The 72,089-nt window shown below is 37.8% G+C and overlaps 2 protein-coding genes across 3 annotated transcripts in view; one reads left to right on the top strand and one right to left on the bottom strand.

Moving 5' to 3' along the window:
- LOC143730715 (Golgi-associated PDZ and coiled-coil motif-containing protein-like) overlaps positions 1 to 2,990 on the top strand; it is a 17,373-nt gene extending 14,383 nt beyond the window's left edge. For both annotated transcript variants that reach the window (XM_077221251.1, XM_077221250.1), the window contains 2 exons: positions 772 to 946; positions 2,030 to 2,990. In XM_077221251.1, coding sequence (XP_077077366.1) covers positions 772 to 946; positions 2,030 to 2,160 — 306 coding nt within the window. In that variant the 3' untranslated portion in view covers positions 2,161 to 2,990. The remainder of the gene's footprint in view (positions 1 to 771; positions 947 to 2,029) is intronic.
- Positions 2,991 to 12,661: 9,671 nt separating this feature from the next.
- On the bottom strand, positions 12,662 to 52,558 carry LOC143730741 (discoidin, CUB and LCCL domain-containing protein 1-like). The gene is made up of 15 exons (XM_077221311.1): positions 52,278 to 52,558; positions 45,095 to 45,313; positions 42,306 to 42,449; positions 40,087 to 40,138; positions 38,892 to 38,964; positions 30,357 to 30,490; positions 27,601 to 27,641; positions 24,169 to 24,360; positions 21,677 to 21,798; positions 20,542 to 20,698; positions 20,368 to 20,460; positions 19,735 to 19,819; positions 18,771 to 18,820; positions 17,059 to 17,178; positions 12,662 to 14,826 (listed from the first exon to the last, which is right to left on the bottom strand). The coding sequence occupies exons 1-15, from the start codon at positions 52,351 to 52,353 to the stop codon at positions 14,279 to 14,281; spliced, it is 2,106 nt and encodes a 701-aa protein (XP_077077426.1). The 5' UTR covers positions 52,354 to 52,558; the 3' UTR covers positions 12,662 to 14,278.
- Positions 52,559 to 72,089: the final 19,531 nt, after the last annotated feature.

Raw genomic sequence — 72,089 nt, forward strand, 5'->3', positions numbered from 1 at the left:
AGATGATACGATCGAATCTTGCGTCCCGACGCCCGTTGTCATTTACGAATCCCCACGAGACCCTACGTCAAACGGATCATGCCAAAATCGGGCTAAAATCGTGTAATCTGAACCAGGCATTAAAGGAATGGTTCACCCCAAAAATTTAAATTCTCTCATCATTTACTCATGTTGTTCCAAACACATTTGACTTTTTTTTTCTGTTGAACACAAAAGGTGGCCACTGTTTTCAGTTCAATGAAAGGGAATGTGGACTCGGTCTGTCAAGCTCTAAAATGAGCACAAAATCCACCGTTTATATGACTCGGGTCTTATATGAAGTCATATGATAGTTTTGTGTGAGCAACCAATGGTTATATTTACTCACTTAAAGGGATAGTTCACCCAAAAATGTAAGTTCTGTCATCATTTATTCACCCTCAAGTTGTTCCAAATGTTCAGAATTTCTTTCTTCTGCTTAACACAAAAGAAGATGTTTTGAAGAATGTTGGTAACCCAACAGTTGATGGACCCCATTGACTGCTATAGCATATTTGTTCTCCATGGAATTCAATGGGGTCCATCAACTGTTGGGTTACCAACATTCTTCAAAATATCTTCTTTTGTGTGCAACAGAAGAAAGAATCTCATACAGGTTTGGAACAACTTGAGGTTGAGTAAATGATGACAACATTCTCATTTTTGGGTGAACTATCCCTTTAAGAAACATGCATACACACACACACACACACACACTTCCAGACACTAACACGTGTGGCGGTTTCTCCGCAGAGGGGGGAGATCGAGTTTGAAGTGGTTTACGTGGCTCCAGAAGTGGACTCTGATGACGAGAACGTGGAGTATGAAGATGACAGCGGACACCGATACCGACTGTACCTGGACGAGCTGGAAGAGGGATCAGGAGCCAATCACAACAACGGCACTGCTGACCCCGCCTCTCTACAAGGCAAGTCCACTGATGAAGGAATTTTCTCCCTGGCAAACGGCCCAAAACTGAACAACAATTTGTTTTACAGCATTCATTAATACATGTAAATGTATAAATATACTATTATTCATTGTTAGTTCATGTTTGTTTATAATAAATTCATATTTTAATGTCAATTTATAAATATAATATTGTCCTATCTCAACTTATACTATTGTTTATTGTCAGTTCATGTTTATTCATAAGATATTTTGTATTATTATTTTCTATTTTCAATAATTATATTTTTTTTATCTTTGATGCTCATAAGGCAATAACATTAATTATTATATAAATAAATTATACTATATCAATAAAGTTAATTTAAAATAAATCTCGAAAGATTAAAATGTATAGTTAATGTTAATATTAACATAGATTAATACATACTGTAAAATTATTATTGTAAAGGGGAAAAATGATATCAAATTATTATATAAAAATATACACTACTGTTCAAAAGTTTGAGGTTGGTAAGATTTAATAGTGTTTTTGAAAGAAGTCTTCTGCCCATCAAGGCTGTTTATTTAATCAAAATACAGTAAAATCAGTCATTAGTAAAATCAAATAATTTCATTACTCTTATGATATATATATATATATATATATATATATATGTGTGTGTGTATAAAATATATATGTGAAAAATTTTATATAATAAATATTTTTTTTTATTTTGTAATATATTTTAAAATGTTGCCGTTTATTCCTGTGATCAAAGCTGAATTTTCAGCATCATTACTCCAGTCTTCAGTGTCACATGATCCTTCAGAAATCACTATAATATGATGATTTTCTCTTATGAAATGAAAGTTTAAAAGAACAGCATTTATTTGAATTGTGAACATTATAAATGTCTTTACTGTCACTTTTGATCAATTTAAAGCATCCTTGCTGAATAAAAGTATGAATTTGTTTAAATAAATCAAATAAACTTTGAACAGTAGTCTATGCAATCATATTGTTCCAGTCTATGAAGCAGTTAATCATTAAAACCAGAGGTTCAAGTTACGGTTTCAAGTAAATCGTGCAGTTTATCTAAACTTCTCTTTCTCCGTCCAGCTGTAGGGAAGCACTTAGTGAACAACAGAACAGAGAATGGAGAGACCGGCTTGTCCAGTGAAAGCCCTTCAGACGACAAGATCTCGAAGACAGCCGAGTGTGCAGAGAGTTCCTCTCAGAGTTCCTCTTAGACCTCCAGAAACACCCTGAGATGACGGAGAGCAGAAACAGATTAACACTGCACATGTATAATATGTAACATACGAGATTCTTCTTGTTTTACGCCGTATGGAGAACAGACTGGTTCAGATGGAGGAACCACTGAGAGAAGAGGACATTATATTTCTCAGTGGCCACAGAGGATTGCTTGCAAATGTACGTCACCATCTTGGTTTATAGTTGTAAAGAAACGCTTGCCCGGACAAAATGGCGATCTACGTAGATGACTAAAGTGATTGGATGGAATTATACGGTGTAAGAGTTTCGATTCTTGACTTCCTGTTTTGTGCGACCTCTCCGTGCATTTAATGACGTCCATATATGTGATCTGAATCTGAGCTCAGATGTAGAGCTTCTACTTTCATGATTCACGTTTCCTCTCTCGTAGTGGATATAGCAATGAGTTACTGTTTGCTCAAAGTGTTTGTTCATGTAAAACATCATTGTTTTAACCTTTGTGTTTTAACCCAGTCCTGCTCTGAATCTAACAGGATGATGTAACTTCCTGTTTTGCGCACAGGGTGGACAGGAGGTGATGGCCGAGAACGAACACTGTGTCGTAATAACAGTACACATCCGCGTGCGGTTACAATGTGCCATTTAATTGATCTATAATGAGTTTCGTAGAAGTGATATCCTGGTCATATTTTCATATTTTACCACCCCCATATATAACCCCCACCCCCCTAATTCTCATCACTGTAACATGATACATTTTAATTCAGGAAAACTTTACCCTCAAAGTTTAGGATCAGAAGTTCAGTTAAAAAATTAACAATTAAAAATCAAATTATTTGTTTATATATTTGGTGCTGTCAAATCGATTAATCATGATTAATCACATCTAACATAAAAGTATGTGTTTATATAAAATATTATATATATATATATATATATATATATATATATATAGAGAGAGAGAGAGAGAGAGAGAGAGAGAGAGAGAGAGAGAGAGAGAGAGAGAGAGAGAGAGAGAGAGAGAGAGAGAGAGAGAGAGAGAGAGAGAGAGAGAGAGAGAGAGAGAGAGAGAGAGAGAGAGAGAGAGAGAGAGAGAGAGAGAGAGAGAGAGAGAGAGAGAGAGAGAGAGAGAGAGAGAGAGAGAGAGAGAGAGAGAGAGAGAGAGAGAGAGAGAGAGAGAGAGAGAGAGTGTGAGAGGGAGAGTGAGAGAGAGTGTGAGAGAGAGTGTGAGAGAGAGTGTGAGAGAGAGTGTGAGAGAGAGAGGGAGAGTGAGAGAGGGAGAGTGAGAGAGGGAGAGTGAGAGAGGGAGAGTGAGAGAGGGAGAGTGAGAGAGGGAGAGTGAGAGAGAGTGTGAGAGAGAGTGTGAGAGAGAGTGTGAGAGAGAGTGTGAGAGAGAGTGTGAGAGAGAGTGTGAGAGAGAGTGTGAGAGAGAGTGTGAGAGAGAGTGTGAGAGAGAGTGTGAGAGAGAGTGTGAGAGAGAGAGGGAGAGTGAGAGAGGGAGAGTGAGAGAGGGAGAGTGAGAGAGGGAGAGTGAGAGAGGGAGAGTGAGAGAGGGAGAGTGAGAGAGGGAGAGTGAGAGAGAGAGTGTGAGAGAGAGTGTGAGAGAGAGTGTGAGAGAGAGTGTGAGAGAGAGTGTGAGAGAGAGTGTGAGAGAGAGTGTGAGAGAGAGAGGGAGAGTGAGAGAGGGAGAGTGAGAGAGGGAGAGTGAGAGAGGGAGAGTGAGAGAGGGAGAGTGAGAGAGGGAGAGTGAGAGAGGGAGAGTGAGAGAGGGAGAGTGAGAGAGGGAGAGTGAGAGAGGGAGAGTGAGAGAGGGAGAGTGAGAGAGGGAGAGTGAGAGGGAGAGTGAGAGAGGGAGAGTGAGAGAGGGAGAGAGAGGGAGAGAGAGTGTGAGAGGGAGAGAGGGAGAGAGAGAGAGAGAGATTGATTGATTGATTGATTGATTTAATATGCTAAAAAATAATGTCAACGCAAAATTAACAATAATAATTAATTAATTATTAATTAATGGTCCTAAATTTTATATATATACACACACACAGTATAAATGCACATGAATATTTACAGACTTTTGTTCACAATTAATCGGTTTCACAGCACTAATATATACATACCTGAGTATTTTTTTATATATATTTTAAAATATTTGCATACGAGTAACTTTTGTAATGTGAAAAGATTTGTGAACTACTGACAATTGGGGGAAAAGGGTGAATGTGCTTCTCATAATAACAATGTTAATGAATTGCCCTAAAATCAAACCTCTTTTCCTTTATTTAAAATAATGACCTATATTTTAATTTTTTATTTAAGAGTGAAATTTGACTTTGACCTTTCTTGATTGTTTTTTTAAATGAGATATGCCCTTCTGCAGAAGTATTTTTTAGTGTATTTGCTGAACAATGTCCTGATAGTGCCATTGGAATATACTGTATTAACGGTGTCTTTAGAGAAGATACTGATATTATCTGGTTAGGGAAGTGGACTTGCATTTTTTACACAGCAATGTAGCATAGCGTTATTTAATCCAAGCCAATCTTTATATCCTGTCAAAAACATAAAAGGGAACAGAAATCAAGAACAACTATTCAGTCTCAGAATGCCTCAAATCATTACTGTATAGATGACTAGAAGAGGTTCCTATAATCATCAGTGTTGTTTACTATCATTGAGTTATTTAACATATCACTTTCTTCTCTCACGCTGCTCAATAGCATCTTCAGCTTCAGCCATCTAATGCTCTACTCTTAATGTCTGTACACTGATTAGTATATATTTAAATGAAACATGGGCTACATAGCAATAAAACAATTCACGCATGCTTTACTCTGCTGTGAGATAGTCTAGGCTGGTTTTCAGCAAGGAACTGAGTGTTAGAGAAAGTGAAGCAGCTTGAGTGTTAAATATTAAATCCTCATAAGGTATTTGCTTATATCACACATTTAATCTGATATTAATCAGCCCACAGGTGTGTACATGTGTTCTGCAGATGAGGGCAGCCAGGACGATCTTATCGGTGTGTGTGCTGGGTTAGTGGACTCATGTTACCTTCATTTTCTTGTTACTGATTAGTTCATCTGGGAGATGAAGCTTTCCACACTGCCAGTGCAAATGCAACTTTGACCTGAAGAAACATTTCCCTCTTTTTAGCCCTTCTGGTTTGTGATTTATTTTTCTGTTAACTGTTTTTCAAATGTCATAGGAAATGTGCTTCGGAAACACAGGACAGGAGATTGGGAATAAATATTTCACATGTAGTAAATATATGACGTGAAATGTTTCAATAAACTTAAATTTATTTGCCCAGAGCATTGTGTTTTGATTACAGGACGTTATTATTTCAGTTGAGTTGCAGTACCTCGTTTAAACATGAGGGGGCAGTACGGCTTGACGACAAATTCACAGCATAAAGTCTACTTTAAACTTGATTATTCATAATATTTTAGAAAATGGCCTATATGTTTAGCCCCCCCGCAATAAAAACTACATAACTTTCATAAAACTAAGCATTTAATTAATTTTATACCATATTATCGGAAAACTGAATGACAACTGATATTTATGTATGTAAGTTAGGCCTATGCAGTTTCCTCAATGAGCTGAGCTCCATATTCTCCTACATCATAGGCTAGCCTACTATATGAGCCATAAAAGTCTGATGTATCAAATATGATTCATGAATTGAAACAGATTAAACCACGAGATCAAATGTTGTCGCAACTCTCTCTTTCAACGCAATGGCTCGTGTTTTTAACAAAGGCTCGGCTCATTAATATTAACAAATGACTGGGCGCTTCGGCAAGGTAATGAAAGTAACGTGATATCGACCTTATTCATATTCATAACCTAGCAGGATTCGTTATTTGCGCGCAGGTGTTAACGGATCTAAAGTACGGCTTCACACAAAGACCTCACACACATAAAGCTGGTTTAGTGTATGGCTCTAATATTTGGTAGGCCTAAGAAGTAAACATGCAGATGAATAGCATTTTATAGGCTAATAATGCAACAATTAAAATTATGGAGAGTGCTGCTCTTTCTACCTGTTTGCTTGCGTGCATCTGGAGGAAGGAGGCGTGGCTTAGCAGTTTGTCTCTGTCTCCTCCCACTTGCTGTTTTCTATGGAAGCTTGTTTCCGCCACTAAATAAATAAATAATAATAATAATTGCGACTTTTTATCTCACAATTCTGACTTTTTTTCTCACAATTGCGAGTTTACATCTCGCAATTCTCACTTTATTTCTCAGAATTGCGACTATTATTCTAGACTAATTCTAGACTTTAGACTAATTCTGACTTTATATCACGCAATTGCGACTTTATATCTCGCAATTCTGACTTTATAACACGCAATTGCGACTTTATATCTCACAATTCTGACTTTATAACACGCAATTGCGACTTTATATCTCACAATTCTGACTTTATAACACGCAATTGCGACTTTATATCTCACAATTCTGACTTTATAACACGCAATTGCGACTTTATATCTCACAATTCTGACTTTATATCACGCAATTGCGACTTTATTTCTCGCAATTCTGACTTTATAACACGCAATTGCGACTTTATATCTCGCAATTCTGACTTTATATCACGCAATTGCGACTTTATATCTCGCAATTCTGACTTTATATCTCTCAATTCTGACTTTATATCACGCAATTGCGACTTTATTTCTCGCAATTCTGACTTTATAACACGCAATTGCGACTTTATATCTCGCAATTCTGACTTTATATCACGCAATTGCGACTTTATATCTCGCAATTCTGACTTTATATCTCGCAATTCTGACTTTATATCACGCAATTGCAACTTTATATATCGCAATTCTGACTTTATAACACGCAATTGCGACTTTATATCTCACAATTCTGACTTTATAACACGCAATTGCGACTTTATATCTCACAATTCTGACTTTATAAGACGCAATTCTGACTTTATAACACGCAATTGCGACTTTATGTCTCACAATTCTGACTTTATATCACGCAATTGCGACTTTATATCTCGCAATTCTGACTTTAAAACACGCAATTGCGACTTTATATCTCACAATTCTGACTTTATATCACGCAATTCTGACTTTATAACACGCAATTGCGACTTTATATCTCGCAATTCTGACTTTATATCTCGCAATTCTGACTTTATAACACTCAATTGCGACTTTATATCTCACAATTCTGACTTTATATCACGCAATTGCGACTTTATATCTCGCAATTCTGACTTTATATCACGCAATACTGACTTTATATCTCATAATTCTGACTTTATATCACGCAATTCTGACTTTATATCTCATAATTCTGACTTTATATCACGCAATTCTGACTTTATATCTCATAATTCTGACTTTATATCACGCAATTCTGACTTTATATCACGCAATTCTGACTTTATATCTCATAATTCTGACTTTATATCTCGCTATCCTGAGAATTAAAGTGAGAATTGCGAGATGTAAACTTGCAATTGTGAGAAAAAAAGTCAGAATTGTGAGATAAAAAGTCGCAATTATTATTATTATTTATTTATTTAGTGGCGGAAACAAGCTTCCATAGATTGGTGAGCACTCTAAAGCTTTCAGGTAAAAATAAAAATGTCCGGTGAACTGTTGACCACCATGAGTGCTTTAAAAAACTATGCTTAGAAGCTGGTTTGGGGAAAGAGAGGATCTTGGAAGATTCATGCTCTTAAACTGGTGGAGTTGTACGTTCATCCGCTCATTTATGCGGTAGGGCTGCTTGAAAAGGATGTGATGTTTAGTTTCAATATCTTGATGATTTAAAGAAATAAATAAGACTCTTAGTTTCCTTGTTTTTTTTGTTTTTGTTTGGAGAATGGGTGAGTGACAAGATGTGGTCACTTTTCTTTCAAGAGTTTCTCTTAACAAAGGACCTTTTTCACAGTCTGTTTGTATGTTGTACATTAAAATGATGTAATTTGCTTGAATTATTACAATAAATAATAATAATAATAAATAATATTACAGCGATTCACTAATGTTACACACTAGATTTAAACCTTCAGCTGCTGCCTATAACTAAATGCAGGAACACACCAAGTCGGGCAGTTTTTGTGCGTCGGCCGACTCATGCTGCGTCCCAATTCGCATACTATCCGTCCTAAATAGTATTCGAAATTAGAATTAGTACGTCCCAAATCGTAGTATGTTGAAATGAGTGTTCCAAAGATACCCGGATGGTCTACTTTTTCCGATCAGAATCCGAAGTGCAGATCGATGCGCACTCTAACGGCTGATATTGCCCACAACCTATCGCGCGTTGGACGAGGATTCGATTAGAACTACAAACACGAGTGAAAGGTGTTAAACTACAGACATGGAAGACGCGCGAGTCCGGTGGTTGTGTAGAAAGGTTTAGATAAAGGGGTTTGAGTGGGTAATTATCAGTATCTAACATGACGAAAAATTATTTCTTCAATGTTGTCTACATTATATTGCATCTGCAGCAGCATTGTGAACTTTTGTAAAGATACGTTTAGCCATTAACTTTTAAATGCATCATTACATTCAAATTGCAAATACACGAGGAGAGTCACTGCATTAATGACCCACGGCTGCACACCAAGGTGCCACAACATTTCTCTCCGAAACGGTAACGTAGGAAATTAAATTAGATTGAATGGAGGATTTTAACTGTGACAAGATGATTGACAGGACAGTTTACGGTGGCTGGATGCACGCGACAGAGCTGTCCGTAGTATGTATGTTCATATGCATACGCATAGATATCATATAGAGACTAGATGCCCTATTGGCCGCTGTGGCGCAAGAAATGCGGCCGCCATCTTAAACCGGTCATACTCCTATTTGCGTTGCATAGTAGATGCCAGAGCACTGTGCAGCATATTCCTGCTCAAATCGGCGGACCATCACTCGGGGATTACTTTCCACAAGTAAGATTTAACATTTAACATTACCGTACTATTGATTGTATTTTGTGAACAAAATATTCAATGTGTCCTGTATCGTAGCTACGTGTATGACCTTTACATCAAAAAAACAAAACAAAAAAACGCGTGAAAATCAGTTCGGTATTCAGTGAGATATGATTAATTGAATGCGCTGACAGCTCATTGCACCTGCCAAACAGATTACACTGAGCGGAGCGGGTGACCGGTTTAAGATGGCGGCCCCACGACTCGTCCGCGCCAATAGGCAGTAGCGGTCGATAGGGCGTCTATCTATATGATGTCTATGTGCATGCATACGTATGTCCAAAAGCTTGCCTACTCTTTTGCTACATACTCAAAAGTATGTACTTTTTCTTCACAAAAAGAGTACATACTTTTAGGTCGTAATATAAGTAGGCGAATTGGGACGCAGCCTATGTTTCCTCAGTGTGTTCGCGCCGTCGGCTGAAATTGGACCTCGTCGGCTTTGTTTCGGCCGATTCGACATGTTGAATCGGCGTCGGGCCCAGGGGCGGAGCCAGACGATGTAAACATTCGGGGCTTAGCCCAAAACTAGGGGGGTCCAGGGGGATACTCCCCCGGGGAGATTTTTTTCCCATTTACGTCAGCTAAATGCACTATTTTTCGGGCTGTTTGAGATAATAGAATGCCTAAAATACAACCCCGACAGGCTGATTATGTGTCCGACGCGAAGCAGCCTGAAGGGTTTATATTTGCTATAACAACCGCCTCACTATACATTATCCCGCTTATTACATGCCTCCCTACCAAATAAATCAATAATTTGACACAAAATATTGATTTAAAAAGGAGTTTATTGATTTAAAAAACGGTTGTATTGCTTCCGCTAAAGAAAATAGTCCGTTCCGTCTCTGAACGCGTTCCTGAACGCTCGGAGACGGAACGGACTATTTTCTACACCATAACAATTCCATTAATTATAGAAATACTAATACGTTTATTACATTGTTACAGGCGCATCTCAAAAATGTATTATAAATAGTGTGCTGCACCACCAGAACAAGACTGACAGATTAAATTCTCAGGAAACCTTTGCAGGCGTTTTGAGTTGATTAGCTGATTAGAGATCTTGTCAGGTCGTATAAAAAATTCTTTGTTCTAAAATTCTAATACATTTTGAGATTACTACTTCTGGAGTTTTGATTTCCATGAGCTGTAAGCCCTTATCATCAAGATTAAAACAATAAAAGGCTTGAAATATTTTACTTTTTATGTAATGAATTTAGAATATATTAAAGATTCACTTTTTTAATTAAAGTATGAGGGGAAAAAATAACGTATTAACGATATTGATGCATCTGTACCGTTACTTGTAATTGTTGTCATCAGGAGGAAATAAGTTATACTTTCTAATCTTCTTTAGCACTATATTTCTCAATTAGTCTCTCTTCTTATCCCACTAATGTGCCAAGATTAGATGTACCCCCCAAATCATCAGACAAATCATCCGCCCATCTCTATTAACAACTAATTTCTCTTAACACCTAACGATAACTCGCTAGCTAGCCAGCAGCAATACAATAACTTACGTTAACTCAAGTGTTAAGTTACAACAGCGGATTCACAAACCTGTAACACTTGTCCGCGGTTCGTCTGACGCTGCTTCTGAATCTCTCTCCGGCCGGTGAGGTTTAGTTTTCTGTATAAAAAACTTTGTTATGTCCATAATAATTTATGTAAGCTCGCTACGACGCCAGTGAAACATACAAAAACCCCGCCAGCAGCCAGCCCCTGATGACAACAACGACGAATTTCTTCTTCGTTAGTTTTTATTGGCAGTTGGCAAACAAGCTAAGTGATGCGCGAATCGATGCATTACCGTCCGCATCCACGCACGGTAATAGAGATTTTGTTTCATTTTTTGCCGCTCCAGTCAGAAAGACTGAGATAAAATGAAAACAAGTTGAAGTTATTTTAAAAAACCTAAAAGATTCGGGGCTTTTGACAAAACATTCGGGGCTTAAGCCCAATTAGCCACCCCCCCCCGCTCCGCCTCTGGTCGGGCCGTCGGGGAAAGAGAGAACTCTGATTGGCTGTTCAGCTTAGTGAAAGAGTCAGTGCACGAGAATAAAAGCAAAACAGCGAGCAAAGTCAAAACGGTACAGATAGAAGGCTGTTCTTATGTTACGTCATGATCGTCATCTTACCTGAGTGTTCCTTGGCGAATATTTTAATATTAACATGAGCGGAGTGGAATAAATAAAGTGTTTAGCAGGATTGATATTCAAAACGGTAAGCACGCACTGCTTTGTTTACGGTATGTGTATCTGCAGCCGGCAGCGTCGGTTTCCTTTTTTGAATGACGAATATAGACTAATATATCTGCAGAAATAGACAGTTGTCTCATTTACACGCAGGCGCAGAACGCGCCTTCTAGCTGACAGTCGGCTGTAGTTCTCTCGGTGTGTTCAAGTGCAGCTTTTCAGAGGCGACAACACAGTCGGCTTTCATCGGCGCTAGTTCGTCGGCGTCGGCTTGGTGTGTTCCCGCCTTAACACCCCACCGTCACATTCCTGCTCAATCTCCCACTGGGACACCTCTTGTGTGACATCCTGCTTCCACCAAATACTTAGATAATCCTGCTGATTGTTCACTTTCACTTTAAGGCGAGACACGGCAGGCAAAAACATCGTTTTTTTTTTTCACTGGTCAATTTGGAGATATTTGTCTTCAATAACACGTCTTCTTTCACACTTGTGGTGAAAACAAGTCCGAAATACACATTTAGGTCTTTATTTTACTACACTTTGTCTGTTTGCGTCTGTAGATTTCTCATAAATTCATCAAAAGTTGTCGTTATAAATCATCCCTCTGTAACCTGTCATCACACACACCGTTGGAAAGCTCTCTCTCTCCTGAACAACACTGCCGGATCCAAATATGGTCATTTCCTTTTTATCAGCAACCAATCGCGAAAGTAAAAGGGGGGATTGTACTCTAAACGCGCGATCTCATTGGCTGATGCAAAATCTTTAAAGCCCGTTTTCTCAAAGTGAGTTTTCTCTCTCACTCCAAGTCCGAAATCTCCACTTCTCTATATACACCAAACTTTCCAGTCTTGTACCTAGTTATATTATGAAGACATTTACAGAGGGATTTGTAAATATATTATTCCTAGCCTGATTTATATAACATTTTATTCCAAAAAACATGTCGAAAATCATTTTTTAAGGCTATTGGCAGTATATTCTGATTTACAGGATAACAAAAGTGGATATCCATAAATCCCTCTAAGTTTTTCCCCATCTAATATGTGAACACAATGAAAAAATAATTTTGAACCTGGCTTTATCCAATACTCAGATTTCGTTTTTTAAAATATATGCAGAGCATTAGCGCATATTTAATTAGATAATGTCTCATTTGCATATTTAAACATTAAAATACAGAAAACTTGTAATACATTTTTGTCTCATCTTAATGTCAATAATCAACTGGCAAAGTTTCATGGTGATATCTGCTAGTTAAAAAAATTACCCTATTCACCTGTAGTGTCTCGCCTTAAAAGACATTCACATATTTGAAAGCAAAAGTCCAGGACAGACTAAAATGCTGGTGCTTTTAATCAGGGTTTCGACGAGCACAAACACAGAACTGAGATTCTCAGTGGCAAAGCACTTCAGCTCACCAGCATGGCCAGATCACACACAAACCATCGAGCACATCCCCAAAACATTTCACAGAAATTAAGACCTGTCAGTAATCTTTCACAAGGATTGTCCTTTAAACAGCAGCAAGTCCCAGATCTTCTGGATGCTTGAAAGGAAAGTTCACTCAAAATGAAAATGCAATCATCATTTACTCCAAACCAGACTTTATCTTTATCTCATGCTGTGGAACACAAAAGAGAAACGTTGAAGCTTAAAAAAAATGACGTTCTCCGCGTTCTTTGAGAGCTTGAGAGACTCTCGCTTCAATTTAATTGGAAATGCATTCCTGCTCACTTCTCATGTGTTCCACAGAAGAAAAAGTCATATTTCGGAATAAAATGAGAATGAATAAACAATTTTTAGGTGGACTAAATCATTGACAGCACAAAGTGACATCTCATTTAGCTTTTAAACTAAATATGCATATAGGTAATCCAAATAAAATCAGGATCTGATAAGAAATTTTAGCCTGTTATTGCTCAATCTGCACATGGAACAAGTGGAACGAAATCAACATCAGTATTCAGCATGGAAAATAGAGCAGATCCTCTGAGATTCAACACTGTTATTTACACACAGCAGAATGAGATGGAAAACGATCCAAACCGGCTGAATCTAACAACCCTTACACCCAATATAGATTAAAAACAAGCGGGATGTCAAAATCAGATCATCATTTCACTTGCATTATGGGAACAAGCCTTTTTTTTTTTTTGCATAAACAAAGTTTGCTTCCATTTTAGATAGCGTTAGGCTTTTTAAAAGTGTTTTCACCTTATTTCATGAGTTTTGATTGGTGTAAAGCTAGTTCGGACATGCACACGGACACCTTTTATGAGAAGGACCAAAGTAACTGTGAAGTTCCCAAAGATCTCCTACTTGCACCAGTGCTGATCTTCTGATCTGCATGCTATAACATCTTATTTTCTATCTGTAGACCGATTTTCAAAATGTGTATTGTTCAATGTTGGTAGTACAGTATCTATAAATGAACGGTGTGTACTCTTTCTCCATGACCGTTCCCCAAAAGTCCAGAATTAATGCAAAAAGTGTCAAAAGTCTTAATTTGCTGGTAAATAAACAGGTATTTCATGGAGAGAGAGCACACATTGGTCATTTACATATATTACCGACACTGTCATAAAGCTGGTTGAAATTCTGTGCATGTTCAGAGAAGAGCATAAGAAGATTTAGATAATGGTCACAGCAGAATACATGAACATCTGGCTTACATTCACAGTGCGTGTCTGAGTAGGAAACAAATGCATCGTCGCAGTTATCCCTGCGAAATCTCTGCATATTGCATTTGATTAAATAAAACTGGAACAAAAAAAAAAAATCTTGATTGGTCAAGACAAAGCATCTCACATTTAAATTACACAAACTGATCACGGCCATTTACAACCGCGGAAATAGAAAAACAAGGAGTCCCTCGTACACAAATAAGTTAAGAGTGTTCTGGAGGTGATTGTGTTGAGTCAGGTAAATCAGGAACATCACAGTATGTTGTTCTCAGCTTCCCTCGGAGCTGCTGCCCTCCGGCTCGGGTCTGAGTCCAGGGAACGGCAGTCTGACGCAGTCTCTCGGAGTGGAATAGCACTCCTGCTCCGGGGACTGGATCTGGGATCTTTGGTACGCCGAGCAACTCCCGTTCTTCACGACGGGCTTCTGGATTTTAGGGCTGTCGTAGGTAATGTCCCCTGGGTAATTCCCCCGGTCTAGCTTGACTTGGGGAGTCTGGTATCCCCCAGCCAGTCCTCCGATCACTTTCCTACAGTTACTGCCCTCGACTGTTCGAAACGACGGGCTTTTGTTCAGCACCACTCCTGGGACGCTGTAGCTGGGATCTTTGCGGAAGGCGTGGCGCTCGATGATGGGCGTGGCGTACTCCGGCTCCTGATTGGTCAGTGGCAGGGCGTACTGGATGCCCGTCTGCAGTTGGTCGTAGTGTGAAGTCGCCTCGTTGTCCTTGTCTTTGGCCTCGGTGTCCATGGGTCTAAACGTCGAGCCTTTTCGAGACACCGTGTCGGTGCCGAGCATGAGTGGCTGCTGGTACTCGGCTTGAGGAAAAGAAGAGAGAAATAGTTAGTACTGGAATAGTTACCCTAAAACTGCCTCGGCGTTTACTGGTTGTGTTATTTTAGTATAATTAATATACTATTTTAGTATTCATTTTAATTTTGAATAAGCTATAATTTTTATATTTCCAGTTTTTAGAAATGTTATGTGCCTTTAGTTTTCTTTAATATATTTTCTTTTACAGTTTTAGTAAATTTAGTACTTCAACTTAAACATTTATTTCCGCTATTTTCCAAGGCAACATTTCTAATTTTCATCTTCATAAGTTTTTTTGTCTAATATTTTTATTTAATTTTATTTCAGCTTTATTTCAAATTCAGAAAACAATCTGTAGTAGTTTTAGTCAGTATTATTATTGATGACTATATATATATAAAAAACTATTATTTGAATTTGAAATTTAGAAATTAAGAAAATTTGCATGGGCCACTAGCTGAAATAAAATAAGTTTAAAATAACTAAAACTAAATTAAGTAAAATGAAAACAAAAACTATATAGACATTTTAGTTATAACATAACTAAAACCAAAGTTTAACTAAAATTAAAATGAATACAAAAATGTAATCTAAATATAACAAAATATCAATGATATAAACAAGTAACACTTTTTTTTAGTTTAAAATAAAACTGTTTATTGTTCCATACTCTTCACAATGAAACTCAGTAGGGTCCAATGTTGTTTTGGACCTCATTTTATAGATTAAAACAATTCTTTAAAATATATTATATTATGTTCCACAGATGAAGGAAAGTCATACAGGTTTGGAACGATATGAGAGTGAGAAAATGAACTTTAATTTTTGAGTGAATATCCCTTTAAACTTGCTCCATACCAGCATAAACCAGGTTTTGCTGTTCTTTGGTTTATGGTCTAGCTATCCTGAAACATACCTGGCTAACCAATAACCCGTGATCATAAATATGGGACCATAAACTCTTATGGCATCAAACATGAAAGAAAATATTATAGTAAAAAGGAAATCAATGAAACGTTTCAGTATTTGCTCAAAGGGACTCCAAGTTAAGCTTGAAACCGGAGCGCCTGTAATCTGTGTGACGCACAAACCGTGAATCATCAATAATTACAGCCTTGAGGAGAGTAGGGGGAAACTGACAATTAAATATCAGCAAGCGTTTCCATCTGGCAAGCGTTCAGGCGGTTACAACTATTTCATTAAGGGTTTTCTTTTACTCCCTCGGCACATTGGAGGATGAAAAATGGCCTCGCAAGTTGAACTCCTTTATAATCAGTCAATAAAAAACTCAGCTTGAGAAAGTGTGCCGTCTCCTCGCAGACTCTCAGAAAAATTAAACACTCTTTGACTCCATATTTCCAAATGAACATAATGTCCTAACAGAGCATGACCAGCAATAAAACAAATCAATACATCATATCTTTTATGTTAAATAATTTTGCTCAGACTATGACAAGCAAACTGTGCTGAGATATGTCACATGGGCTCCATTACAGTCCCAGGATTTAACATTTAACGAACTCAAACTACATGTTCAGTCGTACGCTAGTGCCTCAACTGCTTTGTTGCTTTGGATTATTATAGTAATTTACAATATTAAAAATAAATATTTTTGAACCAAGTTTCTTATGCTCACTAAGGCTGCATTTATTTGATCAAAAATATAGTAGAAACTAGAATATTGTGAAATATTATTACAATTTAAAATAAAAAAGAACTTAAAATGTTAAAATGTAATTTATTCCTGTGATTCAAACCTGAATTTTCAGTATCATTACAGTCTTCAGTGTCACATAAATCATTCTAATATGCTGATTTGCTGCTCAAGAAACATTTATTATTATTATCAATGTTGAAATCAGTTGTGCTGCTTAATAGTTTTGTGGTAAAACACTGACACAGTGATGAACAAGTAACAATAATATTCGCAATAACATAGTTTTACTGAATAATTAAGTAAACATAATTTCTGAATTTATCCTTGTAAAGAAACCTCATTGCTGAACTGGCTACTCTCTGCTGTCTCAGACGATGACATCACTTCCTGTCGGCCACCGTAACTTTTGTTGGTTGCAGTTTGTAACCTCACCACTAGATGCCGCTAAAAATCACACACTGCACCTTTAATATGCACCAGTGTTCCAGCCGCTTCCTCAACACACGTTCACTCATCAGTGAGGGCAGAAAACATGTTTGATAATGGATGTAAGAAACCATCAAACTCGGTCAATCTTTACCTGCCATTTCCCTGGTCACCAGGTCCAGCTTCTGGATGGGCTCTTTCTCAGAGCTGTATTTGATGGTGAACTCTGTGGACTGGTGTCTGGCAAACGGCTGTTTTATCTGTCTCCAACAGCCTGTAGACAAGAATCATTTATCTGTCAGACTGTCTCTGAAAGATGGTTTTATCTCTGTGCGAGTCAAGCTAAGCCTTAAATTATACATGTCTGAAAGGGCAGAACACAACATATATATTGGGAAGGGATCTGTCATGATGACTCAGAACAATTTTTGAAGATTTGGAGAATAAGGTAAAAAAATAAAAAAATGATTCTATGCTTCATATATGGTGCAGTCACGTTTTATTAATGCAAAGGTGTGCATTGCATGATTTTCTGCATTTTATGTTATTCTGAAACCAATGCTGAAGGAAAAGTTCACCCAACAACTAATATTTTGACATTATTTACTCACCTTCAAGCTGTTATAAATCTGTACGACTATTTCTTGGGTGGGGAAACTGACGAAAACGTTTAAGCTGCTCTTTTTTCCATACAACTAAAAAATATGTGGAGACCAGTGGCTCCAAAAACAAAAGCTCTATTCCTAATCTTCTAAAGTTATTTGAAAACAAACATATAGTCATAGATGATCACAACAAACAGAGTCTGTTTGATGCATAAAGCTATCATACTGTTTGATAAGCACAAAATTGTATGGAAAAAAAGCAGTTTAAAATGTTCTAATTTTGGATGTAAGGCCTGGTTTACACTGCAGGTCTTGATGCCCAATTCTGATTTGTTGCCTATATCTGATTTTTTTGACCGTCTGTTTACACGTTCTTTCAAATGTGACCCATATCCGATTCATGTGTTTACACTCTGCACACTATCTGAAACGTCACGCATGCTTAAAGGGGGTTCTTGCACAGATGGACGAACACGATATATGCTTGATGCTAGCTATATATGTGAAGTTCGCCAAATATCAGCATGATTTTGAGGTGGAGGAAAAGCGTCATCATTGCAGCTGCGCATACGCTTCAGTTATTGTGTGCGAGAGAGATCTCAGGACTGCTGGGAACATACAACACGATCTCATGGAAGTGCGTATCTATGCCACTGATTTTATTTCTCGTGCCATAATACGCCAAAAATTGTTTTTGCGTGCATGATACACACTGTAAACCCCTTAGTTAGGATTAGGGGTATGGAGTTTGTGTGTATTACACGCCATAAAGTGCGAAAACTGCGTATTATATGAACGCAAAAACAATTTTTTAACGTAAATGGCACGAGCTATTGATGCGCACTTGGATGAGATTGTGGCGGGCTTTAACGAGGAGCAGTGGGTCTATGGCATAATGAGCAAGCCAACCTTTGATATGTTGTATCAACGTGTGTCCAACGTGTGACACAATGTTTCGTCAGTCCATTCCGTCCCTCTGCAGATGCACGTCGGGGTTTCCCTCGTCATTAAACCGCGAACACGTAGCCTAGTGTCTCAGAAAATCCGATCTGCCTGTTTACATGACAGTCCCATTGGCACAAATCTGATTTATTTCCACATATGAACGAGGCCTGAAACCGATTTCGAAATATCCGAATGCATGCATTTTTTCCCCGTTTACACTGTCATAGAACACATCCGATCTGTGTCACATATGAGCAATAAAATCAGAATTGGGTCACATTTCACTGACAGTGTTGAGTTAAAGCCGATGTTTTACCTGTATGATGCGTCTCTGCAGAGCCGTACGTGTTCTCCTTTGTCTTCTTACTGTGGGACAGTGAAAGACATCAGCGTCAGAGACACAGGTGGCAGAATCACTCTTAAACAAGAGAAGACGCCTTACTATTCCCATAAGAGGTTTTCATTCATCCATCTTCATTTCCCCACAATGCCCCTGTCCCTGAGCTCTCTCTCGGGGCCCGGGGACTAATGCACATCCCTGACACTGACCTTTGACCCTCAACCCTGCTTTATCCCCCACAGTCCTCAGTCACCCCATTCTTTACGAATCTGAATATCACAACATGCTCACTCATACAACGTACAGTCGCTCTTTTATTGACACCAGTGGCTGTGGAGTGTATCAGGGCTGGGAATCACTGGTGTGTGCACATACGCCATGCTGAGACTGAGATAAGATATAACATATCTGACCCTACCTCCCTCTCAAGTCAGACACAACACGGAAAACACAGACAAAATACTCATAACTTTCACCATTAGGTCAGTTTTCATTTCAGGTTGACGTTAAAGAACAATTTACTTTGTTAATGCACATTTCTGTTGAACTTTACATCCCGAAAGCCTTAAAAATTAAGGCCTTTAAAAGCCATATTGGTTCATGCACAATTCTGCGGAGATGACGAGTCAGCATCGTCAACTTCATCAGAAAACACTGGTTCATTAAGAAATTAAAAGGTCTGCTGTTTCTTCACGACACATTCATAACATTAACTTTTGCCGGTGCGCTGTGGCAAAGCTTTATACGTGCATTTGAGCGCTGATTAGGATATGTAGGCAATTAAAGGCTCATTATTATGATTTGGCTTATTCATTTACACGTGTGATTAGTCGACTAATCGCTTGAATGAACGACTAAAAAAAATCTTTAGTCGAGGGCAGCCCTAGAAAATATAAACAAATATGGCAACTAAAAGAAAAACGTTATAAAATTGACTTACTTGTATAGCATTTTAACCGAGCAGATTCCCACCAGGATCAGGACCACAAGAAGAATGGTGGGCACAATTATTACAACCAAATTAACTAAAAAGAGAAGAAAATATGAGATGTACAAGTCAGAGATGAGAAAGAAAAAAGAGAATATAAAATATAATAGAACAAAATAACAGAATGGAAGCTACAACAAAACAGTACAAATATAAAAATGTAGATATTCTATTATAGTTTTTGTTCATATTTTGAATAAGAATCTATAGTTTGTTTTCATTTTAATTCTAGTTCATTTTAGTAAATGTAGTTTTGTAAAAATGTGTCTAGATTTTCTTTAAGTTTTAGTACTTTAACTTAAACTAAAGAAAAAAGAGAAATGTTGCCTCGACAATGAGCTGAAGTTAATATGTTTTATTTTATTTCAAGTAACCAAAAAACTAGTTTACGGGTTTAGTTAACGATAATAACCCTGATGTAGATAAGGACAACCAATACACTGAGAGGAAAAATAGAGCTTTTAGTTGAAATTTGAATAAGGTTAGGGAGGAAATGTTTGCACATTCTCAGACATCTGTCCAGTACTTCTGTAACATAATCTGTATTAATTAATGAGTGATTAGTGTGCGTTCTTAATACCGTACCAAGATCAGCCTGAGAGGGCACTGGTTTGGTCATGTCGTTGTGGATGGGCTGTGTAGGCTCGGCCTCCTGGGTCACCTGAGACGATGAATTCACTACATGAGGAAAAACTGAGGTTTAGTGAACACTTAATATGAATAATGAAATTGTAAAGGCTTTATGTGTCTGACACGCACCTGGGATGGGTTTAACATAAGGACAGCCCAGGAGCTGGACTCTCATGGCAATTATTCTGTGCCACTGTTGAGCTGCGACTCGAATGCTTCGGGCTACGATGGAGGGGTGGAAGGTGTTGCGTGTTTGGTGGAGGCTGTCAGTATTTCCTTCAAAGATCTACGGTAAAATACAACACTGCGACATTAAAAACATGAATGATACACACTGTACCACTGCACGATTGTGGAGAAATTTGGTTTCAAACTGAGATCAAGATCCTCCTACGGTTCTGAACAGACAACTAAACAAAATAACATGTAATTTACTAGAGGTTCTGACAAATGTTAATTGCTGCAGTCTATTTAAAATGAATGAATGAATGATTCAATGACTCGCTCATAAATACTTCATTGTTTCATTACTTAATGAATCAGGGTTTCTTGAATCTCTTTAATGCATGATTCAATGAAAAACATGTTAACAGTCACTTGTCGCCTCCTGGTGGCAAAACGATGTAATCGATACAATCCTTATTTGAAGTGCCATCAATGTCACTTTCAAAAGGTGATCTGCTCTTTTATGATCTCCTCCATACACTTGGTTTATATCTGAACTATAAACATTTATCCCCGTTCTTCTGTGATAATATGAATATTTGTAACAGAAATAACTATATTGTGTGTTTCATACATATACACATGACATCTGCTCTCTCTGGCTCAGCAACAGCGCAGACGCAGATCTGAATGTTCTGGAGTGATTTTGTCAGATATAATTGACCCATGCGAAACGTTGTCCTTTAGGAATGAATTGTGTGGATGTTTGAATCGAAATCGTGATCTTTTGAACGATAATTCGTGAAGCTGTAATATATAGACAGTTAAAAGAAAAATCTAAATTGATTCTTAATAAATGTCTGTGGTCTCATTGTGTGATTCATTAGTGCTCTTTATTCAAAAGAAAATTCATACATTTTTTTGCAGCTGAAGTAATATTTTAGATGCCATTTGGCCAGGGATACACATTATGCAATATATATATATATTTTTTTTAATTTCCAACTATTTCCTTTCCAAGTAACTAATAACAGAAGTTAAAATGCCATTTACGGTTGTATTGAATGTATGATGGAGTGATATAAAGACAAAGTCTTACCATATCATCAGAGTTATTGTACTGGACAAAAGTCCGCCAGCGGTTCCTCTCCTTGTACTCGATCTTGTAGTTTTTCACAAAATATTCAATGTTTGCGATGGTCAAGCCTGTTGTCAGAATGCCTATGAAACAAAAACATGACCCTGAATTATTTCATTCTAAAAGCACATAAACCTACCGTTCATTCAAAAGTGTAGTCACACAGCATTTCTCCTCAAATGCTCCAGAGCTCATTCTCCTGATTCAGTGATGCAAGCGCTCAGCCAGCGGAGGAACGTGACCGCATGTAGACTAAAGACTTCACAGTGCCGCCCGTCATCTGCATCACACGGCCTCTTTCGGCTACAACACACATTCCTGAGGGAAACACTCGAGTGGCATGTTCCCAGCAGACACAGCAACCTAACATTAACTACATCACAGACGTGAGGACACCACCGTGATCATAAGAGCAATTCAAAGTGTGAAGCTGTGAGACTGAAGTGTGATGACATGAAAGTTGAGAAAGGAAGTTACTCATCATCAGAGAGAAGCTTGAAGAGTTCAGAGGGATCCCACTATATAAAGAAAGCCAGGAAGCAAAGCTAAAGAATCAAAGCTACAAAATTAAAGAACCATTTTTAGCCAAAAAAAAAAGCATTTTGTGTTCAGAAGTGGGATAATTTCAGTATATCTCATTCCAAATACCAGTATTACCACTGAAATCCTGCAGATTTAGTAATCCTCAATGCCACTGCAAGACGAATTACTAACTGTTATACGTACAGTATATCCAACTTGCACACTCCACATTACTGGTCACAGTTTGAGTCGGTAAGAATAATGTTTCTGAAATAAATCCCTTATGCTCACCAAGCATTTATTTACTTGGTCAAAAATATAGTTAAATTGTTAAATAATATTGTGATTTTAAATGTTATTACTCCTGTGATGGCAAAGCTGAATTTTCATCATCATCAGTGTCACATGATCCTTCAGAAATCATTCTAATATGATGATTTGGTGAAACATTTATCATTATTATCAATATATTTTTTGGAACCCATGATACATTTTTTTCACGATTCTTTGATGAATACAAAGTTCAAAAGAATTATTTGAAATATAAATCTTTTGTAACATTTTAATTGTCTTTACTGTCACATCCTTGCGGACAAATTAATTAGTAATCATTTCTCTCAAAAGAAAAAAAAATCGGACTAACCCCAAACTTTTGAATGACACTGTACATTACAGTAATTTTACCATGTTCCCTTAACCGTGGTAAAGTGGCTATATGTGTGCTTTCATTTATCATACTCTCTACAGCAATGTATTTTTCTTGAGGAAAAAAAACCATGAGTTTTTAATGCTTGTTGACAAAACCTCCCTTAGAAAGCATCGTGTGAATGCAGAGCGGTGACCCCACAGATAAATGTACGCCATCGCCACAATGATAACAGTGCTTCCTCTTTAAGACGGGCCGGTTTCACTCAGGGTCATCGTGTCCGAAAGCGCAGATTCCCAACCGGAGACAAAGTGAGCTTTCTTTTGCTCCTCGAGCTGTATCAAATCAACTCGGCTGTGCTGTCTACAAACAGTCAAGCTCAAAATAAACGCATGTCCGGCGTGTTCCTAAATTTAAATGTGCTTTTGTAAGAGGGTTTGTATGTGTGATGAATGGACACAGAGAGGGCCTTTCTGCTTTTATGCAATACCAGGAACTGTTATACAGACACCAGTTAGCTGTCGGGGGGGTTGTCGGCGCTCGTGCTCCGGCTGTGTAATGATCATGAGAAAGACCTTTTGTGTGGATAATTACCCCACTTAACACCCTCTGGAGACCTTGGGTTTTTCGGACATGTTTGTGTGTGTGTGTGTGTTGGGATCTGAAGGTGTGTTCAAGCCATGTCGTAATTATGGAAATTACGAGATTATGAATGAAAAAGCGCTCACATCCTCCATTAACTCTTTCCCCGCCATTCAGGGGTTAGGTAGGGGTGGGCGATATGGCCAAAAATATTACCACAATTATTTATCATATCATACAATATCAATATTTATGCATAAAGGACCCGGAATGCATAAAGTTAGAATTTTTTTTTTTTGACTGTTTTGATATATTGACTGCTCACGTATTCATACAACAAAATATTATGGGGGCCATTTGTGAACATGATCAAAAACGCTGGCGAGCCACTTTTTTAGTAAATGCTGGTGAGGACAAACGTTAATTACAACTCTGAATTGAGGAGAGCTCAGACTTGCACCACATGACCGCTGTAGAACGTCACAGGTTGTCATCTCTTAATTCTGACATGGTGTGAATGCAGGATTATAGCATTATATTTCTCTCTGAATTACAGACAACCTATTCAATTATGTGCATTGGATTTGGATTCCCATCATGCAGGAAAACCAAACCTGCACATTGAGGAGGTATTAGAGAGAAAACCGGCACAGTCAGGTAAATGAAGTAAAGGAGATCAGGTTATGAAGGCTTCAAGCATTACCTGTGATCCTCCTCTTTTCTCCAAGGTCAATCTGTAGCCACTGTGGATGGTTAAGGTTGAGGTCATCAGAGATCACCTGTTGGGTGCTGTTAGGGAACCAGTCGACCTCAGACCCCTCGGAGGAGATCTTGTGTGATGACAAGCTTGTCGTAGAGCCCACTGGATGAAGAACACCAGTCTGCTGACTGCAATCTGGAGGAGAGAGAGCACTGGAAGTCAACACACATTCAAATTAAGCATTTACACTATTTTTCAAAAATTTGGGGTCTGTAAGATTTTTTTGAAAGAAATTAACAATTTTTTTTATCAAGGATGCATTAAATTGGTCAAAAGTGACAGTAAAAGACATTTATAATGTGAAAATCATTTTCTATTTGAAATGCTGTTCAAATAAATCCTGTTTGAACATTCTATTATACATCAGAGATTCCTGAAAAAATTATGCATTACATTTTCCAGAAAAAAATATTGAGCAGCACAACTGTTTTTTAACATTGATGATGATAATAATAATAATAATAAATGTTTCTTGAGCAGCATATTAGAATGATTTCTGATAATGATGATAAAAAAATCACAGGAATAAATTACATTTTAAAATATATTCAAATACAAAACAGTTACTTTAAATAACAATTTTGCTGTATTTCTGATCAAATAAATGCATCGAAAACTGTTATCCTAAGAGACTTCTTTCAAAAACATTTAAAAAAATACCAATCCCAAACTTTTGAATGGTAGTGTAAGTGTCAGATGGTAACATTAATGAATTACAAACAAAAACCTTTAATAATATAAGACAAAAAACAAAACAAAAAATACATTAAGACCATGAAAGAGTAATGTTAGTTATAGTCGTGTCTAGTGCTTTCTTTTGATAGAATAAAACGCACATGTGGAGCAAAAACTCCGTTACGTGTACATTGACTCAACAGGAAGCCCTGAGCCCTTAAAATACACACCATGTGTACAGTTAAATGGAGACGTATGTTCTATGAACACAACAATATTACAATAAAAGAGGGGGGAAGGCTCCCACTTCCTTTAAAGAGAGAAAAACAGGTCCAATACATCCTGTTGCTCAGCCCTGATCTGGCTAACACGATCACATTCCACACGTCTCGCGTATGTGGCAGAGGAAACTCGGGAAGAATCCCAGCAGGAGGTCGGAAAAGAACCGATTGAAGTTTCTGCATTATCATAGGTACAGTGGGAAGACCGAAAGATTAGAGAAAAGTTTCTGTTTTTCTTTTCAAATGTTTTAATTATTTTTTATATTACCTAGAAATAGCAGGGAAACCTCTAAAACTTTTTACTTCCAGTTTTAAACAGGATTTTCATTCTCAAAATTTCAACATGGTATCTGGACTTCACCGTACACACTTCGTGTGTTTAGTAAGATGTATAACGTTATAAAATTGCATCTTGATTCCTCAGCTCCCTTGAGTGAGTGTTAGCATCTAGCTAGGGGGTTAGCGAGGGTAGGCTAGCAGTCATTGCTGTGCTTTAAGATAATTGGATTAATGGGAATCAATTGATATGCATCGACTGGTGTCCACACATCCATCAACTCCTGTCATCAGGAACATCAGCTCACACTGAACACAGGTCCACTTCTGACCAGCAGAGATTAGGGTCACATCGATCAGAAACGCTGCGTCCATAAATCTATAAGAACAACTGACTAGAGCTTGTGTGTGTGTGTGTGTGTGTGTGTGTGTGTGTGTGTGTGTGTGTGTGTGTGTGTGTGTGTGTGTGTGTGTGTGTGTGTGTGAGTAAAGCAAACAGTAACCAGTCAATGGATCCAGGTTGTCAGTAAGAAATAATGTAGTGGACTACTCTTGTACACCCAATGTAGTAATATGAGACGGTTAATGAGTTGGACAAAGAACAGATTTTAGGGTCCCTTTTAATTGATAGAATAGATAGAATTTAAAAAAGTTGCATCGCACAGGAAGATAATTTTGAATTGACAGAAATGCAGATATTCAACAGTCACACAGCAGTGGAATTTCATTAGTCCAAGTAGTTATTTTTAACTAATCCTGAAGAATAAATGTATTTTGTGGGGAAAAAAAAAACATATTAGAAGGTTTTTTTCACGCAAAGATGTAATTCTGTCATTATTTACTCATCCTCATGTTATTCCAAACCTGTAAAACTTTCTTTAATCTTTTTAATGAAACCTGAGAGATTTCGGTCCCTCCATTGACAGCCTACGCAACTCAAAGCCAGAAAGGTAGAAAAGACATCATTAAAGTAAACCATGTGACTCCAGCGGTTTAATCTCAGTTTTATAAAGCGATGCGAGTGCTTTATTTTTACCACTTTATTTACAAAATATGAATCTCCACCGCTGCTGTTGGGCCAACACAACATGCATGCACTGCGGTGGTCTCATGAACGCACATGGGAGATTCATATTTTGTAAATAAAGTGGTAAATTATGTTTGTAATTTTTTTTTGTCGCTTCATAAAACGGAGGTTAAACCACTGGAGTCACATGGTTTACTTTAATGATGTCTTTACTACCTTTCTGGGGCTTGAAAGTGGTAGTTGCGTAGGCTGTCAATGGAGGAAAAAGACAGAAAGCTCTCCGATTTCATTTAAAACTTCTTCATTTGTGTTCCGAAGATGAATGAATGTCTTGCATGTTTGGAACGACATGACGGTGAGTAACCCTTTTTCGGTGAACTAACCCTTCAAGTTAAATAGTGTCAAAATTAACTAAATTGTTGCTAAACTGACAATTTTTTTTTATCTTTAAATTCTTCTATTTGCAAGGGGGGTAAAAAATGGAAATAAATTTTAAATTTAAATTTAAATAAATTTTATTTCCAATGAAATAAATATAAATTAAATACCAAAAAAGTTATTTAAAAATCCTATTTTATTTTATTTTATAAAATTAAGATTTTTTTATTTGCTACTGCAATCCAGCAATTCAAGTCAGGAATTTGCAAACCATTCTGAATTCAACACTACACACAATTGTGGAAAACGAACATTTGGAGCAAGTGTTAGTACATGCATATGTTTTTGTAATCTGATTCATCAGCGCGTCCGCACAGGTAAATGCCAACCGGTCTGTGTCGGACTCAAACAGCCAGAGAAAAACAAACTCAGGTGATAAGATATTCCCACGCCTGCCATTCACCCAGATACAGTGCAAACAGGGCTTCACATATCCAAACTGGTAAAATAACACAAAAAAAAACCTGTTAGGCTGCCACATAGTGATTAAGCTACTTCCTTTTTTTGCAGAGGTGCAAATATACCAGTCAAACAAAACTGTAACACACAACGGCAGCAGGAATAACAGCAGGTGGTGAAAACCAATCAATGTCACCACGGTCCAGGAAATAATAGGATTAATCCCATACCAATATGTGGACTCGCATCACCACTGAACCAGAAAACAAAAGTGCTTACCGTTTGTCACAAACGTGAAGAGGGTTTCAGACAACGAGCCACTGAAAGACATGGAAAAACAAAGATATCAGTGAGCACTGAGCGTTTCAGACACAAAAGATCATTATTACAGAGATTAATTAAGGCCCTGTCATGTGAAAGTAACGCCTACAGAGGCCTAGAGGGAGATTCCCATTGTGTTGCCAATTTCAGAGGATCTCCCTCACTGGATCCCGCATCTGACAGGAGAACTGGGCTACAGCTGGGCCGGTCGAAAGAGCAGTGTGCTGGTAATTATAGGGGACCAGGCTGGGAAATTGCATCTCTGTCAGCCATTACTTAGAAACCTGTCATTTTCACAGGCTTCCTGGATGCGATTACTTTTTCATTACTTTTATTGGAGTTCAGGGTACAAAGCGGTTTACGACAGCGTGAACAAACTGAAATAGGATATATAGCGGATGCTGTGCCAACAACAACAACAAAAAAGTCTGAAGCCTGGAAATACAAGCAATAAACTGCTGGTGACAGAAATATAATCTAATAAAATCAGCAGCAAAATGAATCAAGTGCTGATATTAACGGCTGAAATAACGGTTTAAAAAGCGCACGCAGTAAAACATACGAAAGCCTGAGATCAAAACCCAAGCAATGTAATTACAGGAACTGATATTGACGGTCGTTATTTAAAGCGGACCCTGAAAACTGCTACATCATCAACATAATCGTATGACAGTGCAGATGATGATTTAGTTTCACTAATCAATTGGTTTGCGAATCCACCTGTGCAACTTCACCAGGTTCATATGCATCTTCCAAAGGAGTGTTTTTGTAGTGCTTGCTAGTAAAAGCAACACTATTACTATTTCTTATAGTTCAGTTTAGTTAAATAAAATGAAAAATAATAATATAATTAATATGGCGGCGAATGACATCAACCGTGATCACATGACTCTTTTCAATGGCTCAGTGGAGGACGAAGGCTCAACTCAATGATTTGCTGACGTTTTTTTACAGATGGTGCGTAAAGCAAAAACTTGTACAATCCAGTGTTGTGCAAGTTACTCAAAAAAAGTAATCCACTACAAATTACTAATTACTACTTTAAAATTGTAATTTTATTACATTACCGATTACTGCATGTACCAAAGTAATCAGATTACTAATTACTTTACTTTCAAGTTACTTTGAAAACCTATTAAAACTACTAGAATACACTACAAAGTGAAACTCAGTTCTTGCCGTAATTTAATATTGCAGGCATCCCAAGTTTCCCGTTAGTTCCGGGAGTCTCCCGCATCATGATGGCGGCTCCCTGATGCCCGCAAATTAGTTCAAATCTCCCGGAAACTAGAGCGAGCGAGCAAGAGCGCGCATGCGAGACAGAAGAGACGGCGCTCCAAACCGTGTAGCGCGCATGGCGGAGAGGGAGAGAGCGAGAGACCTTGCATCTGTGTGTGTGTGTGTGTGCCTCATGAAGCGCGTTCTCCGGTAATTCACTAAAGCGCATGCTCACTAACTGACGCAGCCGGCCAAACGTGATTAGAAATGCATTTTACTAAATATTTTTTTCTTAACTCTACATTTGTAACGCAAGTAACTTAATTTTATTGACACCAGTAACTGTAATCAAATTACATACATTTTAAATGTAATGAGTTACATTACTGCGTTATACCCAACTCTGGTACTATCATTTCATCTGCACCCATTGCAAATCACGTTGTTTTGACTTCTGTTATGTCTACCTTGGGATGTTTCACCAAGTGTATAGTGTAAATGCAGATATCGGATATGGGTCACTTTTAAAAGATGATGTAAGCGGGTCGTCAAAAAAAAAAATTCGAACATAGTCAACAAATCGGAATTGGGCATCAAGACCTGCAGAGTAAATACACATCCTTAGCTTACTTTTAGGGAGCCATGGCCTAGATAGAACAAGCACAGGACATATTAACGTACTGGTTATTTGGCTGACACCAGTTTGAGTTTGACCTGCATTATTTCCGGATCCCCCTTTTCTTCCTCTCCTGCTCATCATTTCCTGTTTTCACCATCTATTTTTCCTATTTATAAGAGTGCCTAACCATTCAAAAAAAGAAAAGAAAAAAATAACTATCTGTATATATTGTGGATTTGTTGTTTTTAGGTTTCAAATGGATCATAGGAAGTATCTCTGGCTCTAGAGAGCTGCCCGTTGTCCTCTTAATAAATCACTCCTCAATGTACACTTCAAACACTCCTCAGAGACTATAACGAGAGGCAATCTCGATTTCTTTCTCAACCTGCCCCCAATCCCCTGGTGACAAATCTGTGAAAGACCAGCAGTCCAGCAGTGTCCCTGACATTAGGTACTACCTAAACCGTCCATCACGCTAAAGAAGGCAGGAATCGCCGCTTAATAACAACTGCTAGAGAACAAACCAAGGTCACATTCAGCCACAGCCGTTCGCTCAAGCACCAGATTAAGACATGTTGTGACTTGTCAGGGGAATTTGTAAGACAGACTATTTCAATTTTTCTAACTGTAATCTAACCGTTTCCCCTGGCAAACTTACAACAAACAAACATGTTGACAGAAATGCACTTAAGATAGGCAACCGTTGCGTATTTGCCCAATAGACTTCCATAGTAAATGCATATTTTTCTTTTCATGTACAAGGAAAGCCCACATGCTGATGGCTAACCCACCTAAGAATATAAAGGCAATCATGATTAAATCTAAGGCTTCCATCTTCTGTCATAAAGAAACCACAGAAACCACTGCAGGAACTCACTCTTTTGACTGGATGCCGTTGGCTCTGACCGCAGGGTAGTGACTGAGTCCTCGCCGCTCCTCCACTGTGATTGGTCCTCCAAACTGGTCCATGATGACCCCAGCATGCACCGCTGCTTTACACAAAACTGAGGTCTGAAATGGAAAGTACAGATAGCACTCAGACACAATAATGAAGCGATAGACCAAGATTGGCCTGCAAAACTTAACATGCATGTTAACACTCAAACAAAACTTTTGTTTTTTGGTCTTACATTTTCTTTTTATGTATATCAAAACTGTCCCTGAAAAAAATAACAATATTATGTTCATTTGAAAAAATCTCTTTATTTTGTTCATTAATTTTAGACTGAAATGGCAAATTTAGCTGATAAAATAAAATTAGAACAATAACGATAAGCCATTAGTTATTTGCACATTATATATTGTCATTTCGAGAAATGGTTGATATTACCATTTTATTTTTATTTATTGTTTTATTTTTGTCCTGTTTGGAAACATAACTATTTTGAAAGTCTCTTCTCAAAAACACAAAAAACCTGTAATATTCTGAAATATTATTAGAATTTATAATAGTTTTCTATTTTAGTGTCAATTGTTTTTCTTCTTAAAAAATATATAATTATGTCCAGTCTTCAGTCATATATATATATATAAAAGCAATATCACACAGATGATTTCTGAAGGATCGTGTTAATTAAAAACAAATTTTAAATCTGAATCTATATATGAAACTTCTATCCGTCTTTGTGCATCCATAAAACACACACATACATATACATATATATATATGCATATATTTGCCAATAACTTCGTTGACTAGATTAATAGTGTATTGATGTCGTGAGCACAGTCTCAGCTACAGTAACATAAAACACCATTATGAACACTACTAGCACAGGCATTTCAATTCAATATGCTCTGGCATTTCATAATTATTCAGACAGACCGCCATTGAACATTAAGCATGCATGTTTTTAGTCACAAAATAGATTCATTTAAAATTACTGACTGAGGTGGGCTTTATAATTTCATCCTGAGGCAGCAATTACAGTAATTGTAGCAGCCAGTGGAAATGCTTAGCATTCCTCAGCTACTGCCGCTAATGCTAGCGCTTTGTCACGGTAAATGCCGCACGAATAACCTTTCTAAAGTCCCTTTTATTTAACAGGCTAAGCCAGGTAACAGCCATAGCGGGATAAAGGATCTTTCAACACTGTAACATTAAGCTTTGACCCGGACAGTAGTACGCACATTTGGTCTAATCATTGGTTAAGAAAGTGTCAATATGCCAAGATGTTTCTCGGAAATTATTATTAATTTCATTAACTAATTTTTAATATTAATAAGACGAACACAACACATTAACCACACAGTTTTACCAACGTTCAAAAGCGTTTTTGATTTGAATTCACTCCTATCATTTCATCCCAGAGATGAATAACAAAAATAATTCCGGAAAAAAAACCCGCTTAAAAAAGCTTGAGTAAAATGACAGACTATGTCAGAAAGACTGAGAGAAGAGAGTACAGTCTCTAAGGCGGTTAGATGCCAATGCAAATCATTACGGTGATGAGGTTACAAAAGCCGTATTGTGAGTTATCAGCAGAAACAGCTGCTCTGCATTCAGACTGAGATGCTTCATTAACCTGAACGTTCCTCTGTCAGGGCCATAAACACAGCCCTATCTAACTGCCGCAGTCTCGAACACATAAAAGTTGTGCTTTCCCATGCAAACCCTCACTACCGCAATGCTGCAGTGCTCTTGGGGGTATTAATGTATCGCTATGTGATTGGCTACTAAGAAACCACACAGAACACCCAAGCAAAGTAAAAAAAGCCCCATCACAAGTCTCTACGGGTGCATCTCAATCAGCTCCTAGCTTGTGAACCAGTATCTCGGGCACACTAATTTGGGCACTGCTAATTTGGGACAGTGACTCGCTACACATGTAGAGTTGGCTCACGAGAGTTTTGTTTCAAGCTTCATTCATTATTTATTTGTAAAGCACATTTAAAAACAACCCATGGTTGACCAAAGTGCTGAACAGGACAGAATAATCAGTACAAGGATAATACAATATAATACAATTTCAGGAGCAATTGATACAATTACAAGCAATAAAATAACTAATACATTAAATATAATGCAATTGAAGGTTAAGAGAGTGCATTAAGAATCCACTTTAAGAAAGTATTTTTTAAGCTTTGACTTGAAAGTGGAAAATGATGAAACTGTTCTGATTGATTGCGATAAACTACTCCATAATTTGGGTCCTGCTACTGCAAAAGGTTACTGGACCTAAGTGACCTGGGTGGGTTGTGCTAGTGTATTAAGTCAGATAAGTACCCTAATTCTAGGCCGTGTAATGATTTAAAAACAAAAACTACATTTTAAAATCAATTCTCTGTTTGACTGGCATCCAGTTTAGAGAAGTTTAAATCGGAGTAATGTGATCAAACTTTCGATTACCAGTCAACAGCCTGGCAGCAGCGTTTTGTACTAGTTAAAGGCGCCTGATAGATGATTGGTTATCTCCGAGATAAAGTGGATTACAATAGTCAAGTCGTGAGCTGATAAAAGCATGAATGACTATTTCAAAATGCTTCGGAGAGAGAAAAGATTTTCAGAACTTTCGTTAAGGGAACATGGTGAGCATCGATGCTCCTTGGTTTTCATGCTGCATTGTGTGACTTATTAGGGAGTGAACATTTTAGTGCGATTGAGACGGCCCTTAAAATGGCCAGAGATGATTAAGACGCACCCTTAGATATTCAATTCCACCTTCAAAACAAGCCAAAACAATCTTTTTAGACATTTTAACATGAGTGAGTGAATTAATATAAATAAAAATAACATCAAAGCTAAAGCTGCCTTTCCGACATTCGCATGCGATTATTGCTTTTACCCACCTAGTAGCAGTCTAAAAGACATTGTTTTTTTTAGGGCTAAATCAATGTAAATGATCTCATATACAAAATTATTCAGAACCACCCATTTTACAGAAATAGTGTTTAAAAGAATGTTTTAGAGGGGAAATACTGGTAATTCTCACTCAGCGCTTAGTTTTGGTTAGACTACATTATATCCGGTCGGTCTAGTTGTCTTGCGTAGCCATCGCATCTTTCATCGGCCATCTGACTGACATGTAAAGCGACCAATCACAGTTCGTTTTGTTCCGCGTCATGTTTAAGGGCGTGACAATGTAAAGTTGATGACCCTATAATGACAGCTGGCTTGCTTCTTCCTTTGGGGGTTCGGAGTCAAGGCATCTTTGTTTTCAGGAGGACCGTTAAAGAACACGACACAAATGTCTCCCGGACATCCTGTAGTATTCAACAAATCAGATGATGACTTCAAAAATCCTGAAGTGTTTCCAGTTAAGAGTGCCATATGCATCAGCCGACGGTCCGTGGGCATGACGTCGGAGACTAATGGTCTAGCCACAAAAGTCAAAATATGCCGAAAACGCTAGGCGCTCTGCCGAAAACGCTAGGCGCTCTGCCGAAAACGCTAGGCGCCCTGCCGAAAACGCTAGGCGCCCTGCCGAAAACGCTAGGCGCTCTGCCGAAAACGCTAGGCGCTCTGCCGAAAACGCTAGGCGCTCTGCCGAAAACGCTAGGCGCTCTGCCGAAAACGCTAGGCGCTCTGCCGAAAACGCTAGGCGCCCTGCCGAAAACGCTAGGCGCTCTGCCGAAAACGCTAGGCGCCCTGCCGAAAACGCTAGGCGCTCTGCTAGGCGCCCTGCCGAAAACGCTAGGCGGTCTGCCGAAAACGCTAGGCGCCCTGCCGAAAACGCTAGGCGCCCTGCCGAAAACGCTAGGCGCTCTGCTAGGCGGTCTGCCGAAAACGCTAGGCGGTCTGCCGAAAACGCTAGGCGCCCTGCCGAAAACGCTAGGCGCCCTGCCGAAAACGCTAGGCGCTCTGCCGAAAACGCTAGGCGCTCTGCCGAAAACGCTAGGCGCTCTGCCGAAAACGCTAGGCGCTCTGCCGAAAACGCTAGGCGCTCTGCCGAAAACGCTAGGCGCCCTGCCGAAAACGCTAGGCGCTCTGCCGAAAACGCTAGGCGCTCTGCCGAAAACGCTAGGCGCTCTGCCGAAAACGCTAGGCGCTCTGCCGAAAACGCTAGGCGCTCTGCCGAAAACGCTAGGCGCTCTGCCGAAAACGCTAGGCGCTCTGCCGAAAACGCTAGGCGCTCTGCCGAAAACGCTAGGCGCTCTGCCGAAAACGCTAGGCGCACTGCCGAAAACGCTAGGCGCTCTGCCGAAAACGCTAGGCGCTCTGCCGAAAACGCTAGGCGCTCTGCTGAAAACGCCTAGCTGTGGGCGCTTCAGAGCGTTTTGGAAGCGCAGCATTTATTTATTTATTTTTTCAGTTGAGACACTTTGCTTGTTATGATACGGAATATCCGCGAAAGTGTTACTAGTATCTCATTTCACACATATTTTGTTTCTGTGTTGATTCTATATTAAAATGTCGATACAATGTAACGTATTTTCTCAGGCTCTTGTTTTAAATGATTTTGTTCCGCTATTATGCTTGTTGTCTTCTGTTGACGTTGAACAAGCAGAATAGAGAGCCTAAGCCCCTCCCCTTCCGGTGGACCATGTGACCTTATTTCGGAAAAATATTGTATGGTAGTCGATGGCGAGAGACAACAAATATTTGGATCCGGTTTGTATTGAGCCCTGAATTACACATATTATGTTTGTCAATTTAAAAGATACATTTTAAAGTCAAGAAAGCCGCAGTTTGATGTAAAACTGTTGAGGTATAAGACTGTGAAAATATGTAATTACAAAGACTACAAACCCAAGGTGACGTCATACCTTTTCTAAATGTTACCTGTCTACCTTTCTAAAACTAAATGTTACTCTTCTGTTTTATGACAAACTGTGACTTTCTTGACTTTCATAATTATCTTTTAAATTGACAAACTTCATATGTGTAATTCAGGGCACAGTTCGGACGGAATAAAAAGATAAGTTGTCTCTCGCCATTGACTACCATACATATTTTTTTCGAAATAAGGTCCCATGAGCCGGAAGTGGAGGGGCGGGGCTTAGGCTCCCTATGTGGCAGTTGGTTGGTTTGATAGTAGCCCCGCCCCCAAAAAGTGACAGTGATGAGCGCTGCGTTTTACCCATAGACTGTAAAGAATATGGACAAAGCGTCTGTGACGTCACCCATAGACTTTCTGAAGAACGGTTTTGAGCCCGTTTATGGGGGAATGGGCGGCGCCATCTCGGAAAATCTTTTCAGAAAGGATACAGCGGTGGTATGATGTGTTGTGTCAGATCATGGCCGAGACATCAAATTTCAGGAATTCCACTCGGCGCAGCCCGTTATCAGCTGTCAATCACGCTGTCAATCAAAGTTAACCACGCCCTTATTTGTCATACATTTTATATCTAACTACGATCTAAACTAACGAGTTAGAAAAAAATTCACCCCCCTCACAGTTGCCAGGCACTCGGAACCTATCGAAAAATACAATAAAAGTCCATGGGACCGACCTGTAAAAACTTGAATTTATGCTGTGAAAACGGATTTTTTAACATGGGGGTCTATGGACATTTGCTCCCTTTTGGAACCTGCCCCTAGCGGATTTTCGATGTATTGCAGTTTTTCGCACTTCCGGGTAGGCTTCATTTTTCAGATTAGAATGTTGCCGCTTGGTTTTACCGATATGAAAATTCTTCAACTCTCAGCGACCAGTAAAAAACGCCGGGCGCTCAGCACTTCAGTGTGAAAAAAACGCTCAGCTCCTCGTTATGCTCATGGCGTTTAAAAAAAATACGCGAGCTGCGTGAAAAAACGCTTTGGTGGACACACGGCCTAACTACGCAATCCGCAATAGTAGTGAAACTGGCCTTAGCAACTGAGCAAGCACACGTTTTATTCGTTGATTTGTTATTTTGCATGCTTATTTGTTCATTAACTGACTGTACGGTGCTGTCATTCATATGTAGCTTCTTTAAGTCCTCATTCTTAACCGTCCTTTGAAAGACCTTTGTATACCGACTAATTCATCGAGAGAACATTAGCTTGAGTCAAATCAGCTCACTGCAGGACGAGCCACAGCATGAAGCCACGAAGCCTTCCAGTTTTTACACAACAAAAAAATTAACTTCCAGCTGACAACAAACTCACACACTACCATTCAAAAGTTTGGGGAGGTAACTTTTTTGTAATGTTTTTGAAAGAAGTCTCAGCAAGGCAGCAATTGTTAAAAAATATTAAAATGTAAACTGTTTTCTATCTTAAACTACAATTTATTTACTAACAGGAAGAGATGTCAGTTTCACTTATTAGCGTGTAGAGGGTGGCACTATCTGATTTCATTCAGATGATTCATTCAGTCTTACAAAGTATTGACGAACCTAGAACTGAGATTAAAGTGGCAAAATAATGAATAAATGTGTGTGTGTAGAAGTGAATGCTGAATGGCTTTGGTGGGCAGATCCACACCCTCACTGTGGTGGCATTATCTGCCTGTAATCCCAGAGTCCACTGCTCCACCCAATCTACACAAAAGCCAATGTGAAGTAATTAATCGCTCTGGCTCTTTCTAAAGCCCTTCACACTCGCATATCAAAGCGGACGGCAGCAGGGTGGAAATGCGCGCTCTTGTCTTCCATTGTGTTTAAGACCCTGTTGTGTGAGTATTGAGCCAGCAGCCGTGTGTCTGTTGTCTTTCTTGTAAATCTGTGATCCGTGATAGGGGTTAGGACAACTTAAAGCAGAGAGCGTTCCTCCTACCATCACTTTAGTCTGTGGAAACGTATCATTAGGAAAATACAAGAGATAGTCACGCTCTGATACTCTGGACTTTTCCCACAACCAGAATGTGCATTTTGTAGTTTCTTTTGTGTTTTACATCTTTTAGTCTATTCCTGTTCTATTTACTCCCTAATTTTTAAATTATATATATATATATATATATATATATATATACATACACAGCTGTTCAAAAGTTTTTTACGTTTTTTAATGTTTTTAGAAGTCTCTTATGCTCATCAAGGATGCATTTATTTAATTAAAAATACAAACAGTAATATTGTTAAATATTATGGCAATTTAAAATAACCATTTTCTATTTGAATATATTTAAAATATAATTTACTTCTGTGATGCAATTAGCATCATTACTCCAGTCTTTAGTGTCACATGATCCTTCAGAAATGATTCTAATATGCTGATTTGCTGCTCAAAAAACATTCATTATTATTATAAAACAGTTGTGGAGAAGACATTTTTTAGGATTCTTTTATGAATAGAAAGTTCCATTTCATTTATTTTAAATAGAATCTTTTGTAACATTATAAATGTCATTACTGTAACTTTTGATCAATTTAATGCTGAAAATTCAGCTTTGCATCACATGAATAAATTACATTTTAAAATATATTAAAATAGAAAACGGTTATTTTAAATTGTAATAATATTAAACAATATTACTTTTTTTTTGTATTTTTAATCAAATAAATGCAGCCTTGGTGAGCATAAGAGACATCTTTAAAAAGGCATTGTATATCATAAATACAGTAAAAACAGTAATATTGTGAAATATTACATTTTAAAATAATATTTTATAAAATATTTTAATTTTAATGTACTTTAAAATGCAATTTATTCCTGTGATGTCAAAGCTGAATTTTCAGCATCATTACTCCAGTCTTCATTTTCACTTCTCAGACTTTTGTACCTGACAGTATTTGTGCTACTGCAACACAACAGTTTCCCTTCTCACAATGATCGGCAAGGTTTGTTCTACTCTACTTTTGGTTTTTAAGAGGTTAAGCTACGCACATGCAACAAACACTCGATTTAAATGAAAAGGCCTTTTTTTAATTACCCTCACAAATTCAACGCAAGCAGAACTTGCAGTGACACATAAAGCTCGACCAGCTTAGCTTTCACAAACAGGAAGAGATTTTACCACAAGCAAATCCTTCAGAAAAGCCCTTAACATCTTGAGTTATAGCTCAAAGCCCAAGCACATGATTCATTCCACATCAAACTATCCGTTGCAGTTCGGCCAATCCCTCAAGTAACCCAAAGCTCTGACCCCGATTCGCTGGAGAGGTATGAACAATTACATAAACGCCTTTCATTCAGAGTTCACTGCCCACTAAGTGACCATGGGGAACAATGGAGCCAGCACAAATGACCTGTCACTGCGTATCCTCGGGGTGTCCACACATGCATACACAAGTCCTGTCACAACAAATGCCTGACAGACAATGGGACGAGCCATTAGTGCATTCCACCCCCGACTGCCGGCCCGCTTTACATTCCCTGTGAAGGCCCTGGAGGCCGGAGCACCTGTGGGAAAATCTGCTTAGAGCAGCCGCTTTTCTTGGCTGAGTTGTTGCATCTGAAACCTGTTTGGGAAGCTCCCTGCAGAGCATCTGCTTGGATGCAAGTCGGCCTTGTAAATAACCCCACAGCTTGGCTAATGCTCTTCTGCGGATGCGAAATGAGCTGCAACATGCCACCCACACCTGAGGAAAACAATGAGACGCTACTCACATGTCTGTAGCCCAGAGAAATGTCCCCAGACACGTCTCCTGTCACCGCTGCACATCCGGCCGGACAGTACTTCCTACACAGGGCGAGAACAAAGACAAATATCTGCTTACAGCATATCAGTTAATTACAGCTGACGGCTATAGATAAAGCAACGGATAGTGTGTTGATAATAGCTGAGTGAGGAACTAAAATTATAAGCATTAATGCAATGACATACAGTCTGGAAAACTGTGACTACTGCCCAGGGTTCATTTTGTATTTTGTAATGTCTTGTGGCTTTGGATATATTTCAAAGGAATTTTTTCAGATATGTCTGGGCAATATATATATGAAATATTCACTATATATTCACCATGTTATTGTGACTATTTAAAAGCCATTTTTATTTTTATTTACCAAAAGAGTTATTTGTACATTAATAAAAATAATTATCTTATATACTGTGTGTGTGTGTGTATATATATATATATATATATATATATATATATATATATATATATATAGTCAAAAGATTGAAAAAAAAAAAATATATATATATATATATATATATATATACACAGTGGATAGCATAAGTGAACACACCCATGCTAAAGTTGACTAAAAATAGGAATAAAAAATCCTATTTTGGAAATTGATCTTAATGCCTTAATTAAAAAAATGAGGAAAAATCCAACCTTTAAGGACACCAATTTTCTTTGTGAATGAATAATGTATCGTAAATAAATAAATGTTCTTCCTTAAGTCAGGACACCCCATTGTTAAATTCCCATAGAGACAGCAGATTTTTATTTTTAAAGGCCAGTTGTTTCATGGATCCGGGATACTATGCAACTGACTTATGCAACCTGTATTTTAAGGAAGAGCATTTATTTATTTACGATACATTATTCATTCACAAAGAAAATTGGTGTCCTTAAAGGTTGGATTTTTCCTCATTTTTTAAATTAAGGCTTTAAGATCAATTTCCAAAATATGATTTTTTATTCCTCTTTTTACTCAACTTTACCACGGGTGTGTTCACTTATGCTAGGCACTGTATATAGTCTATGTACATATATATATATATATATATATATATATATATATATATATATATATATATAGTCAAAAGATTGAAAACATAGAGCTATATCGGGCAACTTGTGTAAGTTTAACTTTTTAAGGTGTCTATATCCCAACACATACTCACTCTCACCTGTACTTTGATTCTGGGAAATGACTGCCTCTGTCCAAGCATGTCAGCAGCTCTGAGGAGGAAAGCAGAGGAGGACACACAATGAGGGTAAAAATGGAGCAGATGCTAAGTCTCCACAAAGGAAACAGGCCCTCCGACTCAACAAAAACAAGAACAACAGGACACAAGCATCACAACAGGATGACAGACCTACTTCCTGCACCTCCATGTCTGGGATGGAAACATATACATACTTAGATATAAACCTCACTCATGCTCACATGACAAAGCCACAGACTATGACCCCAGACTGTCAAGCTCTAAAAATGGCTGAATTTATATGTGTGCGTGTGTCTGTGTTAAATTTAGGCCTCACCGAAAGAGCCAAATTAGAGTACAAATTAGTTCACCCAAAAATGTAAATTCTGTCAGTAATTACTCTCCCTCATGTTGCTCAACCCCGTAAGACCTTCGTTCATCTTCGGGACACGAATTAAGATATTTTTGATTAAATCTGAGAGCTGGATCACTCCTCCATAGGCTTCTAAGGGATTGAAACTTGTTCCCCGAAAAGTTAAAATAGTCCAAGTGACTACAGTGGCTCAATCTTACGTTTATCAAGCGACGAGAATACTTTTTGTGCGCAAAAACAAACAAAAATAACGACTTTATTTCAACTATTCATGTCCTTCTCTGTGGGCCTCGAGTCAGTTAGCGTAGTGTGGTAGCGTAGTGTGATAGCGTAGTGTGATAGCGTAGTGTGATAGCGTAGTGTGATAGCGTAGTGTGATTGCGTAGTGTGATTGCGTAGTGTGATAGCGTAGTGTGATAGCGTAGTGTGATAGCGTAGTGTGTTAGCGTAGTGTGATAGCGTAGTGTGATAGCGTAGTGTGATAGCGTAGTGTGTTAGCGAAGTGTGATAGCATAGTGTGTTAGCGTAGTGTGATAGCGTTGTGTGATAGCGTAGTGTGGTACCGTTGTGTGGTAGCGTAGTGTGGTAGCGTAGTGTGGTAGCGTAGTGTGGTAGCGTAGTGTGATAGCGTAGTGTGATAGCGTAGTGTGATAGCGTAGTGTGATAGCGTAGTGTGTTAGCGTAGTGTGTTAGCGTAGTGTAATAGCGTAGTGTGATAGCGTAGTGTGATAGCGTAGTGTGATAGCGTAGTGTGATAGCGTAGTGTGTTAGCGTAGTGTGTTAGCGTAGTGTGATAGCATAGTGTGTTAGCGTAGTGTGATAGCATTGTGTGATAGCGTAGTGTGGTACCGTTGTGTGGTAGCGTAGTGTGGTAGCGTAGTGTGGTAGCGTAGTGTGGTAGCGTAGTGTGGTAGCGTAGTGTGATAGCGTAGTGTGGTAGCGTAGTGTGATAGCGTAGTGTGATAGCGTAGTGTGATAGCGTAGTGTGTTAGCGTAGTGTGATAGCGTAGTGTGGTAGCGTAGTGTGTTAGCGTAGTGTGTTAGCGTAGTGTGTTAGCGTAGTGTGATAGCGTAGTGTGATACCGTAGTGTGATAGCGTAGTGTGGTAGCGTAGTGTGGTAGCGTAGTGTGATAGCGTAGTGTGATAGCGTAGTGTGTTAGCGTAGTGTAATAGCGTAGTGCTACGTCACACGCAGGCTCACTAATGGCCGACGCTGGTCATGTGTGTGATGCGTGTGACGTACAACACAGAAGCGCTGCGCTGTTACACTAGTGAACTCACTCGACGCCCACAGAGAAGGAAATCAATAGTTGAAATAAAGTCGTTATTTTTGTTTGTTTTGAGCACAAAAAGTATTCTCGTCGCTTGATAAACGTAAGATTGAGCCACTGTAGTCACTTGGAATATTTTAACGATATCTTTAATAACTTTTCGGGGAACAAGTTTCAATCCCTTAGAAGCCTATGGAGGAGTGATCCAGCTCTCAGATTTAATCACAAATATCTTAATTCGTGTTCCGAAGATGAACGAAGGTCTTACGGAGTTGAACAACATGAGGGAGAGTAATTACTGACAGAGTTTTCATTTTTGGGTGAACTATCCCTTTAATATTGTTCAAACTTGTCTTTTAAAGAAACATCTGTAAAGGATCTGTAAGCATCCAGAGGATTGAAGGGGGCAAGCCACGGCATGGGTCCACCGCACTGTGGTTAACATGAGGGTCGGCCAAGAGACAAGAAGAATATTGGATTCCTGAGAGCTAAAGCTAAACATGTACAAAGTTGTGTTAAGAAGACACACACACGTTTCCTTTTAAATTAAAGATACCTTTGTGGTTTTCTGTGGAGTATGACAGCAGGAATCCTCTTCCAGAGATGTGCTGGCTGCTACGAAAGCGGACAGTGAGTTCGCTGGAGTCTGTGTGGATCTGCGTAGGCTTGGGCATCGGACCCCCGCAGTACTCCCAGAACACTAGGTGAAATGGAAGGAAATGTATTAATTAATAAAAAATTAGGAATTAGAATCATACTAAGGTATTAGCAGTGATGTACAAGTCAGACCAAAATTAACACCAGTCAACTTGTAAAAAATATTGTAAGAAGAGTAAAAAAAACAGCCAGTAAGCCGTTAACTTAAATTTTATATAAATAAATAAATAAATAAAAACTTGCACAAATTTAACCGTCAAATGTCAAAGTACATAAAAAAATAATAATTTAAAGCAAGAGTGAAAATAAATACCAATCAGGCACGGTTCTGAAGCTAACTCTCACTGTCTTCTCAATCAACAGTCTGATTGAGAAGGTGTAGACGTCATTTACGTGTTTTTTTGGAAAATTTACGACATGTCTGCTGACTGAAGGATGACACGTCCAACACAGATGAGTTTCTGATAAGCTCTGGTGTAAATCAAAACACTTTAATCTTTAAAACATTATGACCGAACGCACCAAAGGGTCAGAACACTATGAAGTGTTAATGACGCAAGTGTCAAACTCTGCGCCCAACACAAAGCTTTAGTCATCCCATGTCTCTCAACCGCTGTTTAAGAATCGCTCCGAGAGGAATTCCAGTCGTTCCACTTCAGGACGCTTTGATCAGTGACTGTGGCCGAGGCTCGACTCTGACACCATGACAGCGTGTGTGGTTAAAAGGGTTGGCAGGGGAGGAACCAGACGTAGTGTGGGAAGATTCATGTCCTCTAGGCTCTTCTTCTGGTGCTGTTAATTCTCTACACAGTTAATTAGCTCAATGGTTCTGGCTTCAATAAAAACACCCACTGCTCTAGTTTATCAGAACAACATTTCAGTGTAGATAGGAAAATAATGTCTCCAAACTTAATCTATGGGTGCACAAAAAGAAAGGCAATACATTTTTTCTGGGCAGGATAACCAAACAAGACCTCAGGTCGAGGGCTGAAAGATGATAGGCTAATAAAACAGAACAGCCCATTCACTTCGAGTGAAGCGCTACAACATCCTTTTCCCTCCCCATCTATAATTGACAAAACAGTAGGTGGTTAATTTCATTCACATAGTGGTACAGATGTAACCTAGGGTTATATATGGATTTTGGAGAGAACAGTTAGAGCATCACTGTTCTCTCTAAAATCCATATAACCCCAGGTTACATCTGTACCACTGCGTAAATGAAATTAACCACCTACTGACGAATTTCTCACTTCTACTAGGGTCTGCCAATGACTAGAAAGAAGCATAATGCCTATTGTAAATAACTTTTTTTAAAGCATTTTAAACTTTAAAGGAATTCAGAATGTTGGAACGGATTAAACAATTTAAACAAACAAACAAAAAAAGACTGGCGAATACAGGAAATGGAATTAATTCAAAAACTGCCAATCGTCTTTTTGTTTTGTTTATTTCTTTGTTTATCAAAGTTACCAAAATTGCATTCTGGAAATTTGTTTGCACAATTTAACCTCTGGGTTAACCCCTGGGAATTCAGAATGTTCGAATGGGTCAAACAAAAACAAACAAACAAACAAACAAAAAAGACTGGAAAATACAGGAAATGGAATTAATTCAAAAACTGCCAATCATTTTTATTTATTTTTTATCAAAGGTGCCAAAATTCCATTCTGGAGCATTTTTGCACAATTTAACCCCTGAGTATAACCAATGGTCATATTTTAGCACCCGTTTATACATTTACCTAATCTAATTCAGGAAAATGTTTCATAAATGACTGACATGAATTCTCTTGTTACCTTATTAATTGCAACGCATCTGTACTAGAAAAACTTGCAAAGCTATACATATCTTTTTGAATAGGAATAGTGCATAATAAGTACAGAATCTGTGCCATTTCCTGTTCAAAAAGAAATGCATCAGACTTCATCTGCAATTACACTAGCAAGCTCATTCGAAAAGAAAGATATTAGAAATGGGACATAACAAGTGACAATATCCCTAAGGAAATAATCTCTAAAACATCCTCTGACACACTGGCCTCTGTGGTTTCCTCTTGCTTTACAGTAAATTTATCAATGTGTGACTGGTGCCGACTCATGGTAATGCTCTGATTTAAAGTGCTTTACTCATGTTTACTCACAGTAATGTGATCTAGAGGAGTTTAAACTGACTCAAGAGCATATGATCAACTATATCACAATATGATTGCACAAGATGTTCACCTAGGCTTAAATTAGATTTCTAAATGTTTCCTACAGGATTCTGTTTCTGCCCAACACAGCAATATTGTCTTAACCAACGGGATCAGATTGGGGTAGGAACATCTGTTTATCCAACCAATAGAGGTTTGGAAAACCTGTTTGAAAATAAGCATTATGTTTGGTGCCAAACCTCACCTTTAAATTCAAACACAGCTGTCAAAAAGCAATTTACAAACAAAACTTAGACAACAGAAACAACTTAATCCATTATATTTTCAATTAATCAAACAAGGAAACCCTGATGCACTAAGACAAAAGATAAAGACATCAAAACACAAGAACCTGTGCCATCAGTCGCCACTGAGAATATCTGGTTTTCATATACTGTTTGACCCAGACACATGATCTAGTGACCACAAGATAATGGCTGAGAAAACATTATGTAAGCAGCATGTTCATCGCATAAATGATTTCAACAGCTTACCATTTTCCACCCCATATGATCCTTTTAGAACCTTTAAATAGTCTGACTCGCAGTACTTCTTCTCCATGTTCAGGTCTCCAAACTTGAGGATGATCGTGTGGCCGATGGGTACACGGATCCGCCATTCACACCAGGAGTTGTTGGGGTAAGTTCCTGGGTAGTTCTTGGAGGACAGGACACCACTCTCTTGACCCAGGACATAATGACCACAGCCATCATCTGTAAAAAGTACTATTAGAATTTGTTGTAATGAAGCATTGTGAATTCAGACCCAGGAAGAACACGACAAAAATTTTAATGTTTAGTACTTTTAAAGGGATAGTTCACCCCAAAAGGATAATTAGCTCATGATTTACTCACCCTGAAGCCATCGTAGGTGTATATGACATTCTTTTTTCAGACTAATACAATCGGAGTTATATTTAAAATGTCCTGGATTTTCCAAGATAGATAATGAGAGTAAATGGCTGTTTGACTTTGGAAGTCCATCAAAGCGCATACATTCATGATTAAAGTGCTCAACACGGATCTGCGAGGGTTATTAAAGGTCTTCTGAAGATCTGCAGGGATTAATAAAGGTCTTCTGAAGATCTGCGAGGGTTAATAAAGGTCTTCTGAAGATCTGCGAGAGTCAATAAAGGTCTTCTGAAGATCTGCGAGAGTCAATAAAGGTCTTCTGAAGATCTGCGAGAGTCAATAAAGGTCTTCTGAAGATCTGCGAGGGTTAATAAAGGTCTTCTGAAGATCTGCGAGAGTTAATAAAGGTCTTCTGAAGATCTGCGAGAGTTAATAAAGGTCTTCTGAAGATCTGCGAGAGTTAATAAAGGTCTTCTGAAGATCTGCGAGGGTTAATAAAGGTCTTCTGAAGATCTGCGAGGGTTAATAAAGGTCTTCTGAAGATCTGCGAGAGTTAATAAAGCTCTTCTGAAGATCTGCGAGAGTTAATAAAGGTCTTCTGAAGATCTGCGAGAGTTAATAAAGGTCTTCTGAAGATCTGCGAGAGTTAATAAAGGTCTTCTGAAGATCTGCGAGAGTTAATAAAGGTCTTCTGAAGATCTGCGAGAGTTAATAAAGGTCTTCTGAAGATCTGCGAGGGTTATTAAAGGTCTTCTGAAGATCTGCAAGGGTTAATAAAGGTCTTCTGAAGTGAACTTGACACACAACGTGAACGTAATGACGGCAATTTGACGGTTCAAACAAACAGGGCTGGGCAACCGCTTTCGTCATTACGTTGTACGTCAAGATCAAGGGTAAAGGCCATTGCAGAAATCCGCATCCGGATTTTTTTATTTTATTTTTAAATCGACCTCTCGTTATGTCAATCACGCTTGCACACTGTCTACGAAACATTCGTCTGTCATAAAAAAATCGGTGCAGGTTCGATTTTCTTTGTTTTTCACATCCGTAGCAAGCTGTTTGAATGGTGTTTTGACAATTCAGAGCCACCAAATCACGAATACCAAAAAACGCATACGAAATTTTCGGACTCAGTGTGCAATGGCCTTTACTCTTTTGGCATAAGTTGATGTGTACGGCCGTCTGCCAGAAGCTAGTTATTTTAGTCGAAAAAAGTTTTAAATATGGATATTTTTCTTACACAAACCCATCGCTTCAGTTCAGAAGACCTTTATTAACCCCGCAGATCCGTGTCGAGCACTTTAATCATGAATGTATGCGCTTTGATGGACTTCCAAAGTCAAACAGCCATTCACTCTCATTATCTAGCTTGGAAGAGCCAGGACCTTTTTTTAATGTAATTCCGATTGTATTAGTCTGAAAGAAGAATGTCATATACACCTACGATGGCTTCAGGAAGATAATTTTTTTTGTTCATTTTTGGGTGAACTATCCCTTTAAGTCTCTTTATGTTCACCATTTTTGCAATTCAGTTTGGTACCAATAATGGCAAAAAAAATCACCTTACAAGTTTAAAAACTTATTCCCAAATTTTAAAAGACAATATTATATTGATACAAGCTTCAGACCCGCTCTCTCTTGAAGATCAAATAGCAATCCAACCTGTTATGTAATGGCAAGTAAGACTCCAAGTGCACATAAATGTCTGATTCTGTTCCAACAAAAGATTGCATGAACTCAACAAGCCAATGCATGTCAACCTAACATAAACCAAATAATATTATATCAGCAGGCAGAAAGTTTAATTAACTCATTGTTTCAACATGCACATAACCCCTTAGACAAGTCAAAGCACAAGAAGAAACCTCTACTACTATAAGTTTTCTAATTAGAAGAATAAGATGATACAGCACATTTAGAGAGGAAATACGAGCAATGGAAGATTGTTTCTGACACTTAATCAAAAAAGCCAAAGGTAATTTCGACTTTTTCATTTCACAATTCACATTTTTTTCCCTCACAACTGTGAATTTATACCTCACAATTCTGACTCTCACAATTGCTAGTTTATATCTTCATGTTTATATCCCATTTAGTTCCAAATCCAAACCCGTGACTTTATTTCTTCCATGTAAAACAAAATAAGAATTGTACTTTATGCTCTTTTCCATGCAATCAGTCCTCACGGAGACTTAAGTTTTCAAACTTAAAAACAACATTTTCTCAGAATTCACAGTTTACATCTCGCATTTCTGACTGAGTTTACATTTTAAAAAAAGTCTAAATTGTGAGATATATACTCAGAATTGCGAGAAAAACTATTTGTGAGATAAAAAGTCACAACACCTTTTTTATTTTTTATTCCATGGCGAAGACATGCGTCCATAGATCAGTGACAAAGGTGGTGTTAGAAAATGTCAGCTGCCGGACACAAGTCTTGTGGATGATCCCAGGGTGAAGAGCTCCCACGCTGGGGGGTTAGTGCATGTATATGCGCATTTGTGCATTTATTGTCAAGACTACTGTTCGCTGATATGTTATGGCTCCGTTATGTCAGTGTCTCCCATGGTAAAGGCACTCACACCTGTGATGGCACCACCAAATCTTCTTTCCTTCCAGACAGCTGAGTCTCCAGCAGCCACTCAGGAACTTGGCGCTGATGTATGCATATAACAAACTCAGAGACGCCAGAGTTTTGTGACATTGAAGGCATTCTTAAATGACACAAGGAATGAAACAGGACTAATGCTATAAATAGCACCAGTGTTTTTCTAAGGGAACATTCGCCCACACTAACCAAAAAATGCTTTCTTTGACCTCAGCTGGTACTACGTCAGTGCTAAATACTCGCGGACACACAGTGGCCTTTGTGGTGGCGTCTGAACTCCATCCAGATGTAGGGCTGGGTCGTGCAAAAAAAAAACATTTGATGGACGGAAACCTCAGGGCAGGTGTAGAGGAATGACATCATCATGGTCATGCAAACAAACTAAGCTACAACGACTACACATTAAAATAATATTTTGGGTTATTTATTAAGAACTTCAGTAAAGAAGTAGATGTCAAAAAATAATCTAAAAAGAAATAGCTCACTTTTGCATTCATTCCAATGGGGAAAAACATGGTGGAGCTTCTGAAAGCATGTTGAGGAACACCTGGCAATCGTCGGCCCCAGGGTGGAGTGAAACATTCACAACAGAGAGACTTCTGCATGTACAGACAATCCGACGGTCTCCTGACATGCACCAGCTATGGGCTCACACTAGTAGGATATTCAATTTAGTCTGTGATACACTCTTAAAAATAAAGGTTGTAAAAGGGTGATGCCATAGAAGAACTATTTTAGGTTCCCCAAATTACACTTTAGTGAAAAAAAGTTCTTAAAATAACTACTAGTGTGAACGAAAATTTTAATAACATGATGAAACTTTTTCCACTCTAAAGAACCTTTTGTGCAATGGATTCCATGGATGTTAAATGTTCTTCATGGAACCATTAATGCCAATTAAAGAACCATTATGTTTAAGAGTGTACAGTCAAAAACACTTTGCTTAGCAAGAATACTGCCAAAAAGTAATAACTCTAAATACAACTATAATACAAAAATAAGGACTACATCAAGGGGAGCGATACCATGCAGTGTTGAACTGAAGTATTTCACCCTTGATTGAAACACACACACAAAAAGATTTGGTCATTATTTAGTCACAAGAATTGTACTTAATGCTCTTATCCATGCAATTAATCCTTGTGGAGACTAAAGTTTTCAAACAAAATTCAAAAGGTCTCAAAAGTGAGTGAATGACTTACAGGGAACTTTTGGAAACTAAATCATTAAATGGATAGTTCACACAAAACGGAAAATGATATCCTCATTTACTCACCTTCATGTCGTTCCAAACCCGTAAGGCTTTCGTTCATCTTCAGAACACAAAATAAGATCTTTTTGAAGAAATCTTTGAGCTTTCTGACTCTCCATTGACAGTCTACTAACTAGCACTTTGATGCTTCAAAAAGTTCATAAAGAGATCGTAAAACTAATCCATATGAATTGTGTGGTTTAGTCATAATTTTCTGAAGAGACACGATCACTTTCACATCAGTTGCGGTAAATGGAAGCTCAAGCATGTTCGCTTGATGTGCGAGAACCAATGAAGTTTGTTCTTGTGTGTCAACTAGGGTGACCATCAAACAAACCAGATGTGGGACGATTAGAAGTTTGTGTGGGACATGTTACCAACACTAAAACATAACCTGAAACTGTTATATAATGCTAATCTAACTTAATAAAAACATTTGTATTCTGCCTTTCAGCTGAAAAAAATACTTTGTTCTTTAGTCCCTTCCAGAAAACAGCATTACATCACAATATACATAACATGTCTTTATTTTACATGACATTTAAACTCAACATCACTGAGCCCAAAGGCCGCCGCATCATGTAGATCACTATTTATGAAACATTTCTGACCAAGACCAACTAAAATCCAACTAAATAAATAATGAAAAAATAAAATATAAACAAACATGAATTTAGATCATTGACAGTCTTATATATTCAGAATATATTAAACCAAAAACGTTCTTTTTTTTTTTAGAAAGAATGTGATTTAAAACAAGCACAGCAGCACCAAGTTGATCAATTCTGTTAAATTTAAAATTTAATTTACCGAATTATCCATTTGTTTTCTGACAGAATCACACGGAACGAATCACCGCTCCACATTTTGATTGACAGCGTCACAACCCACTGGTGACCGTGTTTACTCCTGTGCTTTCAACCATTGGATAGGATTTTAAAAAACGGCCCAGAAAAAAGAAGTTTTTTCAACAAACAAAAAAATTTCGGTTCATTGTTTAGAGCAAAAGAAACAAATGGTAAAAAAAAAATAAAAGAATCATTTTTGAAAAATTATATTTTATTCATATGTTATGCTATGTCCTCTAAAGTGGACACCAGGACGCAGTTGTTTTACATGTAATTATATGTATAGGCAAAGAAAAAATGGGATTTATTTTTCAATCACCAATAAATGTTGGGGTTTCGGGATTTTTTTTAACCAAAATTTGTATAAAGATGATTCTCAACTGTTATGAAAGATATAATGGAATGAACTGATACACCATTTTACTTTATGCAATATGTGGGTAAAATGATCATATATTAATATTCCCATTCAATGCAATGTATCTATACACTGCATCTAATGTGCACATTGTGTTCTTGAAGCAACATTTAATGAAAAAATAAGTGTAATAAATTGAGTAATAATTAGCAACATTTGAATAACATTTCATAGGAATATTGATGCACAATTTATTTCCATATTGACTTGATGTGTCTCCCAAAATGCCTGATAAACATGATTTGAGTCCTACAGTGGCCGACATGTATGAAATCAATGCCCTGTTCTGTAACAGAAAGTAATTTTTTTTGTTGAAACCCAATAGTTTTCGTGAGATGTTGGTTTATGAAATACAATTTGAAAAGTAGTCAGATTTAAATTATAATCACAATATATTATCATATTTCCATAAGAGTGCTACATTTGATCACTAAATTAATGTCAGACATTTTTAAAGAGCAAGGATAAGTTGTTTTCATGGTGAAACAAACATTTTGTATCTCTGAAAAGCCCTGAATGTGCTCTTCACAGGACACACCGGTGTGACATGTATGGTGTCAGAGAAATACACTAAAATATAATGTCCACTACACTGGACAAAACTCTATTTCTGGGTCCCAGGAGGATAAAAAGTGATCGAGTCTCTGAAGAAAATTTGGACTAAACTCCTCAATTCATATGGATTAGTTTTACAATCTCTTTATGAACTTTTTGAAGCATCAAAGTGGTAGTTGCATAGCTGTCTATGGAGGGACAGAAAGCTCTCAGATTTTAGTAAAAATATCTTTTTTTCATATCAAAATATTCATTTGTGTTCTGAAGATAAACGAAAGTCTTGGAAAGTACAATACACGAGTCATATAGATGTTTTTTGAATGTTTTCACATTCCTGACAACCTCAATTTCAACCCCTTTTATCAATTGTATGCAAAAGTGCAAACATTAACATTTCTCGATTTGTGTTCCACAGAAAAAGTAATAAAAGTTCTGGGAATAGACAATGAACTTTTTTTGACCAAACTGTTCCTTTTAATAACCAAATGTTTCTCCACTCCATCGTCTGTGTAACGCAGGCAATGCACTGTATACTGAAATTAAAATGAGTCCTAAAGGAATATCCCAGCAGTAAAAGACCTCAGTAGTCTGTAGTACAGTACTAAAATCCGAGACAAAAGATACATGTTTTTGCACAATGCAGATCAGATGCTGCTTTGACCATCCAGAGACACTGAGACTAACACACACAGTCCCGCTGTGAGAGTGATTCGAGGGAAAGTTGTGCCAGCATGCATGTGCTGTACAGTCAGCACATTTTATAATCAGCCAAATTAGACATCAAAAATCTTATCCGTCGTCCATGTCTAAAGTTTAAGGATATCAACTTTAACTTTAAATGGTGGTTTCTATGAGAAACACATGCAAGACGAAACTAATCATAAACACAATCCATTGGAATTTAATGTTTAGATCTCAGAATGAAACGCTCTGCGCTCAAGAATTAACCGGATCTGAAGCGCATGTAACAAAGTTTGAAACATTATAACTCCTCAGGAGCAACTGCAGGCTACGTTTACTTACGATGATATACTACACCATACATGCATGTTGCACGCAAACAACTCTAGATCCTCCAGTAATCTCTGACGCCTCAGCAAACACTCTTTTGTTTCCGATCATCTGCCGTGTTTTTGTTCACTTACCCGGTTTCTCTGCGAGCACGAGCGGGTGAATTGAATATAAGAGTATCAGTCCATGCAGTGCTGTGTGTCCAGACATCTCCACTCGAAACCGCAGGGAATGAGAGGAAAACGCGAAGGCGCATTGGAGAAGCTTCACGATAGCATGTTTACCGGGGGAAACTCGTGTACGTGTGTGTGTGTGTGTGTGTGGATCACCAAACGCCTTGAATGAACTCTTCTTCCGCGTTTCTCCCACAGGCGGCACCAAGCGGTAACTAGACCAGTCTGACGGGTCTGTCGTGTGTCCGGCTGTTAGTACGCGAGCCTACTAGTCGAGTACAGATACTGAGTATGGAATGGATACAAAGTGACACTGAATAGAAAGAGCATTTTTTCAACTTCGGCCAATTTTATATCTCAAGACTAGACTTTTATTAAACTATTAGATTCTAAAGTTTTTCTTTTTGTTATAATCTGTCACATTAAAAATTGCTTTGTTTATTTTTCGTTTATTTGTGTATTTATTATCAACAAGTGATTAATCTTGAGAAATGCTAGCATTACAAAGTCATTTCTTTATTATTTTTAAGAGTTTTAAATATTATTTTATAATAATAAAACAATGATACATTATAAGAATATAAGAATAACATTTATATTTAATATATTATAATAATAATAAAAGTTATAGTTATTAAAAACTTAAAAATATATTTTTTTAAATATTAAATTTTTTAAAAATGCAGACCTATCATTTAATATCTTTGCTACTTTTTAAATGCTTTTCAAATCTAGATATTGTTTTACCCCTTTGCTAGCGTTCTAATCGTGAAATGTGACAATGATAAAATATTACATTTACACTGATCTAAACAAAGAGAGAAATATTACATTCAGCATTTATTGTGCGAACATTATCTATATTTTCCCCTCAATTTCTCACTCTATGTTGTCATTTCCACCACAAACCACTAATAAAGTTTTTCAAAAGTTAGTGTACTAAGAGGAGATGAGATATCTTGTGGAGAAAACAAAGAAAAAGCAAATTTCTTTGGTAAATATATTCTTTTTTATCGTACATCACCTCCCAAATTGTGAGTATTAAGGATACATAAAATCATAGCTATGACATTAGCCTTAGCAATATAAAATGGCCACCCATTTTATTAAAAATAAAATGACATTTGCACCAAAGAATTAATGGTATGGTTGAAGAAAAAATACCCACAGTGACAGTTCTCTTGTGATGATCATGAGTGTATATTTCTAGACATTGTTAGAGGACAAATAAACAAAGAGACACTGTTTTATGAAAGTTTCTAAACATTAATCTGAACAAAACTATGTTTTATGTTGCTGTAATGTCAGGCAGTGGCCGGAGGATTTGCAGTAACATATGGCCATTCTAGACTCCAGGAGAGCACAGGCCTGGCTTTAACTTCCTGAGCCATAAAGTTTTATTACTGTCATTATTAAAAACCCTGCAGACAGTCACCATGCAAAGACCATGTTAATGATAACGCAGTCAAAAGGCTCATTTTTGCATGTGCATCTGATAGGCTTATAGCATAGCAAATGTCACAAAAATCGATTGTTTATATATATATATATATATATATGTAGGCATATATAAACTTTTATATATGCGACTGCTAGTATGATAGCTGAAGCTATTGTGCTCTCTGCTGGAGAGATATGCAATAATCTACAGACCAGTACAACTGTTTGTTTTACTTTTTTATTTCCAGGTCCAAAACACTTTTTCAATCTAAAAAACAAAACAAACAAAAAAACATTAATTTTTATTCTCTATCACACCGTTACAATGCAGCAGTATTTTCTTTTCAGTACCAGTTTGTGTAGGTAACTATGTATATAGCCCATATAAGGGTCATCTTTTAATCAAAAATATAATGTTGTACATTTATTTCTATTGTTTGTGTTAGTAATGTTTTAGTAACAAAGAGTCACAGTCATCACATTTTTGAGAATGAGTTTTTCTTTAAAAAAAAAAGGTTTATTGGTTATGATGGAAATGAGAATCCTCTATCTTGCAATTCTGTAGCATTTCATAAAAAACATGTAAATCACCGAAATAAATCATAGTTTGATCTCTAAACTGACCAGAAATGTTATATAATGGATGTTTACTGAAACACTGAACACTATAATTTGCATACTGTATATGTTTTCCATCCAGTGAAAACTACTGTAAAACGCTAGATGGTGCTGTTGGTTATATTAATTTGACAACTAAGCAATCTTCTGAAATCATCTAATGGCTCAAGACAGGTTACTTAAGAGTATCATCGACAGTAAGTAAACAGTGCACTAGTGAGGGTTGACTGTCTGTTCTGTCGTAATAAAAATATACATAACTGTGCCAGATATGATGTATTATTATGGTTGTTGTTTTTAAGCCTACACAGAAGAATGCAATTTTTACTGATAGAAATACATACAAATTTCAAAATGATCTGCAATAAAATTTTGGCTCCTGTACTGCCATAAGCAGAAGTGCAGCTCATAACTGGATCATCTCAGACAGATGGTTTGAATGAAGACCTGAAATGCAATACACAGTCAGGCTGTACAACATTATGTCTCATTCACACTTGGGTTACGACACCTGTTTGAACTGCCCATATAATTGTTAACAGAGCAGATACATATAACTGTGAATGATTAAAAATGTTTGTTTTAAAAAGTTCTTGAAATGCATTAAAGTCTTTCTTTCTTGATTGAGTTTGGTTTAAAATTAGCTAAATGAAAATGTTTTAAAATATTTTATAAGAACAAAAATGTGGTTGATATTAGACGAATCAAACACTCAGAAAAACAGTGATTCATTTGGGATTATTTCTGCACAATGATCTGAACCTAAAAATTAAAAATAAAACAACAACAAATGAATCAATGAATTATAATATGATATAATAACATTCATAATAATAAATAATGTAATATTAATGCACTCATGAAACAGGTTCAAATAGTGATCTAGCTTGGAAAAAAACTGCATCTAGGGCCATCATCATCTGCTAATTAAAATAATAATGTCAACATATTTTAAGTTATAGAAAGCTCTTTTCTTTATCAATATTTCATTTTAAAAGTTTAAAATTAAATAATCTTGCTCCCTTTAATGATAACATAACTGATGATAACTGTTCCCCTGCTGCTCACACACAATACACACAATAACACCAAACTAGTTTATTTGTATACGCTCCTGCAGAGTTCAACTGACTTCTTACATTTCTTTCATTTCTGCAGAGAAATCGTTCAGGAGCCCGTGCTTGAGGATGACATCATCAACAAATGCTGTAGATTGAGATTTATTTATCAATGACACAAAATCATATCAGAAATACGGCCGCGAGTCTCTGAATCCACAGGTTAGTGTTTCACCTCAGCTCTCATGTACTGCTTCAAAGACGAAGCTTAAGTTTGCATGGGGTTTCTACTCATTGGCCTCACATTCCTCACATACGATTCTTTGAACACAACATTTACATTTAGTCATTTAGCAGACGCTTTTATCCGAAGCAACTTATAACTGAGGACTAAAGCAAGCGAGTCATCGTGAGGAGGCAAGAACAACGCAAGAGGTGCTCAAAATACAAAGTTCAGGCACTGCTCAGAGTAGCAAAAAACAGACAAGGGAGGATTTAAAGGAGAAGGAAAGTTTTATTTTTATTTTTATGTTATGTAGCCTACTCACGGAAGAGATGAGTTTTCAGTTTACCCCTGGTGTTAAGATGAATTTTGGTCGATCACACGTAGAAAAGGGAGGCACATTCCCGTTTACACCTGGAGTGGTTCTTATTTCTTATTTGTGCATCCTCTCTTCCTCGCGTCTTAGCCCCGTGTGTCCTCGCTCATGACTCCTCTTCTTCACTCTTCGTTCCTCGCCTTCTCCTGGTGCAATTAAAGAATTGAGATCTCCTTCAAGATGGCTAACTTTGATCACAGGTCACAGGCTGGAGGACAGGATCGAGGAAGTTTCAATTTGAGTGTTGAGAAGCACCACTTGTGTTTTATGCTTCCCTAACTTGCTATCGGAATTAATACTTACGCTAAAAGTTAAACATGACAAGTCCTCTCAAGTCGTATTTACCACTGGGAAGTTCAGGGATCATTTTGATACCCAAGTTCCCGATTTGGGCGGCCCATAAACTTTAAATATGGCGATTGCTGAGGTGACTGCTATTCTTGATTAGTTTATTTCCGTAAAAACTACATCACCTTGTCTTTGGTTAAAGTAGTGCATATTTAGATATATGAATAATCATTTGAAGCGTACTGTCTGTTGTATTAGCCTACTCAGCGAAATTAGCCTGTATTTGACCGAAATTCCAGAATTGTCAGATTAGATGGTGCTGTGAATGTTAAAATGGTTGTCAATGAATGGGGATGTCAAATAAACCTGGTGTTCTCCATGATTCCTGTTCTTTTCGACAACAAAGCACTTGAATGAGACAACCTCGTAATCACAACTTCAGACGTATAGGACATTTCCAATAACACGTGACGGCAGCATTAATCCGTCGCTTTTCTACTTTCAATCGCTGCTCTCCTGATTTCTTCGAGGTCTATGTGTGGGGAAATCTATGAGCTTTTTCAGATCTAATGGACGAAATAATTATATAAGCTTGCACAATTTACATATGAGCACGAAAGGAGACGATAGAAAAACATATGGAGAGCATCAGCTTTCGTTTCTGCTCTGACAGCCGCAAGAACACACACCTGTGAGTGTGTGTTAGAAATCAGGAATGGTGAGAGAACATTTAGCTTGGTACGTTTTTCATCTTCAAACCAACTTTAGGTCTTCAGCCAACAAAGTTTAAATCCCAGCCAGCGCACTTCCCGGTCAGTAGGCGACCTTTTGTGGCTGTTCGAACGCATTCGACCACATAAGCGTTTACACTGCGAAAGAAATGCGGTCGAATGCGTTTTTGACTTCCTTTGGAAGTGGTTGAAAGAAGACATGCTCCCCCCCCCGTTTACAACTGTAGACCTATTTTGAGTCGTCTTCTTGTGGTCGGATTGATGAAAATGCTTCCTTATAAAAGATGTAAACAGGGAATATTACTGGGATGGACGTCTTACTGTATAGATTTTAAATTGTGTAGGCTAGAATGCGTTTTAAAGTGACAATGAAAGAAAGAGTCTCATGTGGCAGCAAAAAATGCAAAACACAGAAGCAGAAAAGTAAAAAGTGAAGGAAAGTGAATGTGTTTATTTGCCACTGGAGTATTTGATGTGCATTTTTCCTTTAATTAAGAAGAGGATTGCTGGAATACCTGAGAGATTTCATCGCTAGATAACAAAGAAACAATGGTGTGCGACCTTGGTAGCCCCTTTTTACTTGAAGGATAGGCTATTGACTACACTTTTAAACCGATGCCGTATTGCGATTCAGTTTATAGGAGCGTGGAGTGATGTTAAGTGCTTGACGATGGGCCAAAAAACACTCCTCCTTTTTTGTAAAAGAGATATTTAGAAGAATGAGGCACATTTTACTGAAGAAAGGCAAGGTTAGATTTCCTTATTCAACTGAACCGCTTTTCAGTGCAAGCTTTTTTATGTTTATGTAGTGTCATTCCAGTAATTTGGAGATGGCAATTTTTATAAGTGTACCATCATTTTAGACAAAACGAGCCACGGTATAGGTTGAGAAATTGAAGTGACCTTGTATTTGACTTTCATGTTTTAGGATGAAATAAAATCCTTCATACCTCTTTAAACCGTTTTCGTTTATTCACATTTTAAGCTTGCATAGACTATTTTCAATCCACATACTGTAGGGTAGGCCTACGCTTTCTCTAATGTGAATTGATTTAAAGGAACATCTAGTCACTTAATGAATACTGAACAAATGTACCAAGGCCCTTTGCAATGCAAAGCTTTAGCTTTTTTAATTTACTTGCATTGTGTTAATTTTCAAAAACGTATTTTAAGTCACTAGTCACTAGTAACGTTCATTTATATAGTGCTTTTAACAATATAGATTGTTTCAAAGCAGCTTTACAGTGATAATAGGAAATTAAAGTAACAGAGATTGTTTTGGCTTTACAGCAGCTCTAGAATAAAGTTATTGTACAGCTAAAGTTAGTTTTGATTGATTCACTTCCGTCGCAACGATCATTAGTTATTAATTTGCTAACTTGCTGATACGGCCTGGATCCGGCGGACTGCGGTAAACCTCGGGATAAACAGAGAGACTAATATTAGCGTAGACGCCATTCTTCTTATGATGTAACGAGTACATCAGGATTTATGGGAAGAGTTCCCGGTTCCGGCTGATCTAATCTAAGCAGCCTAACATTGAATTATAGAAGTCTATAGAGTGTTATGTGTATGCTAAGCCAAAGAGATGTGTTTTTAGTCTAGATTTGAACTGACAGACTGTGTCTGCTTCACGGACAATGTTAGGAAGATTGTTCCAAAGTTTTGGTGCTAAATAGGAAAAGGATCTACCGCCAGCAGTCGATTTAGATATTCTAGGTATTATCAACTGGCCGGAGTTTTGAGATCGCAATAGACGTGAAGGACTATAATGCGTTAAGAGCTCGCTCAAGTACTGGGGAGCTAAACCATTTAATGCTTTGTAAGTAATCAGCAATATTTTGAAATTTAAACGATGTTTAATAGGGAGCCAATGCAGTGTTGACAGAACCGGGCTAATATGGTCGTACTTCCTGGTTCTGGTAAGAACTCTAGCGGCTGCGTTTTGAACTAGCTGTAGTTTGTTTATTAAGCGTGCAGGGCAACCACCCAGTAGAGCATTACAATAATCTAGCCTTGATGTCATGAACGCATGAACTAGTTGTTACGCATTTGTCATTGAGAGCAAATGACATAATTTAGATATATTTTTAAGATGGAAAAATGCGGTTACAGACACTAGACACGTGACTTTCAAATGAAAAGCATTAATTAAAAAATAACAAAGCAACAAGGCAAAGTCCTAAAAACCTAGCCTTATAGTTCCATTCCTCCTCATAAGAGGTCTTTTTGTGTGTTTTATTGAAAAAAATGTTCAAGGAAGATAACAGATTCCTGACCAAACTGTTTCAAATCATAGGAGAGCGAGCATTTAGGGTTTCTTTACTCTATTAATTGTCTTTCAACGTTGCTGCTTCATAATGGACTTCGAGATGAGGTTTCAAAGACATCAGGAACACTTTTGGAAAAAGAATTTGAGGTGATGGAACTCGCTTTCATGCTCTCTAAAACCCATAGACTCCATTTTGTGAAACCAAGAACATGCTGTGGCGCTTTGTAAAAATCACTATACCTTCATCTGGTTCAAGGTTTTTGATGGATAATAGCTATTCTAGGCCAAAAAAGGCAATGTACATGTACGGATAAATCGTGTCTGAGCCGAAACTAGTCAGACACTTATTCCGACACTAGACTGAAAGGATGAATGTGAGAAGGAAGTCCAAGGTTATGTGCTTACACTTCTGTTCTGACGTCTCTTAAGATCCTTGTAATTGTTATAAATCCTTAGGAAGCATTAGGAACAAAAACATACTTTGCCTCTTTTGACAAATCAATGAAATGGTTGTTTAAAGAAATTTGGTTTAATTTCAGCTGAGTGATAAATAAGTTCAAACTATAAATAGGTTGAAAAATACATTGATAAAAAGTGAATGTGTAGGTTATTTGTTGCTTTCAAGGTGCTTTGGGTAAAAACCATCAAAACATCATGAAGGTAAAGCCAAAGGTAATGTTCAATTACTGCAGTAAAACATCTGTGCACGTTTTCTTTTCAACTCTGATTCAAGCTGGATGGAATTTTTATTCGTTTTCTCAGTCGCTTTTGGTACATACGTTTCTCCAGATCGCAACTGAAATTCGTTTGTTATTATGTTTCAAGAATATTTGCTATACATTTCTATTAGACTTTTTTGTAAATGTGTCCTAAATTGATGGATTGCGCAGATGAAACTTGAATTTCACTAATGAAGGGGAATCTAAAGCATAAGATCAACCAATGATCAACCAGTTCTCTAAAATAGCTCAAAGATGCATCTCATGAAGCTTCATTTGGCAAGAATAGAAAAAGCTTCCCTGACTGATAAAAGTACCACTCAAAAAGAAGTCAATTAATCAAAAGTCAACATCATTTCATAGGTTTATTACAATCATATTATGCCAGATCGGGGCAACTAAGTTACAGCAACCTGTATGATAGTCTAGGAAACACCCACTTCCATCTAGACAATTTTTCACACACACTTCCCACCATACCCTCCTGATATCTTTCCTTCCATAGATATACCCCTAGAAATTTCAGCCATTCCTTTCCCCATTTAACTCCACCCAGGCGTACTGGAAGAGGCTTCTATTGCCAAATCCCTATAATAAACCCTTCACTTTTATTCCAGTTGACCTTTTCTTAAATGTTTTGGCTTTATTTTAACCCTTAAACTGTCAGCGTTGATTGCAGCAGAGATGAAACAGGATCTAATTGCAGCAGTCTTTATTTAGAAATAAACTCAAATCTGCACAAAACAGAATCTCAGGAACAGAACAACCAACTAAACACAATGTAGAACTGACAATGAACTGAAAAAAACAGCAAACAAGAGGGGCTTAAACTAAACACACCTGAACAGAGCTAAACCAATCAGTAACCATGGAGACAGACAGACAGGGGACGGAGGAAGACTGAACTAATTAACAACCAATCTAGAAACAAAGACATGAACAGAACAGAACAAAAACAAAAACAAACTTTAAACATGCACAAATAAACTCAAAACGTGACATACAGTAAATGCATACCTCAGGTCTTTAGTGACCCGGGACATCATTCACTGCCCTCCTCCTCCTCCTCATTCATTTTTTAAGGTTAGACATAAATCTTCTTAGTATTCCTCAATCAATTCATTATAATAAAAAAAGTTATAAAAAGAAAAACGGGAAAACATTATGTTTTTCTTAATTGACAAAGTAGGTGTTCAATTTCTGAAGAATAGAGTTGTCCTGATGAAGGATATCCCCGTCTAATACCTCTTTTTATTAAAACTGGCTGGTCCACCTTCCACTCTAGCATGACTGATGCCCCAGTGTATAAAAGATTTGTCCCTGATAAAAGACCATTAAAAAACAATTCCAAAAGCTCTGAGAGTGTTAAACACTCCAGTTAAACTGGCCTCCCGTTTTTTAAAAGACCACAGTCGCCTTTCTTGAGTAGTAAAGAAAGTACAACTCTTAGGTGAGAGAGAGAGAGAGAGAGAGAGAGAGAGAGAGAGAGAGAGAGAGAGAGAGAGAGAGAGAGAGAGAGAGAGAGAGAGAGAGAGAGAGAGAGAGAGAGAGAGAGAGAGAGAGAGAGAGAGAGAGAGAGAGAGAGAGAGAGAGAGAGAGAGAGAGAGAGAGAGAGAGAGAGAGAGAGAGAGAGAGAGAGAGAGAGAGAGAGAGAGAGATTACTGTAGAACTGTAATACATTCAGCATATCTGTGACATTGGCATGATTATAAAATAGTAATCTTCTCATGTTAGGTAAAACATTCTTGGACCCCAATTGACTAGAGAATTTGGAGAGCTCCAGTGTGTCCCGTCCCTGTAAGAGACAACACATCTCCCTTCAGTGCGGCACAGCTGTCTGTGTGGAAAGAGAATACCCAGCAGCACCGTAACCCGTCACATCAATCTCTGCCCGCTTGACAGGCGCTATGCCCACCTGTTCATGGGCACTGCTTTCCTGGCCTCAGCGTGGGGTTACGTGTGTGTGTGTGTGTGTGTGTGTGTCAGTCAGGGGTCTGGCTGCTTGTACTCTTCAAGCCTTAGATTACACATGTGCACTTTTATGACACAGGCTACTGTTTATGTCACAATCTTTTGTATTTAATATCCAAATGACATGACATTTTGGTCGCTTTGGATAAAAGTGTCTGATAAATGACTAAATGTAAATGTATTGTAAATGACATTTCAAGCAGTAACAGCAGTATGACTTGCTTTACTACATCTAAATCTATTTTGTGATCAAGTTTTTAATGTTGTTTATAGGTCTATATGACGTTTTTAGATGTTTGATAACGTAAGTCAGTCCAAAGTCTAACCATATAATTTACCTCTATGTGTGCCGTCATTGAGAGCGATATATAAAACAAATTACCATTCTGATACATCGCCTTGTAGACGACCCTGTATAATTCACTCTTCCTCTTCTTCTTTGGAATCAGTTTCTAGTTCAAACATATACTATAGCTGCCAACTCTCACGCATTTGACACTGTTCTCACGCTCTCACGCCACACATCTATTGTCTCGCGCAGTGATAAAACATCTGACACGGACAACGCACCGACAGACAAGACAGAGAAGGTCACTTTTGATATGAAACAAAGTCTCAGCTTTCAAATTCTGTCAATTTAAAGACAAAATTCAAATGATAAATATTGTTTTGGCGCTCTTAAATGTCGCGTGACTTCTCTTTATTATTAGTTATAGCACCAAATAAACATGAATGAACATCAGAAGGTGTTTTGAAAGATACAGTACACCTTACAGAAATGCATCATGCCTCATAATTCATTAAATGAGTGTTTCAACTATAGTTACTACACTTTTACAAAAAAAAAAAAACATGGTTAATTTCCCTAATGGTATGGCACGTTTTGGAACGCAAGTTAACTCTATAGAGGTGCATTTTGCTAAATATGCACTGCTACATATTTATTATATTTTTACCCTTATATCACTAATAAAAATATTGTAACATTATTATAAAACCACATTGTTAATTTTAACTTTTAAAAATCATACCAGCTGACAGGTTTCCCTGTATGTTTACTCTATAGTATAGTCCAAGAGGGTGTGAGTGAGTGGAGGCGGGGCTAATTTGCATATTCATGGTTCCACATCTACTAAATGAAGCAAGGGTGTCGAGTTACATTCAAGCTATTTTAAGTCATGAAGAATTTTTTTGTTTGTAATTTTGATTATTAAAGATGAGTTTTAATAGATAAAATGATTGGCTGCAGCGGGACTCATTTTACTCTGACACGCAAGACTTTTATTATCTCACTGAAAGCAAAGTACACATAATCAAGATGTGAAATGGATCTTACATCACTTCGTATGCACTCAATCTGATTTGATCATATTTATGGGTTTTAAGCTAAATCTTTTGATTTACTTGCATCATCTTTTCTCAAGATAATCACCCCAACAAATTAGATTTTAATGTGCATTCAGCACAGATCTGATGAAATATCTTTGAATTCTATGCTAATATAGTAATAGTCATCAAGACTTGACATAAATAACACATGCAACAACTGCTGTGGAAGTGTGAGCGTCTGAAAGACTGGCATCAGTTTGACAGATCGCATATAGTCACCATGACCTGATCATGAACTTAGTTGTCATGCAATCAACAATATAGACTTGTTTTAATATATTCACAGTCAACAGTTAAACAGTTAGTTAAACTGATATTCTCAATTCAATTATGTCTATTGTCATTATGCTCTATATGATGTAGGGTGGGGTAGAAATATCATGTAAATATTATATAATCTTGGAATACAGAATGGAATATTTCTAAGGATCATGTGACGCTGAAGACTGGAGTAATGCTGAAAACTCAGCTTTTCCATTAGAAATAAATGTCTTTAAAATATATGTATTCAAATAGAAAATATTTTAAACTGTAAAAATATTTCACAATATTATATTGTTTTTAATGTATATATGATCAATTAAATGCAGCCTTGGTGACATAAGAGACTTCTTTTACAATTTTGAATGGTAGTGTATATATTTAATAAAAATTTTTTTTTTTTTGATTTTTATATGTTGCCGCCTTTACGGTTTAACGGTTTACATGTCTTTGTAAAACCATTCAATAGCTTCTATATTTAATGGCAGGTTTTGTGACACAACTTACCTTTTGTTTCACCAATAATGGTGAAGATATTATTTTTTTATAGCCTATTTAGGGTATTTTGTCTATACGGTCAGACATTGAAAATAAAGCCAAGATAATAAATATTTTCAATATAGTAAAAAAGTAAATATAGTAAAAAATATAGTAAAAAAAATCTCCCTTATAGTCAAACATCAATATTGAGCTGTTTCATGTCTTCATTTTTATTTGCTGAAGTGAAACCAGTGTTATTTTAGTTTTATTATTGTTTTTATAGTTAATATTTTGATAAGTTATGTTAATTTTATCAATATATAGGCTATATATAATTACAGAGCCCCTAAAAGGACATGGAAAAGAAATAAAAATTATTTGTCAATGCTTTTGCATTCTTCAGCAAATGCCTGGGTTCCCCCAAGAAACGTTGCCAAAGTGTAAGGATCCACTGAAGGCAAGTTGTAGAGGGAACCCAAGTGCAGTTTATTGCAAACATAAATCAAAAGCATGGCATGAACTCAAAACCAAAGCACAAAAGCATGAACTTAAAAACAAGGACATGAACAGAGCTTACCAAACAGTGGAACAAAACTTGACCAAGACAGATGGCAAACATGAGGGCTTAAATATACAAACTAATGACAAGACAAGACACACCTGTGAACAATGAACAGACGATTAACCAATGACAAGACACATGGCAGGATCACATGACAAACAGGTAATCACATGACAGACATGGAACATGACATGAACATTTTATTTTGAGTTAACTTTATTTCAGTTAACAGAAATATTTTTAATAGTTTTAGGTAACGATAATAACCATTAATGAACAATTAAACAGCTCAAATTAATTTATAATCAAAATCCTATAATTCTCATGCTATCAAAAGTTAGCGATTCCCAATCGTTCTTCTAACACATCTGTGTTGAACCAGTAACCATTTCTAGTTAAGCTGCACAAACCATAGTTCAGTTTCACACTCTACAAATCCCCTCTCTTTCCCCTTCAGTTGCTGCTTTCAACTTAATGATTCAGAGGTCCATTAGTGACACGCAGACCCCTCCAGCTCCCCGTCCCGTAAAGCCCTGCACCCCTAAGGCACAGCCCTAATGGCAGCGGTGGGTGGAAGTGAGCTCTTAACGGATCCACCGCAGGAAGTCAGCAGCTCTCATGTTACCTGGCCAGGTAAGACAATGTTTGTTTACTTTTATCATTGCAAGTCCGGAGGTCATGGGACATGAAGAAGTGCTGAAGCGTTCGAAGGTGGAGGCTTGTTGATGTTGAAAAGACTGACACTCAATCCAGAGTTCCAGAGTTTAGGACACTGAGAAACACATTCCCAAAAGCAGTCATATATCTGGACTGAGAGTAGTTCTGCCTGGGCTGTGCAAATATACATCAGATTAACTTCTCACAGCCTAAACAAAAAACCAAACCAAAAGTGGTAATTCTCTAAACAAAAGTGAATGAAGACCATGTAGATGTTGAGAGACACACTCTGTTTTTAATGAATCGTCAGGTTACCGGTCACTTTGGTGGCAAGCTGAAGGGGTTCATAATATATTTAGTTCATATGACTTTTGCTAACAATTTTACAAAACACATATACATAAATAAGATATATATCTTTGGAGTAGAGTCGACTCTTGTTTTGTCAATACAAGATCTGGACCAAAAATGAATGCACCACTTGAAAGAATTAACATCAAAACATTTATTGATGCATTAAATGCATTATTTTCTTTATGCATTGTAAATTCTCAGAAGTTGTGGCATTTGTGGACCTATTTGTGATTAAATGATATATCACTCTTAGGCCGTGTGTCCACCAAAGCGTTCTGGCAGCGCAGCATTTTTTTTTTTGTCAGTTGAGACACTTTGCTTGTTATGATACGGAATATCCGCGAAAGTGTTACTAGAATCTCATTTGCCACATATTTTGTTTCTGTGTTGATTCTATATTAAAATGTCGATACATGTAACGTATTTTCTCTAGCTCTTGTTTTAAATTATTTTGTTCTGTTATTATGCTTGTTGTTGTCTTCTGTTGACGTTGAACAAGCAGAATGTGGCGTTTGGACGCTGTGATATTAGTCCCGCCACTCCTCCACTGTGATTGGACGGCTGGGTAAAAAGTGACAGTGATGAGCGCTGCGTTTTACCCAAAGTTGAACATTCTTCAACTCTCGGCGACCAGTAAAAAACGCCGGGCGCTCAGCGCTTCAGCGTGAAAAAAACACTCAGCGCCTCGTTACGCTCATGGTGTTTAAAAAATGCGGCGCTCCCATTGAAAACAATTGGAAAAATACACCATCCGCGTGAAAAAACACGTTGGTGGACACCAAAGACCATTAATAACCACTTTTGCTATGACCTTCAACTCTGAAACATCATGTCAACATGATTCTCAAAGCATGTTTTAAAAGAAAAATGAATGAAGTATTGATATGACACAATTAACAACCTCTTAATAGACAGCCTACCACTAAAAGTGCAACATGTTCCTCCAGACACGTGACCGGCCTATATGGCAGTCGGTAACCGCATCGCTTCCCTAAGTTGAGTTACTCGTTGAAGTCACTGAGATTAACACAGAGAACCTGACGTGTGAGATGGCAGCTACCCAACCGTGATCTGAGCAGCCTTGATCCATAAAAAGACCCAAGGCCCTGTGTACGAACACACAGGAGGTGCTCCTGAAATAGGAATAACCACATGAGCACTGTTTACGCTTCCATTTTTTAAATGTTCTGGAATGTCATACTCCTTTAATCTGTGAGCAACACACTTTAAACGCTTATTTAATGAGAAAAAGTCTTGCTGATGGGAAGTAATTGTTCAATGATTGACTCTTCATTCACACACAGACATGTTCTGTCCATTTGTCTGTCGTCATCTGCAGGTAAAAGCGGGTATTTGGGACTTGAGGTTATTTGATATATCTGATCCTGGTGTGGTGAAAAACGTTAACTTTAAATTGGCATATTATTCTGAGCTTTGTTGATATTTTCACTGTATAAATGACATGACATTGAATTAGCCACAGAGAGCCATAAACAAAACTCAGTAAAGTCACTCTACTGTATGTTTTGCTTTCATGAGGTAGTCGACTGTTTTGGCAGCAGAAACTTGACCGTTTTGCTAAAAAGGTCCATATTTCCAATCAGTAGCTGTAGAAGTGACAAAACACTCGCACATTCTCAAATTAGTTAATGTAAGCTGGCAATGGATTTGTTGACGCTTGTATTTCAGCAGTGAGCTTTGGGTCTGACCAAATGTCCTGTGTTTACATGTGTTCTCACATTCATTTAAAGTCTATTGCGGCGCACGCACTGCCAGGGGGTTGACGTGCGTTTATGGAGCAGGAAATGTTTGCAAACCTCACCACAGTTGTGGAAGACACCCGTTGAAATCACACACTGGCCCATTTTCAAGTCGGATTATGGTTATTCGTCCCCAAATCCTTCGTATGCCTTTTAACAAAAATATTAACAGAGCAACTATTGGTGTTCTCCATCAAAAGAACTGTAGTAAAGCACAAGAGTTATGTGAGGAATTCCCAGCTCAAGACCTTTGGATTCATTTGCTGCTGTAAGGTGTGTTCAGCTTCAGTGAAAAGCCAAACACAGCGCACTGGAGTGAAATGTGATATCCAGGCTTAACACTTCAGACACAACATTATCTCCCAGATCGGCACGATGCTTAAAAGTAAAAGTGATGCTTCATCTCCGCACATTAAAGGCCGGTTGAGTGGAATTTGACTAGTGAAACCCTTAAAAGGGAACTATGCAGTTTTTTAGCTTAGCTGGAATGGTTATATTACTTTTTTCTAGTTAAATGGTGGCCGTGATTACTGTATTGAGTTCACCTGTCTTCTTATTAATTAGCTTCTTAGTCCTCGTTTGGTTTAGTATTTATAATATATGTTTCCTGAGCTCAATTGTCCTTAACGTCATGTTGTGAAGTGTTGCAAGCCTGTTTCTCTGTATCGCCCTGAGTGATTTGGTTTAAAGACTGTTCTGTTTGTTATTTCGTCTTCGTGAGTACTCTTTAGCAACGTTCCGTGACAGATTGTGGTAGTGCCGCGGTATCAGATACCGTACTTTGATATATACAATGGTACTAAAAGATTGGTCCTTGCCAAACTATAGAATTTATATAAGGAAAGTTTACCAATGAACCAAAACTTGAAAATGTTTTCCAAGTGTTTCCATAAAAATGTTTATACAGTACTTTTTTTTTTAAATCTTCAATTTATATAAGTTAATTTTGTTAAAAGCACATAAATGCCAAAAAATTCAGATTATTTATGTGGTTATGCTGAGATAATTTAATGTATTTATAATATATTTTAATGTAAAAGTAAAGTAAAGATTGATTCCTTCACCATTTATGTTTTTGTTAAAAGCACTTCATGTTGTCATGGTAACCAGCTAGTCACCACCTCCTCACTACATTTCCTATCATCCTCCCTGGCTCTCACCTGCATGCTCTTCCTAATCACAGAGATCACTGTCACCTGTCACCTGTCTTCACTGATCATCAACCAGCACTATATAACTGTTCCCACTGGAGTTGACCATTGTCTGGTCTCGTCGTTCTCTCAAAGAACACTTACGTGCACGATACGATACGATACCTGCACGATACGATACCTGCGCGATACGATACCTGCGCGATGCGATACCTGCGCAATGCGATACGATACCTGCACGATACGATACCTGCACGATACGATATCTGCGTGATGCGATACCTGCACGATACAATAGGATACCTGGACGATAAGATACGATACCTGCACGATACGATACCTGAACGATACAATACCTGCACGATACGATACCTGCGCAATACGATACCTGCGCGATGCGATACCTGTACGCTACGATACCTGAACGTTACAATAGGATACCTGCATGATACGATACGAAACCTGCACAATACGATACCTGCGCGATACGATACCTGCGCGATCCGATACCTGCGCGATCCGATACTTGCGCGATACGATGCCTGCACGATACGATACCTGCGCGATGCGATACCTGTACGCTGCGATACCTGCACGATACGATACCTGCATGATACGATACGATACCTGCGCGATACGATACCTGCACGATACGATACCTGCACGATACGATACCTGCACGATTCGACACAATACCTGCACGATATGATACCTGCATGATACGATACGATACCTGCACGATACGATATGATACAATACCTGCACTATACGATACCTGCACAATACGATACCAGCTCGATACAATACCTGCACAATACGATACCTGCACGATATGGTACCTGCACGATACGATATAATACCTGCACGATTCGATACCTGCACGATAGGATACCTGCACAATACGATATGATACCTGCACGATATGATACCTGAACGATACGATACGATACCTGCACAATACGATACCTGCACGATTCGACACCTGCACGATACGATACGATACCTGCACGATACGATACCTGCACGATTCGACACCTGCACGATACGATACGATACCTGCACGATACGATACCCGCACGATACGATATGATAACTGCAAGATACTATACCCGCACGATACGATACCTGCACGATACGATACGATACCTGCACGATACGATACGATACCTGCACAATTCGACACCTGGACGATACGATACCTACCAGTACAATTACAATTTGCCTTCAGTCATCTGCTTCCTTCATCTCCATTTCAGAACCTGCAACAGATCAGACCATTACTCATCCAGATATCCATCCTGAACACTATATTCTTCTGTTTCTCACCTGCTTCCATCATTGCGATCCAATACTTCTGCAAATAAACCTGATTATCACTTTACCTGTGTGAATCCTTCTATTGCATGACTAATGTAACATTGCCTTAAAATTCATTTGGTTTCTAAATGATTTCTTTAGTTATACTATAATTTAATGTGTTATAAAATATAATAGAATATTTTCTTTTTAATAAACTTGAATTTACGAATTTATATGTGAAATTATAAGTTACTTTTGTTGAAACCACTTTGTATAAATCCTATAAAAGGTCACACAATTAAATTTCCAAGTTTATTTATTCTGATTTATATAATATTAATATGATATAATTATAATATAAGTTCACACTTTGACGTATAGTTACATTGTACTTACTCAAATAAGTATTAAGTTATATTAATTAACCACATGGACATACTACAGAGTTAGGGTTTGGTTTATGCATAATGTACTGTTATTACTATAGTAAGTACATGTAGTGACATGTAACTACGTCACTTTAAAAGAGTGTTACCAAATATAAAACTTATTATTGTATTTAAAAAAAAAATCCAGGAAATCAAATAAAAAATGATTGCTTCACCACTTATGTGACATTAAACAAGGCAACAGACAAGACTCTTGTTTAAAGCCAAAGGTGCGATTGATTGTTCAGGAGCATTGTGTTGTGTGTCCTCTGCTGATGACTGACAGCTCCAGGCTTTGGGATATGGGCCAAAGATAAAGGTTTCACAAATCTGCTGCTCTTAGATGAGGTATCAGCAACATTCTCCACCATTAAAGCATCTCTGCAGCTCCTCGACCTTAAAGAAGTCATTACCCTCGTAATTAAAATTGTAATATCAGTCCTGTGACATGCTCAAAATGGTTTCAACAGGGTTTTATGCTGTTAAATTGCTAGATTAACAGTATTACATCTGTTAGCACATGGTGCTTTAGTGCAGCGGTAGTGCCCTTGATACAGAAAGAGCACAGTGTTCCGGGGAGCAGTCTTTAGTCTGGCTGGCCTGCCTGATAAAAAAGTAAAATTAGCAATATATTTCCTATGCAAATCTGTCTTTGTGATCTGTACATTTCAGCTGTGCATCAGATGTCTGTATTCAAATACTTAATGCTTATGGTGACTAATGTGAAAAATACCACCAGCAGTGGTGTGAAAATTGACAGCCATGTGGCACTTGTGGATGTTCTGACTGTCATGTCATATAGAGCTTGGCCTTCAGCTCCGGCATTAGCGAGGTTCACATTCCTCATCCACTACGGGCGAGATGCTTTTACACATCTGCCTCTTCCGCCCGCAAAGAGAAACTTCTCTCAGAGACAAAAACCACAACCCTGATCACTTACTTGTGTTTGTAACTGTTTCAAAAACAGACCACACAAGAAAGAGGTGACATGCTCAATTGGTTGTCATGAGGGTACAACATGAGATCTTAAAGAAACAGCTCAACTTGCACGCCACTGTTTTCAACTATCAATGGGTTTTGGCCATTCATTCAACGACAAAGGCGTTTTGGGGGCCTGAAAATGAAAACTTTTGAAAACGGGTTGCAAGTTTTGAAAACAATACTGTTAACATCTCCGTGTAAACTAAAGAAAATGTGATTTTGTGAAAACTGTGACGTCATGCGCATGTGCAGGAAATCTTCTTAGTCTCTTTATTATCTGTGGACTTTATACTCAGTGAAGAAGAGACGAAATGTAAGCCGTCATGTCTAATTCATGTTCACATATTTACATATGGTGCAACTTTTGAACGCTGGTGCATGAGATTTAAAAACTATGCTAGATAGGAAGAATAGAACTTTAAATTATGGTCTGTAACTGCTTGGTACTTATTGTTAGCCTGGCAAGCCAGACCCACATCAAGACGTTAGGTCTGGGAACTCACCATTGGCAGCGCTCATTCCGAGGGCGGGATAAACGTCTGTCTTTCAAACTCCCTCTGCACGCAATAGGCTAGCGCTACAACCAACCAGAGCAAAGAGCGGTTGTGGCTGAGTGAGTCCCATGCGGTTTCCCACTAGCAGAGCTAGTTGATACATTAAGCTTCTGCCGTATCCGGTCGTCAAAACTTCAAACACATCTTCCTTTTTTAAGAATGACTTCAGTGCCGTTCTTTGTCTTTTCTCAAAGAAAAGCT

This window comes from Siphateles boraxobius, unplaced genomic scaffold, assembly GCF_051911475.1.
Source record: "Siphateles boraxobius isolate OS27281-9 unplaced genomic scaffold, OSU_SipBor_1 80, whole genome shotgun sequence".
In the NCBI taxonomy this organism is placed as follows: domain Eukaryota; kingdom Metazoa; phylum Chordata; class Actinopteri; order Cypriniformes; family Leuciscidae; genus Siphateles; species Siphateles boraxobius.

Excerpts from the sequence above, each read along its gene's own strand:
- LOC143730741 (XM_077221311.1), bottom strand. The coding sequence starts at position 52,353 with ATGTCTGGACACACAGCACTGCATGGACTGATACTCTTATATTCAATT. Across the intron at positions 45,314-52,277 it reads CGTGCTCGCAGAGAAACCGG|ATGATGGCTGTGGTCATTAT; the intron begins GTAAGTGAACAA and ends TACTTTTTACAG. Across the intron at positions 38,965-40,086 it reads TTCCCAGAATCAAAGTACAG|GAAGTACTGTCCGGCCGGAT; the intron begins GTGAGAGTGAGT and ends CGCCCTGTGTAG.